This window comes from Sciurus carolinensis, chromosome X (genome assembly GCF_902686445.1).
Source record: "Sciurus carolinensis chromosome X, mSciCar1.2, whole genome shotgun sequence".
Taxonomy (NCBI): domain Eukaryota; kingdom Metazoa; phylum Chordata; class Mammalia; order Rodentia; family Sciuridae; genus Sciurus; species Sciurus carolinensis.
In genome coordinates, this window is record NC_062232.1 from 17,588,699 (window position 1) to 17,660,787 (window position 72,089).

The 72,089-nt window shown below is 39.4% G+C and overlaps 2 protein-coding genes across 3 annotated transcripts; one reads left to right on the top strand and one right to left on the bottom strand.

Moving 5' to 3' along the window:
- Nucleotides 1-1,059: 1,059 nt before the first annotated feature.
- Nucleotides 1,060-55,061, bottom strand: Sms (spermine synthase). 2 transcript variants are annotated; one of them, XM_047536368.1, is made up of 11 exons: nt 54,851-55,061; nt 28,651-28,771; nt 25,821-25,914; nt 25,266-25,330; nt 18,252-18,427; nt 17,282-17,436; nt 16,386-16,475; nt 9,872-9,986; nt 8,907-8,986; nt 3,336-3,451; nt 1,060-1,591 (listed from the first exon to the last, which is right to left on the bottom strand). In XM_047536368.1, exons 1-11 carry the CDS (start codon nt 54,897-54,899, stop codon nt 1,552-1,554), a joined length of 1,101 nt encoding a protein of 366 aa, XP_047392324.1. In that variant the 5' UTR covers nt 54,900-55,061; the 3' UTR covers nt 1,060-1,551. The 2 variants fall into 2 exon arrangements, with proteins under 2 accessions (XP_047392324.1, XP_047392325.1); XM_047536369.1 differs by lacking the exon at nt 54,851-55,061 and adding an exon at nt 27,206-27,711 and having other exon boundaries at nt 28,651-28,666.
- On the top strand, nt 24,023-24,437 carry LOC124972136 (60S ribosomal protein L35a-like). The gene has a single exon (XM_047536371.1). The coding sequence runs from the start codon at nt 24,077-24,079 to the stop codon at nt 24,407-24,409; it is 333 nt and encodes a 110-aa protein (XP_047392327.1). The 5' UTR covers nt 24,023-24,076; the 3' UTR covers nt 24,410-24,437.
- Nucleotides 55,062-72,089: the final 17,028 nt, after the last annotated feature.

A 72,089-nucleotide genomic window follows, 5' to 3' on the forward strand; every position in this document is an offset into this window, starting at 1 on the left:
TTAAGTACAAAGTAATGCCCACACTCTAATCACACCATATACAAACATCAGATACACTCAGTTTGTTTTCTAAAATGCAAAAAACAAAAACCTCAATTCTACTGACCCCAGTGTTCTAACAGTGAGAGCACCATCATTTTAAATCCTACCCAGTATATAGAACTTTTGCAGAGCACTATAGAAGAGTTTAAAGGCACAGGAAGATGTCCATCAGTTCCATTTTCAACCTATATGTGTACAAGAAAAGTATTTGTTCAGCTTATCAAGTTCCAATGTCACTAACTTCTTTTATTCTACCTTATTGTTTATTCTTCCATGCCAATCTAATTTTTTAAAAAGTACATTTGTTACATACTATACCATTCATTCCTACCTTGGGTGGAAGAATGTCCTATGGTGACACTTATTCTATCTCAACATGGACACTGGGATATTTCATTTTTAATGTTTTGCTTCCTGTAAATGAACTGATTCCACTGATTAAGTATAAATCTTTGTAAAACAACAGGATAACCAAGTGACATCTCTCTAACAATCCAAGTCACTATAACCTCCCCTTTGATGTTGGACTGTTACCCAGAATACAAAAGCAAGTTGTTAGTTATGTGCACTTTCTTAGGAGTTTTTATGTCATTCTTTTTTTGCCACAGGCCTCTCCATAAACTCTATCAAGTATCTGTACATCCAAGAATCTTCTTAAATTTCATAGCAGCTATCCTAAATTATCTTATTTCCACACCTAATACACCAGTAAGAGTGGGGATAGAAATAGGCTTTTGACTTTCCACTTTACAGTCAAGCAAAATTCTCTTGCTATCCTCAGTTCAACTTTATAACAAAGGAAGTTGTGAATGTAATGAGCTGTGTATCATTTACCACAGTGGTAAATGAAGTCATCACTACTGTTCAAGAAAGGCCCCAAGGCCATCCTATTATAAAGAGATCAATGATACCAAGTGCTATAACAGAAGTAAAAACAGTCCAGGAGATACCTTTGTTCTATGCCAGAGGCAGGAAGAGGGGACTGAGCTGAAATAAAACAACAAAACACATAAAATGTCTCCTTTGTGATTTTAATTGAAGCATTGCTATTCATTTTTAACTCTCTTATAAGCACCAAATTTTAATATCTAAATCCATTTTTTGGGAAAGAAATCACCATCAAGAACTTCCCTCCAGAACATAACAATGATGTTCATTCCTCCAAACATCCAAATTTAGGTCTACCAAAACCAAAATGGAAAAAAAACAAAAACAAAAAAAACCCACACAGAACTAAAAAGTAACAAAAATCACATTCTAGGGGGTCAGTGCACTTCGCAGTCTTTGCTGTACTATCTAATTGCCCTTCAGCTGACTTTTAAAAAATAACACCCTAGCTCATCAAAATATACATTTTCCATTTGCTTTTTTAAATTAAGAATAATAATTAAAAGAAGAGAAAACTTTAAGGAGTTCACAATCAATTGCCCAACTCATTTTGATGTCATGTACAGCATTCGGAGGTCAGGAAAGCTGTTTGCAGCACACATGATTAGGGGATATTCATCTTCAAGGTTTAGCTTTCTTCCAAACAGTGTAAAATACCCACCTGGACAGACAGTCAAGGAATGAAAGCAGGTAATTCAAGGAGGAACAGGCATCACTTAACATTTGTGTGTTGGTCTACAAACTGGAAGATGGATGAAAAGCTTCGTGGCTTAGAGTGCTATGATAATGAGAATGAAAGCCTTTGAACAAGGCCACTCTGCAGTGTGGGATTTCTGAAGGGGGCACTGAGGAGACAAAAGACTAAAGAAAGACACAGATGCTCTTAGGTATCACTACTCCTTACCAGGTCTCACAAAAGGTTTGGGGAATTAGTATGAGAGAAAAGGAAAGGAAAGGAGGAGGGAGTGAGAGGAAGGGAGAGACAGGGTGAGCAAGAGAAGAGAGAAGGAAAAAAGGGTACAAAGAAGGAAGAAAGGGAACCAGAGGGCAGAATCCTTTTCCCAAATGTTACCAATTGACCTCTCAAACCTTTTAAACATGTGAAAACACAACTGACTTCATAAAAATGCTTCTGTAGCAAATTAGATTTCATACCTTTACAATTATATCAAATGAATCCTAGTGTTATTTAAAACTAAAAAGAACCAATAAAAAATGCTCCTGAAGGGAACCCTGAATCAGGCTGAATGGTAGGAGAGACCGAATCTTTCCACAGGGCATGGAAGGACATGGCTGCCTCACAAACCAGAGAATCCCCCTCCTCTCATGGAGGACCTAGGGAGTTCTTGCCTCTTGCCCAGGCCTCAGTAGACTGCCTGTGCTCTGCCAGGCTCTGTCAGTACCAGCCTAACAACAGGCTGACAGCAACAATTCCTGGAATGAATCTGCCATAATTTCCCTATGTATATATATGAATACACCACAGTGAATCCCACCATCATGTACCTCCACAGAATGGGGTCCTAATTAGAATAAGATATATTCCATGCTTGTATAATTTTATCAAAATGAACTCTACTGTCATGTATAACTAAAAAGAACCAACAAAAAAAGAAAGTGACTCTTTAATCATATAACTCTTTTATCATATAAAAAGAAAAACACTGCTGTCACAGGAACCTAGGTTGAGCCACTGCAGACAAGGAAGTTGTTGACTACAGACTAAAGTCTGCCTACTTTTTAGAAGAAGGAAAGACAGTGCAAGTTTCCAAAAATAATGTTCTCATTTTGGTTCTCCTCCATGTTCTTTCCTTTGTGATTGGGACTAACTTAAGTGGAACTCACGGAGAATGCATTAACTCTGCACTCCCAGCAATTTTTCAGCTCTCAGTTTTTATTGCAAATTAGCATCAAGTGTAGAAACTAACATTAAAGTCTGATGATTTTATATGAGTAAAATGAGTGTCTCCAGGATTTTTATCTGCCACAGAGGGGGCAGCATTTTATATTAGAGCATCTCGAGCATTTCAGGTGCACAGAAGGACTGGTGGAACAGGTCACTGGTCCCAGTTCCAGCACTTCTGACTGAGCAGCTGGTCAGGGTGGGGTATGATAATCTGTATATATAATGAGTTCCCAGGTGATGCAGCAGATCTGGGATCACCTTTGAAAACCACTTCTTTAGCCAAGTGGTACCTGATTATTAAAAGCACCTGGGAAACTGTGGCACATCACACCCAAGAGTCTCTGAGAATATGGCCCAGAAATCAGTTTTTTTAAAGCTCTCAGCTAAGTTTACATACCACAGAGCTATTTATTTATTATTAGAATTTAAAATATTAAACTGGCACAGGATTGACTTGGAGGTTCTGATCTGACAACACAATATCACCGTCAAAGGATACAATTCCAAGTATGAAGGGACACAGACGATCTCCTTTGAGAATTCCACAGGACAATAGAGGTGCCCAAGTTGTTCTTCATAGAGTGACAGGGCTTCCGTCAAATTGACACAGTTCCCCTAAATCAAAGAGAGAAAAGCAAACAATGGGATTCTTGAGTCCTAGTCATTCGAATGTCTCTAATAAAAGAGAACAATTCTAGCTTGAGATAAAAGTTCATCTTTAAAAATGAGATAAGGCCTCTGTGTACTTTCACAAATTGCACCAGATTCTATTTATAGACTTATTAGCTCATTTTCCTTCTACCTCATTTACCAAGATACTTCAAATTATTAGAGTATGAAGTAATAGAAAGCAGTGAGACCAATTTCTCATTAGTGACACAGTTCACTATATCTGCACCATGCAATTTAGCAAAGATTCATACACATAACCCATTCAAAGTAAATTTTATCAATAATGGTCACCATTGTGTTGAAAATGAAGTATTAAAAAGACAATGTTCTTGCTTTCCAAATGGTTTAAACTACAACACTAAGAGTCTAAAATGTTCACAAGGAACTACATTCACAGCTCATGCTTCTTTCCCCAAAACTGTAATTGATTTTAAGGCATAAGACAACAAATGCTTATTCAGGATATATGCTAAGGATATCTGCCCCCTCAATTGCACTCTTTATCAAAAACTTCCCTTATTGTCATAACTTTTCTCCTTTTTTGGTCACCACTTTTTCAGCCTCCCTAGCAGCTAGGAATGGTCAATGAGATATAGTGGAAGTCTGCTAGGAAAACTTTTGATTCTAAACAATCAAGGAGAGAGGGAGTGATATGCTCCTTCAACTCTCTTCCAGTCTTCAACCTGGTTGTGACATTTGGGGCTGCAGCAGTCATCTTATGTCCACGAGGGAAAAAGGGTGAAGAGAATCAGTGATTCTGACCAAGGTAGAGCAGCTAAATCTGCCTAGCTCAAGAGCAGCACTTTGCAATCTTTAATATGCATATAAATCAAAGGGGATTCTGGTAAATGCAGATTTTGATTAGTTCTGGGATATGGTTTATCATCATTATAGCACAATTTTCCCATAGGTGATTTTCACTTTGAATTTAGAAAACAAGATGGATATTTAATATCATCTACTATTTTTTAACCATTGAAGTTCTTAACATTCAGAAGACCGCTGAATCTGTGTATTAACTCTACTTCTTCTTCACAAGAACTTTACTATTAATTTGCCTCAAAATAGCCAAGTACAATGTAAGGTGAAATTATATACAAATAAAGGCAGTTTATGATGTAAGAACTTCTGAGAATGGCATTTCAAAATCAACCAGCCAGCCAGCCAGTCAGCCACGGACAAGAGGTTAGAACTATTCCAAGGGCTGGCCTTGGTGGTTTTAACTTAGCACATTCGCTCAGCATGACGTCGTCATTCAGTGCCAGCCTGTTTAATAACCCATCATCTAGGGTCATGCAGTGGGATTTGGTCAAAATGCCTATTGCCAGCATATAATTTGGTTTCAACATCAAGTTCACTATGAGAGCATATAAACACCACACGTGTAATTTACGACTCATAAATAGAAAATGCTACCGGTTGTTTTTAGAACACATCACCACTGGGGAAGCTATAGAATGGAATGCCACCAAGGTGCACAGCCAAATGGTTTTCTTTGCCATATTAAAACTGACACCACAGTCTCCCTTTAGAGAGGACACATGAGAGGACCTCCTTATAGAAAATGTGGTAAGGAAATGGGAAAGCTTCAATTTATTCTTTCCCAACACTGCCAAGAACAATTTTTAAGAAGAGAAAAAAGAAACTCTCCACAAATAGAGACCTACCCCCCAAAATAACATGATACACACACTTTGCTGTCTACTTAAATAGAACATTTTTTCTTTTATTTTTAAGACACATAGGGCATGCAGAACAGAAATCAAAAATAGCAAAGAATTAATTGTCCCTTAAGGATGAGAGAAAGAGATGGGACAAGAGGTAGGAACACAACTAGGGGTTAAACCTCAATTCAGCAGCTTTGGTTCTAGAAAGTTCTCCTTGTCCCATGTTAGGTTAAGTAGGTGACAATTTGCTGTTTTACTTTATAGATTTCCATATTGTTTGTAACTTCTAAACTTAGTCAGCATATATTATTTCTATAATGTATAAAAAGAAAACCACAGAGCACATCCTTGATATGCCTTTTTAAATCAGGTTCAAAAGCAAGCAAAACTAAGTAATATAGGAAATCACAAGTAAGTCTATAAATAAAATGTAAGAATTTTTAAAATAATAATAAGGATAGATTACTTCCAAAAAGCAGCAGGTATTAGGCAGGAATATATTTATATCAAGAGTACTAGTAATTTCTAGTTTGAATTGGATGGGAGTAATCAGAAGTTTGCTATTATTTCACAGCATAATTTGCATACATGTTATATACATAGTTCTATGCATCAAATAGCCTATCATTTTAAAAAACAGGGTGTTAGAGAGAGAAGGGAGGTGTTCAAGTCCCAGGACCTTCCTCCTAGTCCCATGAGAGCAATTCCTCTCCAATTTAAATTCTGTCAGCTCCACCTGGACCACTTCAATTCCCACAATATATTCCCCAGCTTCATGGTATGCTACTAAGGTGGCCTTCAAGCAGTCAGGTGACACCAGTGACATCATAAGCTTCCAATGTGATACAAGCAGTTCTGGGCAGGAACATTTAGCTTTTGTGAATCACTATAAAACCTATACTTTCATCCCATCCTTAACCTTACATTCCAGTTCTAAGTTGCAAACTTCAGCTAACAGGGTGAGCACAGCAGTAAAGTAAGGGTATACCCAAGCATGTCACTCAGCAGTTTAAAAAAAAAATCAAGGACTGAGGTTAGGCCGAGTGACTTGCCTAACATTCATGAGGCATGAAGCCCTAGGTTCCACTCCAAGCACCACAAAAAAAAAAATAAACAAACAAACAAACAAAAACCACCTCGCTGGTAACTAAATCAATATATCCTCAATCAGACCACCCTGCTTCTTGACTTGCCTTCAGCTTCCTGAAAGGCCTGCACCCTTCATTCCATATGAATCACAGGATTTGGCAGATTACACTACTGAATTACTCCATGTTCCTCAAAATGAATAACACAAAATGGGTATCATAAAACAAGATCACTTTGTATTTCCAGCTGTAATGAACACAGAGACAGAAAATATGTTGTAATATATCTTCTGGAAAATTCTTGAAAAACAGCCCACCCCTGAGCATATAATACCTGTGATTTTTTGATACAAGTCAGTTGGCCAAGACAAATTATCAAAGCCCACCAGACCATTAATACTTATGATTGGACTGTGGTGGTAGTCTAAGTAAGGATTTCTATTAGTATCCCATACTAAGATACCAGTTCTCCATAGGAGTCAGTCTATCAGGCAAATATTTAAGACAAAGAAAACAGTCAAATTTTCTTTCCAACACCACCTGTTATCTACTACAAACTGACAGTCTCACAGGGAATCCATTTTTTTCACTCTCTTTTTTTTTCTTTTTGCCACTTTAAGACAGGTTCTCACTAAGTTGCCTCAAACCTGTGATCCTCCTGCCTCAGCCTCCCAAGTTGCAATGATTGCAGACCTTGAACTTGCAATCCCTCTTGCCTCAGTCTCCACATTAGCTGGGATTACTAATGTGTGCTACCATACCTGGCTTTTATTTGGGGGGGTTGTCTCTTTTTAGTTAAACAACTTTGACTTAAACCTGCATGAGATTTCTATTTCAGAACCATGAAAGAAAAAAAAAATGCTACAAATATGCTCTGCTTAAGAAATACCACTCATAAAAATACCCAACTTGCTGAATCTGGGTTGCTTTTATAATAAGAAGCCTTTGAGCAGCTTTCACTGAAGATATCCTATAAAACAGGGGTCAGCAAATTTCCTCTGTAAAAAGCCAGACAGAAAATATTTTAGGCTGTGCAGATCATAAGGCCATCCCCACAACTACTTCTCACTGCCACTATAGCATGAAAGCAGCCACAGACACTATGTAATGAATGGGCATGGCTGTGTGCCAAGAAAACTACAAAAGCAGCAGAAGGGCAGATTTGGCCCATAGTTTGCAGACCCCTGCTCTAAATAGAACCAAATTTAGAATGTGTTTTAAAAAATCATTTCTAAATATCAGGGGGTAAATTATCCACTTATAGGTCATTATCTGCTTTCCTCAAAGCTTTGCAACTCTTTTACCAAGTGCAAAGTCAGGATGAATCACTACATGCCTGCAGGCGTTACACACAGTGGGAAGAGGGAGAAAAAAAAAATGGTCAGAATCTGAGTCAAGGTGTTTCAGAGTTGTGTTATTCACCTCAGATCCCATAAAAAGTCCAGGGTAGGGTCTGGAGGCAGGAACCTTCTCAGGAGACTAAAGATCTCTACCTGTTACCGATGGTGAAACATTAACTTTTAAAAAAGAAATAGTATTTGATCAATGGGTACAGTTCAACTGGAGCAAGAATTCTGGTGTGCTATTGCAGAGTATGCTGACTATGGATAACAAAAATATACTATACATTTTTAAAAGCTAGAAGAATTCAGAATAAAGAAATGAGAAATGGTTGAGAAGACAAACATACTTACTGATTCAAACATTACATGTGTATATTCATGTATTGAAACATCACATGGTACCTCATTAGTAGATACAATTTTTATAGGTTTATGTCTTTTAAACAACTTAAAAATTTAATTAAAAAGCAGCACATATTACTTAACGAACAAAATACACATTTTTTTTAGTGAAATGAGTTTCTAAGATCCAAATACAATGTATTATTACTTTGTAAAGTTGTTCACATATAGAGAGTCATGTGATTAGGACTGTGGACATATGGTAGAATATGAAATACTGTTTATGATAGTGTCTATGAGTTAAACAATAAACCTCTTATGTCAGTAAAAACCAAAGTCAGGGTAGTGGGGATATTTTCCTATAAATCCAGAAGAAGTCAGACGGGAGTGCAATACTATCTAAGCTTCTGGCTCAAGGAATTTTTGTACTGGATTATCAATTAGTTGCCTTTGCTGTCACTTTCAGAATTTTATTAAGGGTTTAATAGTTTCTGTGTATATAAATAATTTATACAGATAAAGAAATATACCTTCAAACTTTCTTTGAAAATTAAAAATTCACTAGAGAATGAGAAAAACACCACAATTTGCTTCCATCTGGTGGCAGGAGCTCATACTACAGGCAAAGTTATTATTAAATGTATGTTGATCAAGAGTGTCCCAGAGGATAAGGGGAGGAGGGAAAAAAACAATCTGTGTCTCCATCTGGTGGCAGCAGCTCATATTACAGTCAAACACTAGGGTCGACAAATCAGGATAATTCTTGAGTGCTGTTGTGAACTGATTCTCCAGAGATGACAGGTCAGCAATTTAGAAACTTACTGCTTGAAAAAATATCACCCAATGATGTTGTTCTATCATTAAAATACATAAATTTTGAGAATATGCATTCAACTTTCAAAATATAAAATTCTTCCTCAGAATCTCAGGAGGAAAAAAAGAAACTTGAGTAGCCTACCTGTGTAAAATATTTCCCATCCTGTTTCAATACTTTCATTGAGAGGTCAAGAATCAATCTGAGAAACTCCCATGTGGAATCTGAATGTTAAAAAAATAAATTTTATAAGTATGAGTTTGCATGCATCAAAAACATCTATCATCAAATATTCACTCTAGTACTAAACAATACAAAAACAGAACGATCCATGAGCTTGAGACCCAATATTAGAGTTTGTTCATAAACAATAATGCACAGTCATATAGTTAGTGTCCTACATGCCCACACACATAGATGCCGAGGTCAAAATCAAATTTGTATCCACTTAGCATTGTTCTCACACCACCAATAAAGATTTGACATAGGGGGTTGAAGGTATGGATCAGTGGTGGTGTGCTTACCTAGCCCACAAGAGCCCTGGGTTCCACAGCCACACCCTGCACCCAAATAAAAAAATTCCACACAAAGGCAATTGTTGAAATCTAAAACTGTTTCAAGGGGGAATGTGTCAACATTGAGGGAGAAATGCAATGGTCATCAGATTGGGATCCCATTCTGCAAAGTCAGCAGTAAATCAAGTTTACAGAAAAAACATTAACAGAGAACACAAACCAGCAGTGATTGGGGGCATGTGGTTTGAGAAGGAGAACTGTCTCTTGTGCTGCTTAGAAAGATCACCAGTTTGTCCCATTACAGGTAAAAACACATTATTTAAATAAATTATCAAGCAATTTAATGTCTCAGTAATGTGATTATGAACCATTTCACTTAATGTTTGTTTCAAATGACTGAGTTAATTCACTTAATGGCAGAACAGGAATTAAAGCGAAATTCAAATCCAGCCATCTTTCCACCATGGGTCTCAGTTTAACTCTTTGAAAAATAAGAGAACTAGACAATCTCTAACATCCTTTCACCTTCACACAGTGCCAAGAGAAAACATTTCCATGAATAGTTATCTTGGTTAAAAACAAAACACAATCTACCTTCTTCTGGAGATGTAGAGATTGGAACAGCTGTCAAATCATTAATCACATAATCAAACTCTCTCCCTTCTTTGGCGTACCTCTTCAGTACTGGAATACAGTCTTCTATTAAAACCTTCCAGAGATAATAGGATTATACAAGTGAGCCAATACATGTGGATATAATTAAACAAAAGTTATAGCGGAAGGGGGAAAACACAAGCTGGAGCTTAGATCCACAGCACCTGCCACATAAATGAAAAAAACCTTCATTCATGTCTGTAATGGCAAAAATAAGTGTTCAGTATATGCCTCATATGCCTTCTCATTTCATCTAAACAACAATAAGAACTAGAGACAAGAAGCACAACAAGAACTATCTGAAAGCCAAGTTCATACTTTTAATACTGATCCAGATTGTCTCTCCTAACACTATCTGATTTTTCTTCTAGTGTTTTATTTTATACTAAGCACTGAATGACTTCAAGGCTTATTGATTTTTGCATCTTAAACTATTAACCTATGGTTTCTGAAATACTGAGTATTGCTGATAATAAAGTCATGTCATAAACACCAACTTCCACCACAGAGGAGTCATCAAGCATGGTGAATAGCAGTTAAGGGTTGAAATTCTCAGACAGATCCTTTATAGTAAATATAGTAGATACCCCCTTACATGCAGTTTCACTAGCCGTGGTTTTAATTACCCTTGGCCAACCTTAGGCTGAATGTATTAAATGGAAAGTTCCAGAAATAAACTATTTAAGTTTTAAATTGTGTGCTGTTCTGCTAGTACGATGAAATCTTGCATCACCCTGTCTAGGACATAAGTCATGCATTTTTCCAGAGTATTCATACTGCATATATACATATATATTACTACCAGTCATTTAATAGCCACTTAGTAGTCACCTCAGTTATTAGACTATTGTAGTATCACAGAGCTTGTGTTAAAGTTACCCTTATTTTACTTAATACTGACCCCAAAGCACAAAAGTAGTAGTGCTGGAATTTTATTACAGTATGTTATTATTGCTGTTCTGCTTATTAATAATAGCTATTATTAATCTTATTATACATAGCTTATAAATTCAACCTTATCATAAGTATGTATAGACATGGTATATGTAGAGATCGGTACTACCTACAGTTTCAAGCATCTACTAGGGGTCTGGGATCATATTCCTCCAGAATAAGAGAGGACTACTTTATAGGAAATAAGTTTTGAGTTTGCCTCATCTTTGAAACAATGAAGCTATATGCTGAGGTCACATCTGGCTCTAAGCAAAATCCTGAATGAGACAGGAGTTATTCTCCTCATCTGTTATCTTTCCAACTACAAAAAAAAAAATCACATGTAACAAGTCAGAAATCAAAAGTCTGCCACAATTCCCTATGATTACATCCAATAGTTTTTATCAGTCATAATTGTTGTTGTTTTTTTTTTTTTTTTTTTTGGTGCTGGGGATTGAACCCAGGGCCTTGTGCACGCGAGGCAAGCACTCTACCAACTAAGCTATATCCCCAGCCCCAGTCAGAATTTTTAAAAGAATTTTACTGTCCTATTGTTTTATAACTTGCTTCACTTAATGCATCAGACTAGTACAAGTAGGCAAAGATAAAGTACTAACACCTCATCTGCCTATAATCTACATATTAATCTCATTTGATTTGTTCATAATTTTCCCACATACTCATATAGATTCTTATAAATACACACACCTAAACTCACAAATGTGTCCTCTTTTGTAAACCTTGGATCACATACATCATTCTCAACTTGGACATTTTTTCTCTAACATTGTTTTTATATTATAATTATAAATTATATTTCTATATAATGATTATATTTTTAAGATTATGCTGTTTCACTAAAAATGTTCTACTCTTGTGATCACCAAGCCTTGGCCTCTATGAACACGATAAACTTCCTTCTCCTAATGCCTTTCTCTGTGAACTGGGCACTCAAATGCTGGGTCAATAAGGTGATCAGTCATGTGTGTTTTAAATTTTTAGTTTTGGAAACAATTCATGTTCCAACCAATAACGCCTGAAAGCCACAATTTCCTTGTACTTGCATCCTCCCTAGCATGGAATACTGTCCTAAATTTTGCCAAGCCCCTTGCTAATATTTTCAAATGAACTTCCCAGATTGTCAACAGGGATGAGTGTCATGCAGTATTTTTTAAGGTTAATTTGACTTTCCTCTTCTGAAAAGTATTATTTCATATCCTTTATACTTTTTAAATTTAGCTAACTTCATTTTTAAATTTTAAGTGGTACAGACTCTTTTTGTTAGTCATGGGATCAACACCCTAACATATTTGTTACCAGTACTTTTCTAGTCTTTTAGGTTGGTAATGCCAACAAAACAGCAACAGTTTCTGCATGTCTTCTCTTTCTTAAAATGTTTCAAATTCTAAATTTTCAGAAAGGCATTGATTTTTATATCTATAGTTAACCTACTAAAATTCCTCTTTCCATGGTTTCTAGGGTTACTTCACTTTGTTCTCATGCAGATGGATGGCTTATTAAATCAACTAAACCTCCTTTTCCCAAGTGAACTGAAACAAATCTTGGGTCATGTACTATAGTTCACATACTAGCACTATGTGTAGGAATACACACCCAGACATGCAAGTTCCTGTGACATTCCTCTCAACTATATGTCTAATTCTATATCATATTTCCTATTTGAATACCATCCTTACAGTAAATTAACAATATAGGACAAGTCTACCTTCACTATGATTATTTTCCAAAGTCTTCTTGGCTATTCTGAGATATTTATCTTCAAAAATGAACTTTGAAATCAGTAGGTCTAACTCTAAATCTCTTCCTTGGAATAACTTACAATTACAAAAAACAAAAACAAAAAAACAGGCATTTTCAGTCATTTCCATGCAGGAAATATAGTATGCCTCTCCTCCCCACATTCAGACCTTATGTGATATCTTTCAATAAGATCTCAACATAATTCAGATCAGTCTCAGAACACCATTCTTGTCTAGTTTTTTCCTAGATATTTAACAGGTGATTATTACTTTGAATAGGATTTCCTGCCCACTCACCCCTCCCTCTTCTTTTCAAACTATTCAGCATTTTAGCAGGGAAAAAATTTTTAGTCTGCCCCTATCTATCACTTTACCAAATTCTCATGAATCCAACTGATTTTCTATGTTTCCCAGATTTTTTTCAACATTCTTATCACCTGCAATTTTTTTATAGTTTTCATCTCCCTACCTAACTATATTAACTGCCTCAAAAACAACATTGAACACAAATAATAAGCATCCTCATTTTGTTCCTAGTTTTCAGGGGAAATGGCTTTTGTCACTTACTATATTTTATATTTTGTCATTTACTATAATTTTACTGTTAAGTTTCTGATAATTAGTTTCTATTATGCTTTTATGGTTCCCTCTAGTGCAATTTCATTTTACCTAAAGAATTTTTATGAAGAATGACTGCTAGTTGGGCATGGTGGTACATGCCTATAATTCCAGCAGCTCGGCTCAGGATGATGAGGCAGGAAGATCATGAGTTCAAAGCCAGCCTCAGCAAAAGTGAGGCATTAAGCAGATTAGTGAGATGCTGTCTCTAAATAAAACACAAAATAGAGCTGGCGATGTGGCTCAGTAGTTGTGTGCCCCTGAGTTCAATCCCCAGTACTACCACCCCACCACCAAAAAAAAAAAAAGAAAAATGACTGCTAGGCTAGGTTTGTAGTTCAGTGGTAGAGCACTTGCCTAGCATGTGTGAGGCACTGGGTTTGATCCCCAGCACTACATAAAAATAAATAAATAAATAGATAGATAAATAAATCAAGGTATTGTGTCCATCTACAACTAAAAAAATGTTTTAAGTGACAGCTAAATATTCTCAAATTCTTGTTCTTTCTTATTATTCAGTTCTTTGTTCATATAATGAATTATGTTAACAGTATTTCTTAAAATTCACATCTTTACATTTACAAAATCCTATTTAGGTAAACATAGTATTCTTAAATAAGTTGGTAGATTTTACTATTTTACTTGGAAAACTTGTTTGTGTGTGTGTGTGTATAAATATATAATCAGTCTTTAGTTTTCCTGGTGTACTACCTGTATTTTGGTATTAAGGTTATTCTATAGTTATAAATCCAGGAGGGCTTTGGAATGTTTGCTATTTTCTAAACGAATGTTAAATAGCTGCAAAGACCTAGTTTATTTTCAGTGGTAGTATTTTAATGACAAGGGACTTGCATGCCCTTGAAGGAAGGTGGTCAGGTAGGTCTTTCTTCCCCCACAATAAAGGCCATCCACTCAGTCCCCCAAGCCCATTCCTTTAGAGTTTCAGGAGAACTCAGCCACAGAAGAATTTTCCAGGCTCCCCCTGGTGGTGCTGTTCCAGAAGAGAGGAGGATAAGGATGCACTCCAGCATCAACTCCCTCCAATGATGCTTTAATGGAATGAGACAAACATCATTACCCTATGTACATGTATGATTACATAGTGTGACTCTACTTCGTGTACAACCAGAGAAAAAGTTGTACCCCATTTGTGTAAATGAATCAAAAAATAATATTTAAAAAAGTTAAAAAAATAAAAATAAAAGCAAACTGTGATTTGATACTGAATTCCTTTAACTGGTGACTTCGACAATATTCATTCACTTATTCTTTCATAATTTGTTTTTATTAGTGCATTATAGTTTCACATAATTGTGGTGTTCATTTTGACATATTCACAAATGTATAACATATTTTGCTCCATTTCAATCCTCATTAAGACACCCTTCCCTTCCCACCTCCCTCCCTGGATCCACTTCTATACTCTATTGATCTTCCTTATACTTATTTATTTGTTAATTGGCACATTATAGTTATACATAAAAGTGGAATTCATTGTGATATATTCACATATTCTTATATTATAATTTGGTCAATACATATTTATTGAACACCAAAAAACAAACAAAAACCCAGTCAACAACTCAACAGCTTGGGTTTGTGCTTATGGTCTTAATCCATGTAAGAAAGCCATATAAGAAGGTAGGGAGAAATGCAGAGACGCATACCTGTAATCCCAGCAGCTTGGGAGGCTGAAGCAGGAGGATCATTAGTTCAAAGCCAGCCTCAGCAACTTACTGAGGTCCTAAGCAACTCAGTGAGACCCTGTCTCTAAATAAAATACAAAAAAGGGCTGGGGATGTGGTTCAGTGGTTGAGTGTCCCTGGGTTCCATCCCTGGTGCCAAAAAAAAAAGGTAGGGAGATAGGAGTCTGTGCCACACTCCTCTAAAATTACCCTATAACCCTGAAGCAATTCCCTTTAAATTCTCTAAGTTTCACTTTCATTTCATGTAATTGAAATAGTACCCACCAGTGTGAGAGTTAAATACCATGGGCAGAGGGTCTGGTTCATTGTTTGAAAATAGTGGTAACTTTAAACTCATGAAACAATTTGGTCAACACACTCTCAATAACCTAATATATCCTCCCACAACAGAGGGGACTGAACCCAGTACTGCATGCGTGTTAGGCAAGTACACCGCAAGTGTTCTACAGCTGAGCTAAATCCCACTGCTTTTTTAAAATTTTATTTTGAGACAGGGTCTTGCTTGGTTGTCCAGGCTAGCCTTGAACTTGCAATCCTCCTGCCTCAGCCTCAGAAGTAGCTGGGATTACCACCACACCTGCCCTCCCCCACCGTTAAGCTTTTATATAGTAAAGTTAAATTTATGTCTTTCTCCCCTACTGCCCACAAAACTATCACAACTGTATTTTAAGGTGCACAGAATTCCTCTCTCAACTTAAAAGATTAACATACATATACCATGAAATCAAATTTAGATGCACATACATTAGGGAAGGAGGTGTTAAGATAATTTACATATTAAAACATCAAAATTTCTGAAGAAACACATTAAAGATTCTGTTAAAATATGTATTTGCTTGGATGCCTTGCCCTAACAAGCCTGTAGGCATTGGTACAAAACATATGCATCTCCAAAATACAACACAAAACATATACTACACATCACAATGATGGGTCAACTTTCAAGCACAGTAGAATTCAGGACAGAAATGAATTACTTATTAACAAGAAGAAACTGTTCCTATCTCGTGCATTTTAATCATCTATATCAACCAACTAAATATACCTGAATTCCTACTGAAAGACCAAAACTCAAGGAAATGATTCAGGATAAAACAAAAAGTGATGGTTGCCAAGACAAGGTTCATGACATCTTTTCTACAAGAACTAATGTAGGTTGGGGGCATTGCTCAGTGATAGAGTGTGTGCCTGAATGTGATCCCCAGCACTGAAAAAAAAAAGTTATGTGATTCAATTCAAAATGATTCAAACCTGGAGTTGGAGGTTTCTTTCTCATTATCTGTACATATCTACCCTAAATATAACTGTACATTGAACTCACATAAAGAATCAATCTATCTTCCTAACCAATTATACTAAAAGCTGTTTTAAGACACAATTCCAATCAACAACTCATATCAGTTGTCCTAAAATATATTACCAGGAAAACATAATTACCTGATAGCAGTCTCCTTTAAGATTGTCTAAGACGTCACCACATGTTTTTCGCATATATTTCTTACATCCATCAATCACCATTTGGTCAATGTCCGAAACAGGTTAAGGAGAATTTGAATGTATCAAAGAATTCTGAAATAGTAACACTATTTTTAAAGAAGGTCAAGACAAACATGATGGGGTTTTTGTTGTTGTTGTTGTTGTTTTATTTTGTCTTGTTTGGTACTGGGGATTGAACCCAGGGGTGCTTTACCACTGAGCCACAACCCCAGCCCTTAGCTAGCTAAGTTGCTTAGGGACTCACTAAGTTGCTGAGGTTGGCCTTGAACTTGAAATCCTTCTGACTCAGCCTCCTGAGTCACTGGGATTATAGGCATGTGTCACTGATCCCAAAAAACAAAGGTTTTATAGTACTAATTTGAGTATCATGAGCTAAAGAAGTTGATGACATAATGATTTTATTTTCACACTAAGAATACTAAAAAGGAAATGAATTTTCTCTTTTATCTTTTCTAAAATTTTTGTTAGTAATACTGGAGAATTGAACCAAGGGCCTCATGTATACCAGGCAAGCACTCTACCACTGAGTCACATCCCCAGCCCCCTGAATTTTCTTTTCTTCTCATGAAATGGCTTAAAGAAGCCATTTTGGTAACTCTAAGCAGCAGACAGGATACCAAAGCCATTTGCTCTTTAATCCTCAACTATGTTATCTCCGCTTCTTTGTTGGTAGCCACATAAAAGGCTAGTAGTACTAAATTGAAACATTTGTTCAAGGCAGTCTGTGTAACATATCTGCCTTTAGTCTGTGGTAATACTGAGTCTTAAAACACAAAAAGAAGGACAGAAAAAAAAAGAAGCCCAGGGAACTTGTTCTTTTATACAACAAAGGATATCTCTACCATAGTGACCATCTTTGGTTTCAGTTTGACTATTTCACATAATATACCCCCATCTCCACCTCCCAGAATCAGCACATCTTTGCCAGTGTAATCTTCTTTGCCACTGCCCATGATAGCCCGGGTATACGCCAGATCACTCTCCGCCAAATCTAGGGAGGAGAAACAAAAAGCCAAATGGAGACTACACAAATGCACAACCTCCTCATTGCATCATCCTAGAAAGTGCTGAATCTATCCTATAATGTACATTTTTCAATCTTTGAAAACTGTCAGTAGCATATAGTTTTGTTTTTTTAGATTGAGGACTTTTCATCAATCGTTTGTCTCACACTGCTGTCTTTTAAGATGTCCATTTACAACATATTAACCTGCAGATTGCCTGGATTTTTGTGTAAACTTTGTCTTGACATTGCTTTTTTCTTGCGATGAGTGGTTGGATTATATTTCAAAAGAAAGTGTGATTGGTTATTTAAAAATACTTTTTAGGGAAAAATCCAAACCTTAAGTAGTATTTCATCTGACACCTAACATAAATGGACAGTAGTCAGTGGAAAGAAAATCCAGTCTTAGGAATGTGCTTATATGCTGAATAATTAAAGCAATGACATCTTTAGAGATGAAATGATATGATGTCTGGAAGCTGTTTCAAAATAATATAACATGGATGAGGTGCATGCACTGGGACTTAGGTGAAACAAGACTGGCCAAGAGTTGATAATTACTGATGTTTGATGATGAGTACATGCAGGTTTATAATACTACTTAAAGTAAAATAATGTCGAGACAAAGTTTACATGAAAATTCAGGCAATCTACAGGTTAATAGGTTGTAAATGTGTGTCTTAAAAGATAGCAGTGTCAGAGACAAACTTGGACAAATCCATAACTGTGGTATTTGTCAGGAAACACTATCATCCAACCTTTCATGACCTTATAATTCATCAAGGCAGGGGTAGAATACTTACTAACATCCCCACTAAGGATAAGAATATTTCCAAACTGCTTTGAGTGTAGAATTTTAATATTCTGATAAGGAGAGTCTTCATCATACACCACTTCATCTATGTCGTACTCAACCAGGCGTCCATCAGCAGTAGGCCAATATCTGTCAATGGCCCCTCCTCGAACTATGGGTGGTAATCTGGAAAAAAGGGAAACAAATGAGTTTTTCTAGAATGCTGCCTTACAAGGGGATGTGGGATGAAGAGTGCACAAAAGAAAGCCATGTGCCACAGGTAGATTCCTTAAAAGAATAAAAACAAATTCAAAGGTTGGGCATCTATCTTTATACATTCACAACCACATATCAACATCTATTACACTTAAGTTTACTTTTTCACAAACCTTTCTGACATGCTTTACATTTTTCCTAATAAACAGCTGACAGAGAAAATGGTCACTGGTAGGGGGGTGGGGGGAGGCAAGAATGGAGGAAGGATGGATTGCATAGAGGAAAAAGAGGGGTGGGGAAGTGGTGGGGAGGAAGGAAAAATAACAGAATGAGACAAACATCATTACCCTATGTACATGTATGATTACACAAGTGGTATGACTCTACTTCATATACAACCAGAGAAACAACAGTTGTACCCCATTTGTGTATAATGAATCAAAATAAAATAACAGGTATTATACATCATCCCCATATACTTTTGCTTAAGACCTTCTACACAGCCACACGGTCATTATCATTGTCACGTGGATGCAATATCATTATCTAGTACAGAATTCATCTTCAAGATTCCCTAAATGTTCCAATTATGTCCTTTATAGTGGTTCTGCTTTTGAAAGAAGGTTTACAACTGCATTTTTCTTTTTTTTTCTTTTTTTAACCCTTATTTTACTTAGAGTATTCTTTTTTTATTCTGGTATGTTTCATGACCTCTCTGCAAAGTCCAGATCAGGTGTTCTGCAGAAAAATCCATTCTGTGGATTTGCCTGGTCTTTTCATGATCAGTCAGGTTGACATATTACACAGGCATCTCATCAGAAGCACAAGAGGTGTTCCTGTCCTACTACTGGCAATGCAAAGTGGGTAGATATTTGTTACAGTGATACTTGCTAGATCTCTCATTTGCAAAGGTCCCTTTTCATCCATAGAAGTTACTAAACAGACTGTAGTGAGGCCTCTGAAGCTGGATGACTGTCCTGACATGCCAGTAAACCTTTACCAGTGGCTGTGGTATCTACAAGATTCTTACATGAACCAATTATCATTGGAATGGCTACAAAATAATGAGTTTCTTGGTCCATGGTTTTATAAATACTCAGTGGTTTTGTTAGAGTGAATATACTACAAAATACCAGTAGAGGGCACTAAATGCCAGGAGAAAAGAGACCTGGTAAGGGGGCTTGACAAATCTAACCCAAACACAAAATGATAACACATTGCACATACAACACAAGAGCACACAAGTTGTGTTCTCAAACATAGTAGTGTTCAAAAGTAAAATGACATGAAGTATAGTCATAGATGCCCACAACCCTGGAACATACTACCTCTGCCTTACTGCTGTGACTCTTCCCACTCCCCAATCACCTGCTTCTAAGAGTACAGTTTGAGCCTGTTACAAGTTAACAAGGTTTTCTCTGAAAAAAATACTAACATCATAAAGAGCACAAAGACTGACAAAGCAAATTTCCATAAGCTCTCATTTAATCCTAACAACTCCAGATTTAACCACTTCATCTTTCCAGTGAACCAAATTCAGCTTTCAAAATGTTAGGCAGACCAGAGAGGTTTTTCATGTAAAAAGTGAAGCCCCAATCAGGACAGGCCCCTGAGAACAGGCAAAGAGGAGTCAGCGGAAGCTTCTTCCACCCAACAGATGATGGGGTATACTGTGAGGTGGCACTGAATGAAGATGGAAAAGTCACAGCTTTCAGGGAAGAATCCTACCCACTGGTTGACAGCCAGCCAGCTATAGGCAATACTGAACTAGGCACAAACCCACTGAAAATAAACAGTGCCGATTCTCAATTATGTCAATAGTGCCTTGGGTTAAGTTGAACAGCTCTCTTCTCCATTGTAACACAATGGTTTTTAAAGTCAAGCAAAAAAGCAACAAGGATCTCTAACTAGATGTGGAAGTCATTACCTGAAAGTACTCAACCCAGCATAAAGTGCATCGTCCTGTAATAGGCTACCAGAAGATGCCATTGTAGAAAACTCATTTCAACCTTCTCTGCTGAAAATTAAAAATGAACTGTAGAAAGTCAAATAGAATACATCCTGGGTCTCAAGTGTGCTGTGTAAATTGCAAGCATTTTTTTAAAAAATGAAATGGCTGGGGATGAAGCTCAGTTACAGAGGATTTGCTCAGCATATGCAAAGCCCTGGTTCAATCCCAAGCACTGGGGGGAAATAAATAACATGTGAGTTTGTTTTCTTGCTCCTTTTCATTTGAAAACAGAATACAGAAATAAATGTTCAAATAAATCCTATGTTGCTCCTTAGTCAAAAATTCATATTTAATTCATCAGCCAAAGGGGAACAGTAACTTAATTTCAGATAATGTCACAGAGATATCTGTTCATGATTTCATCACTAACAATGTCATACCCCAGACAAAAAAGTAAAACAATCCTTGTCCTTTTGGGGTCAATAACAAAGGGCCTACAAAAAGGTATTCCCAAGTTATTGCTCTTTTGTCCCTTATTTTATAAAAAGAAGATATAAAAACTGTGATAAGCAAAAATACGGTTTGCATTTTGAAACAAAGATCTAAAGCTTGGTTCCAGTCCCACTTAGAAAATTCCTATACCTAAAAAACAATAGAAACAGATTTCTCATGAATGCTGAAGCACAGAAATGCATTCCATTTACTCACTCCTAGAAGTAACCCTGATAAAGATCAGAGTGTATTCTGATGTGGGCCAACTCATTTTTCCACACAATGAGAACCTGTTCAATTCAATGGATGCAGATAAGCAAAACTGTTCCAGAAGGAAAAGATGACATGTCCAGAAAGTGGTGAGGTGTAGACATGTTTTTAAGAATGAAGAAGGGGCTGCCTTTTGGCTGCTCTTGGGATTCCAGTGTTCTTGTCCCCATCCAAATCATACCCACTGCTCTCATCTTCCCTGGCTCTTTTGGCAAAGGCTGTGCCCATGAGCTCTACTCAGATGTGTACAGTGTCCCCATGCCCTCCCCTAGCATAACTCCCACACCTTCAAGTACTGAGGCCCAGATAGAGAAGAATCTGAATAGTTCACTGCAGGTGAGGACCCTGTGTCTAGAAGAGAGGTGTTGGGGGAGGGCAGGAATCCCCATTTCAGCCATTGTGATGAGGTATATAAAAGAGTTCCTATCCAGAACCAACATGTGCAAAGGTCTGTAGGTACTACTAAGTTGGCAGCATTGGGGAAACCCAGGATTGCCTGTGTCTGCAGGGAACACAAATGAGGTGAAGGCTCTGCTGGAATGGCAATCTGTGTAGCTAAAAGTCATTGAAGATGGTGCCGTGAGGGAGGATTAGTTATAGGATCAGTCTGCCCAGTGTTAAAGTAAAGAGAACAGGGAATGAAAACAGGGAGACCAATGAGGAAGCCATTGGTTCAATTCTTGTGGAAAAAGGCCTATAATGATGCAAACTTTATATGAAAAAAAGATTAAAATTATGACAACCTCCCTTTATTCACAGAAATGAACGCCTGGTAGAAGGAAAAAAAAAAAAGGATGAGGAAGGCCATCTGCAGAAGACCCCAAACAGCACTGATGATAACAAGGACCCTTAATGAGGAAGGGATCAAGCTGGTCCTGGGTTTCTCCAGTCTGAGGGATGATCCAGTGGACATTCTGGCGTAGGGCTCATGCACCCAGAGGCCTGTGATCCCACCAGGTGTGAATTACTGTCCCTCCTCTGTCTTCTATGAGGTATTCCTGGACATGGCAATGAGAAGGCCCCTAGTGGCAAAGGCAGGTATTATATAATGTGAACATTCCATGGCTGAACCTGCTTGGGACACATCATTGGACCACCACTGAGCCACGGGCTATAGTCAGGCTTTCCTGAATGAAAGGAAAAGAAGTAAAAGTAACTTTGACTTACTGTGAATCTCAGGTGAGAACCTGGCCTCATCCTGGATGACAAATAGCCAGAATCAGAAACGGGGGAGTTGATTTTCTGAAACCTATAGAGTAATTATTACATTCAGAAGTAAACTGCCTTCAGATTATTTATTCTTGACCCTAGGTGAACTATAAGTGGAAAGTGGACCATAGGGGTGGCAGCAGAAAGGATATGTGATTAGATATCGGACAAATCTGAAAAATAGAGCTGATAGGATTTCCTGCTGCATCAGCTAGAACTGTAAAGAAAAGTAGGCAGTGAATGTTCATCCTACGGTTTTTGCCTGAAAGTCTGAAAGAATGGTGCTGGGGAAGTCAGCACAAGGAACAGGTCTCAAAAAGAAGATCATGGGCTAGATTTTGGATATGCCAATTCAAAGATTTCACAAGATAGAGACATTACATGGGTTGGTAGACCCAAGTTCCAGAGGTTAAATAAGGAAGGTGGCTAGTATGGAGCTTTCATAGTGTTAGAAGATATGGATAAGACCAGGACTTGGTCTATGGATCAGACTGAAGAGGAAGGATCTTAATTTATTGTTTCAGAAGGGCTCTGTGCTAAGGAAGACAAGTCTGAGACTTGGAGGGCACACTATGGGGAACTAGGAGGACATCATTACTACTCCCTCCAGATAGGTGCAGATCTACAGTAACAAGAATTTTTGGTCTGTGTATGTAGAAAGAGGTCTGAGTGGAGGAGTAAGGAGATGGCCTGGAATGGAAGTGTAAGGCATTAGACACTCTACCCTGCAGGTTCAGTAGACCCCCAGGGTCACTCTGTGGAAGATGGGAAAGTTCAGCTGGGTTAGTGGAATATTTGGTCCAGACCTAGGCATGGCTTTCTCACATCCTCTATCCCTCAGAATATTATGTAACAGGCAGGCCTGGTTGCTGAAAAGACCAGTAAATGACCTGTCCACTCAGCATCTTCCTATAACTCATTAACTTATGAATGTATAAAACACTTATTAATTTAAACACTAACTAACCTGGACTGGGGATGTAGCTCAGTGGGACAGCACTTGCCTAGCAGGCATGAGGCCCTGGGTTACATCCCCAGCACCATCACAAAAAGAAAAAGAATGGAGAAGGGGATGCAACATAATCAAGGGCCCCTAAATTGAACTTGGGTGGGGTTAAAAAGAAAGTCTGAGTACTCACATAAGTTTCAAAAAGTGGTCAAGTTTCACACCCAGTCTGTTCTTTTCACTTAGGTTCCTGTTTCCCTTTCTACCTACTGGAGGTTAAATAATTACCTAGTTATCTTCCATCTGCCCTGGAGCTTTCCTATGGGCTGATCAAACTGAAAAGGGTGAGTCATTATGTACTCAAAACATCCTAGCCCTTGCCAATAAGGATTCCCTCTTCTGGAAAATGCTATGAACTGGTAAAACCAGTATTCTGATTGTTCCCATCAATGATGGAGTGACCTTGATAAAGTCCCTCCTTGTATGTCTCCACATCTATGAAATTGACTTTATGAGTAAGGCAGAGGCCTTCCATGACTTGTGGCCTGAGGAGGAACCACCAAGGTAAGGCAAGAACAACTTGCTGAGAATCAGATGCTGAGTATTCAAAGCACTAATTCCCACCACCTACCAGACCCTATCCCTTCCAACAAATATCAAAATTGCTATGTCTATCAAAAAGTTCCTTGCTTTTTCCGCCATCTTGGAGCCTGTGGAGGCCTGCTGAGAACAGGACTTCTAGAAGGCAAATATGTCTGGAAGGCTGTGGTGCAAAGCCATTTTTGCTGGCTATAAGCGGGGTCTCCGGAACCAAAGGGAGCACACAGCTCTTCTAAAAATTGAAGGTGTTTATGCCAGAGATGAAACTGAATTCTACTTGGGCAAGAGATGTGCTTATGTGTATAAAGCAAAAAATAACACAGTGACTCCTGGTGGCAAACCAAACAAAACCAGAGTAATCTGGGGAAAGGTAACCCGAGCCCATGGAAACAGTGGCATGGTTCGGGCCAAATTCCGAAGCAACCTTCCTGCTAAGGCCATTGGAAACAGAATCCGTGTGATGCTGTACCCCTCAAGAATTTAAACTAATAGAAAATAAAAATGGATTTGTGCTCTTGTAAAAAAAAAAAAAAAAAAAAAAAGTTCCTTAAAATCAGGCACCAATAGCAGACACTTCAGAGCTGATCAACAAAACTTTCTTTAAAGAGGAAAATGTTCTGTATCTGTGTTGTCCAATGTGGTAACCACATGCTACTTGTATGATGATAATGCAACTGAGGAACTGAATTGTTTATTTAACTTTAAATCACCACATGTAGGGTTGGGAGCATAGTTCAATGGTAGAACACCTGCTGGCAAGTCAGAGATCCTGAGTTTGATCCCCAGCATGGAAAAAAAGTTTGGTTAGCTACCTGTCTAGACAGGGAAAGCTTCAATTTTTTTCATCACTATTTGACAACAGTATACCTGAGGTAGCTGTGGTGGATGGCCTCTCAATTCTTAATACCTTGGAAAGTTTCCTAACTTGAAAGCTTCCAAGTAAATTTTTCATCACTCCATCCTATCAGAAGCGTCTTAAACTTCTTAATTCTACTCTGGACTCCAGAACCCTGAGCAGAGACATGTCCTTTTCTCTTTGGGGGGTTCTAGCTCCCCTTTCACTAAGGTGACAGCCCTACCTGAGTTTCTGCTTTATACAGTTCCTAGCTTTTAGTTTTACTGTATGCACCAAAACCACCCAACATCACTTTGTTTATTTTCATACATGTTGTCCTATTTCAGTGTGAGGGGCCCAGGAGCTCAATTCATAGTGCTGCCAGAAGTCAGCACTGACCTTGATCTCTTCCACATTTTAAGCAGACACTGCTGTGGGCAACAATGCCATTCTGATTAGTTTATCAATTAAGCAAATATTAAAGAACCTTGAAGAGTGGACTTACCGCTTCACTCGCCCAGTACTGTCCTGACTCAATTCTTTCATTCTTTCTTCTACTTTGTTCAAAAGCTACAATTAAAAGGAAAGAAATCAGTGGATATACAGAATAAGCCACAGAGAACAGCTAGATTACAGAGAAAAGGACTGAGGCTAGGTTGACAGAAGTGTGTCACATTGGCACATATACCAGCCCCCTCCAGCCCTCCAGATCTGGTCCAATACCACACTTCCACTCCAACTAACTCATGGCATTGACCTTAACTTAATTAACAACAAAATAACTTAGGAAGGAGAACACTAAAGGATGCTATAAGTTATGAAATCCTGGTTAAAAGTTCTGTATTTTCTCCATTAGAAAGTAAAATCATCACTCATACTCAGGAAGTGAAACCAACTAAAGTTGGCTATTTTCTCTTCCAAAACCACTTATCTGGGGGGATAAATTAAGTCAACAATTAAAAGAAAATGATTTTCACATTAAGCTAAGTAGATTTTATGATCCTTAAATAAAGTAAAATTCAGAAAAAAATTTTATATAAATAAAAGTAAAAAAACCAACACCGTCAATTTCTTCTTTGCCCTGTGCATCACTGTCGTAACTTTGAAGGTCCAGCAACACCAATCCATGTGGATAAATTCTCAAATTGGCAAAGCTACGAAAGAAAGTGTAATTTTAAAGTTAGGAATTATATCATGTCACACCAAAGGAAAAAAGAGACCACCCCAACTAGAGAAAAGACCACTGCTCTTTTTTTCTCCCTGAATTATACAATTAACTCTGTGACTTTCTTTTCAGAGCCTCTCCTCGAAGAACAAGCTACCAATCACTTACGGAAGATTTAGAGGGAGTCACCAACTGCTAAGGTTTTCAAAACTGGTTCTTAGGCAATTTTAGTTCCCAGGTAATTCCATCAGGTTTAGTAATCTCAGTCATAACAGGAAGGAAGGAAAGGGAAGGGCAAAAGGGATTCCCAGTAAACCCTTAGAGTTCCTTGTCCTGACTACAAGCTTAGAATGATTTATATTTTTAAAGAGTTGCTTAAGCCAGGTGTGGTGTCACACACCTATAATTGCCTGACTTGGGAGGCTGAGGAAGAAGATTCCAAGTTCAAGGGCAGACTTAGCAACTATGTGAAGCCCGCTCTCAAAACAAAATGTAAAAAAGGCTGGGAATGCAGCTCACTGGTGAGTATTCCTGGGTTCAATCCCCAGTACAAAAAAAAAAAAAAGAGTTGCTTAAAAAAGAATATTTGAGATATCTGAGAGCAACCTTATGTAGCTCAGGGGTAAGAAAGTTCTCTTACCCTTGATTTAGTGGATCTAATCAGCCCTTTATTAATGAAATGAATTTATTTGAGTATAACATATGCAATGTTTCTGGTGAAACTTTTGATTTTATGCATATATTTGTATGACATATACATAGATGAGTATAAGCTGTGGTTAAAGAAATATTTGAAAAATGCTAAATTAAAAGAAATTTTGTTCAGAGAATATAGGCATTGTGCTTGGATTAAAAAATAAATAAAACTAATTCATTTTCACCTTCAGCCCTTAAATGGCCTCAAAATCAACTTCAGGCCCAGACACCACAATCTCATCTATACCCAAATGAGTTGATCATTTTTCCTCTCCAGCAGTTGCAGCAGCACAAAAGCGCAGAGGAGTGGGGGTGAAGCAAGGATACAGAAATATGCCTCTTAATACATAGGTGGTTCCAGCATGAATACAGAGAATGCTGGAAGGTAGGGTACAGTACCAAAGATGGGGGATGGGTACTCCTAGGAATAAAAATAACTCTTGTCACTTAAAAATTCCCTTCTGGGAAGGACTATAAGTCCTCTGTACAACTGAAATTGGTGGCTATAGTAGAAACTTTTAAAAACCATGGCAGGAGGGCTTGGCTACAAGGTCTTTAGGAGATGGTAAGAGAGAAGTTTTCACCTGGGAGTGGGGGAAGTGCCCATCAAAGTGACGGAGTTCTGACTTGCTGTGATCCCCAAAGGATGAACACAGTAAAAACTGTGTGAGGTGGCAACAATAGAGAAGGGCTGAGTCCAAGTCTGCAGGAGCTAGAGGAATGTTGCAAAGCCCCTCTACTTCTGGGAGCTGCTCCATTAATTGATCAAAGCATGAAGGATAAGGATGAGGGGCAGAGAAAGGCTTGGTGGTGGTGTTGACTTTGGACCACACTTAAGGAAGAAATAATCATTTTAGATACATTTGAGGCATCTGCTAAACACACATAGGGAGGCTGGCCACACAGTTAAAATCCAAATCTAGGTTTTGCATGCTGATCTTTGAGAGGCATCAAGATAAAGAACACCAGTTAATGTCCTAGGGGTGGACCAGGGAGACAGAAAATAATGGAAGAGCAAGAGAACTCAAAAAGTAGTTTTCCTTCATCTCACAGCTTTTTTTCTTCTGGACCTCTGAGGGTGGTTATTTTCCTTTAATAGAAAAACAAAGAAGGGAGAGAAAGTGGAACATTAAGGAAATCATGTGGAATTTTAGTACTTTGTACTGTTGGGAAAATAGGTTATTACTAAGAATCTTAATAGTTCTGCATACCAACCAGCCTAGATAAAATAGAAACCTAGATTTAAGAAAACAAGAAAAGCTCAACACATGGTATCTTCAGTTATTGGTCATATTCTAACTTAGGTTTTCCTTCCTGCTCTCCAAAATGCATTTGTTTTCAACTATGTGTTCACTACAGAAAAATCAATGTGGTCTCGGGATGGGAATGTGGCTCAAGGGTACTTAACCACTGAGAAGAGCACTTGCCTAGAATACCTGAGGCCCTGGGTTCAGATTCCCAGCACCACAAAAACATAAATAAATAAAGTCTATAGAATTTAAAATCTATACCACCATGAAAGACATGAACTCTTGGATCATCTCAGCTTCCTGTTAAGCAACTTATAAACAATACCATCCTGCATTTTACTCTGGTCTGTATTAATGGACATAATTAACAGTAGTCTGTAGCATCAGCATCACCTAGGAGCTTGATGGAAATGAAATTACAGCACAAAATTTTGGAGAGGGGGCCTGAGAATATGTTTTAACCAACTCCAGATCACTGCCTGACATTTCACTATTTATCTGCTGGGGGTTCTTGGTCCGAGACACACAGTAGAATCACTGGGGATTGAGGCCCAGTGGCCTCAATCTCTGCAGGAAATGCTTGGGCAGGGGTATTTTGTGAAAACTCTCCCAGGAGATTCTGATGTGCAGGTAGGGTTGAGAAGCACTGAATTCTAGCCCCTCTTTAGTGGTAAGGGAGAAAAAAATTTCCTGGATACCACCCCAAGCCCCTACTTTGTTCCCATCTTTGCTGTTCCTTAAAAGTTCAAATCTGAAGAAGAGCCCTTAAGGCTGCTCACCTGCCGTTTTTGTTTGTGTAGGTTGCTAAATAGCCATGATCCTGCCAGGTGTGCACTGATTCTGCCATCCCCTGCTCCTGGAAAATGGACTGCAGGCCTTTTAGAATGGTCTCACCATCAGCTGTAAGACAGGAAAGAAGATGGTCAGGAAGAAACATTCAGAAGAAAAGCTAAAGATACATGATTTGATGCATGAACTTGACAAGAAATCTGAACAGTCAATCATGGTAGCACACACCTCTAATCCCAGCTACTCAGGAGGCAAGGCAGAAGGATCGCAAATTTGAGGCTAGTTAGCCTCAGCAACTTAGGCCTTATCTCAAAAAATAAAAAGGTCTCAGCAACTTAGTGAGGCCCTAAGTAACTTGGCAAGATCCTGTCTCAAAAGGAAAAAATAAAAATGGGCTGAGGATGTAGCTTAGTGGTTAAGTATCCCTGGGTTCCATTCCTAGTACCAAAAACCAAAATAAAATAATAAAAAGGGTTGGGGATATAGTTCATTGTACAAGGCCCTAGGTTCAATCCCTAGTACCACAAAAAAAAGAGGAGAGAGAAAAGAAAGAAAAGAGAGCTGTCAGCATCACTTAGCCCCTGTGTTATGAGCTAGAAATGTTTTCCACCCTGTGAGGAAAGGCTTCCCAGAATACCTGGCTATCCCAGAACAGAAAAAGTGATCACCAAGAGCTGTGTCAAGGATACAGAGAGGTATTCAACCTAACTAGAGATAGCATAATAAAATATTCAGCATAACCAGAAATCAAAGAAATCAAATATAGGAACTGGGGTCGTGGCTCAGTGGTGGAGTGCTTGCCTAGCATGTGTGAGGCACTGGGTTCAATTCTCTGCACCACATATAAATAAATGAATAAAAATAAAGGTCTATCAACATCTAAAAATGTTTTTTTTTTAAATCAAATATAGAGGAGATTCCACTTCAGGTTAAATGAATTAATAAGGAAACACAGACCCAGAAAGGGGATGCCTATCTACTGTCGATGGGTATTATAAATGACTTGAAATTATTCAGTTTTATTTCCCAGGTGTTGGTTATATAATTGGAAAACAAATGAAAACAGTGATGCTTAGTAACATAGTTCTAAATGGTAAATACTAAACAACAATTCCATATGGGATAGACTGCTGGGTTGTAGGTATTCCCTCCTCCCTACCCTGCCCCCCAAAGTAGAGCTCTATGCTTAAAAGAGTCAGAAGAAGAAAAGATACAGGGGAAATGGAGGGCAGGTGATATGAAGAGAAAGCAGAGATTGCAGTGATAAAGGCCACAGTCTAGGAAAGCCAGGAGCCATCAGAAGCTGAAAGATGCAAAAAAGGATCCCCCCTATAAGAGCCTTCAAAAGAAGAATGGCCCTGCCCCATACCTTGATCTCCAATTTCTGGCCTCCAGAACTGAGAGCAAAAAAATTCTGTTGCTTTAAATCATCTAATTTATAGTACTTCGTTACAGCAGCTCTAAGCAAATTCATATATGTACCAAAAATTCTTTGTCTTTTTCTTTAAGACAGGGCCTCGCAATATATTGCCTGGGCTGGCCTCAAACTCACTTTCCTCCCATCTCAGCCTCCCAAGTAGTTGGGTTTACAGGAGTGCACCACCGCACCCAGCTCAAAAATCTGTATTTTCAACTTTGGTCAACAAACAGTAGACAAAAACTATAGTAAAACCCTAATTATTTAATCTTATGAATTGCCGAAGATAGCAATTAGGATAGCAAAATGAAAATTCACAAACATTTAAAACAAAACTAGATGATAGAGTGTGTCTCCCAAACTCCCCAAAACAGGAGTGATCTAAGTAGAAATAACTGGCCCACAGTCCTGAGACCTGTGCAGCAACAGCAGTTATGTGACAGGAAGGAGAGAGAATACAGAGGAACTTTAGACACCCTGAGATCTAGAAGGAGTTTCCTCCTCTCAGAATGCAGTACCAAAGACAGAGCCCAACTGAAACCATAGAGGGGAGGGGCAAACCTGGGGTAGGGTCAGAGAGTGTCAGGATAGTATGTGTCAAGTGTCCTTATGAGAAACAGAAAAGGAGAAAACACAGGAAGAAAGAGGGGCAAGTGGTATAATGGCCAAAATGAAAAAACTGAGGCCACTTCCAGGAAAAAGGCCCATATCAGGGATGGACTACCAGCACAGAATTCACATCCCCAACCCATCACAACATAAGCTATACATGAGTAGTGGGCCAATGAATCATTGAATTCTCATTCACTCCTAGCAAAACTGTGCCTTTGGGAAACTCATTTGGCAGGAAATAATCTAGCTTGCTTAGCTCTTCTGAAATTGATTTCAGGAAATTAAAAAGGAAGGTCTGAATTATATCTCCAGAATGCAGCATTTAAAACTGAATTCCACCTTCCTCAAAAGAGAAAAAAATCTATTTCAAACTTGATAAAATGAAATAAATGTTATCATTTTGGTTTATGTTGTCACTGAAGCCTGGTGAGTCAGCCCATCATGCAGGTGACTGATCTGAGTACAGGGCAGCAAGAGAAAGTACACACAGGGCAGCAAAATTTAGCCTAAATATGAGAGCCCCTGTGTAATTATGTGATCCCTCCCTGGCTAGACCAGATGTTTTCTGTTTTGGAAGTGTATAAAACAAACCATCACTCCTGGTAAATGGCCTCAAGACTAGGTTGTATTGCCACATTATGAAACAGAACACAAATCCCCCTGCTGGTGAAGGGAAAAATCCAGGCAAGGCCACTCTGCATGGGGTTGACCAGGCTATAAAGTAGACAAGGAGCCTGTCCTGGGGGTAGACTTGTGGGGAGGATTCCATCCCTTAGGCCAGAGAAAGAGAAGGTCTTTGATCCATGCAAAGGACTTGAATGCTGGCCAAGCCCAGAATGGCAGCCATCCCCTTTTTCTCATTGGCACAATTAGTATAAAGGGACCATGTGTGCTAAAGAAAGTCCTTCAGTCAGGTTTCAAACTGAAGAAAAAGTGGTACAAAAGAAAGCTAATTAACTTAAAGAGTTACTTATTTCTACACTTATTACCCCCATCCCCAGTTCAGTAAAAACTGGCCAAATCTGAATGTATTTCTGGAAGCAAGTTCTTCATTTACCCACATACCCACAGCATTTTTGTGGCTGCCTGGTCCCTGTTAGTATCTTAGTATTCCATCCTCCAGGAAGGTGACTGCAGGGAACCATGGGGAACTTGCCATTTTGTTCTCTGTTCACCTCATTTCAGATTCAACATCCTCCTGATTTGGGTCATGCCCTGTCACCCTGATGTTCCCAGACTTTGGGGAAGACTCCAGAAAGAGGTGTTGTGGCTAAACCAACTCCCCAGCATCTCTTTTCTAGAATCAGGGCTTTGAAGTGAAAACTGAAAATCAAAAAATTTATTGTTGAACAAACAAATCAAGACCCACAACAGTTAAAGTGGGTCTTGCTTAATCATTTTAGTCTTAGGCACTCAATGTTTTGTGCATAAATGAAAACTTATTTCATTTGGCTGAATTCATCATCCATATCACTCTATCTTTGCAGAGTTTCTAGAATATCTAGATTAGTAGTTTTCAATCCTAGCTGTGTATTATATTCACCTGCAGGGTTAAAATTCCAATGTCACATACTAGACCAATTGAATAAAATCTGGAAGTGGGACTCAGTCACACAAGTATTTTTAAAATCTCCCTGGGAAATCCCAGTATGTAACCATGACTAAGCATAGCTAACCTAAACCATCCTATACAAAACAGAAAAAAAAAAAAAGCTAGTGGTGTAGCTCCATAGTAGAGTGCATGGTTAGCAAGTACAGGTCCTGGGTTCAATTCCCAACAGGGAAAAATAAAAAAGAAAGAAAGAAAAAAGAAAAAAAGAAACTCCCTACCATCTCCATACTATATACACTCAAGTCACCAAAAAGTTATAGAAAATGTTCAACAAAAGGTCTGAACTTTTTACTAATCAAAGTCAAAGGTAACCCATGAAATGCCCAGAAAATGCTTTGCAATTATTGAAAATTTCAACTTTTGTGCATGTTTGGTATGGAACATGTAACATGATCAAACCAATCAGATTTGTTCTGTCAGTGTTCCTCAATACTGGCAATGAAACTGACAGTGTGATATGAAGGACTGTCTTGTCTCTTACAAGACTTGGGCAACCCCAGCCATACCCACTAGATGTCAGTGATGTCTCTCTTGTCAATGGGAACAAAAAAAAAAAAAAAATAGTCCAGTTGGCCTAAGTACAGAAGGGGGAGCAATACAATCCCTTGAGAACTACTAGGTGCTCTACACGTGATTAAAATGAGCCTGGGATCAGAGCATACCCAAATTTGGGAACACAGGATAGCAAAGTCATAAATGTCTACAAATCCAAAGAAAATGTGAAAACAGATCCAAATGTTAAAAGAGATAAATATACCACTTTCGAGTAGACATGGTAATCTGAACTAGGCTAGTAAAATGTTTGGCAGAAGTTCTTAGAAATCTTGCTTCTATGGCCAGGCAAGAATGATGTATTATAACTAGTGCATCACTCAGAGATTTCCAAAGTGCTCTGAAACACACTGACCTCTTCCAGGGCAAAATGTATCCTTTGTCCACTGAACAAAGCAATGTCCCCATTTCCAGACCACTGCCTGCATTGTTTGTTCAACAATAACTTAGAATGAATCAACTGGTCCAAATTAAATACACCCCTAACAAAAGATGGGAAGAGATGACAGGAAGAGGGAGAGAGAAAAAAAAGTGTAAAGGCCTATGTTTCATCTCCCTGCCTCATTTTCTCCTGGGGATCTATTTACAGTTCCCTCTTGGAGCACCACATTCCTCTGACTCAAGTATCAGCTCCAGATGGCTCAAGCCCAAATCTGTATATTACACAGTTGCCTCCTGTGTGACTGCTCAAGGCTCTGTTCCAATCACAATCAGGCTCATGACTTCTCTACTCCCTTCAATGATTACAGAATGAGTTTTCATAGCCCCAAAATCCAAAATTGAAAATGCTTTAAAAATCTGAAATTTTCTGAGCACTAACAAAATGATACCATAAGCTGAAAATTCCACACCTGACCAACCCCAAGAGATGGGTCAGTCAAAATGTAAGTGCACCAAAAATTTTATATAGAATTACCTTCAGGCTATGTGAGTAAGGTGTATAGGAAACATAAATGAATTTCATGTTGAAATGTGGGTCCCATCCCCAAATCAGTATCTGTATATATATTTTCATATATATATAAAATATATATATACACATACATATACATAATAGAAAATAGAACAAAATCTGAATCATTTCTGTTCTCAAGCATATCAGATAGGGAATACTCCACCTGTACCACCAGCCACTTAAGATCCTCAAAAAGGGCCAGGTGCAATGGTACACACCTGTAATTCCAGCAGCTCATGAGGCTGAGACAGGAGGATCTTGAGTTCAAAGACCAGCCTCAGCAATTTAGCCAGGCACGAAGCAACTCAGTGAAACCCTGTCTCTAAATAAAATTTTAAAGGGCTAGGGATGTGGCTCAGCGGTTAAGTGCCCCTGAGTTCAATCCCCGGACCCAAATAAAAAAAAAATCCCCAAAAAGATCCTCCACCAAGCTTTTCCTACATATCTCCCACCAAAACCTCTCTGCTCCCTGGAACTCACAGACCTAACTTCCTCAACCATAAGATGAACACAACTCTTGGCAGGATTCCTGTACCATTATTTCTGGTACCAGAACCCAGAACCATCCACTCCTAGTCTTGTACTGCTATTTAACTGTTGATCCATATGGTCAGCAGTCCTGCATGCATAAATAGATTAGCTATAGGAACCCAACTTTACTAGACCAGAAAGTCCAAAGAGGCATGCTGACTAGAAATCCAAGAGGCCACACACCACCCTTGATAAAAAGCAGAAAAATAAGTTTCAGTTATAGTCCTGGTCTGCTTTACCTATTAGAGGCTGCACTAAGGAAATAAGCAATGCTCACACATCCACAAAAAACTTGATTCTCCACTTGTATCCTTGGAGTGTAGCTTTAAGCTTTTTCAACCTCAAAAACTTCAAGTAGGGTCAGGTATAGGGGCGCACACCTGTAATTCCAGCATCTCAGGAGGCTGAGGCAGGAGGAGCATGAGTTCAAAGCCAGCCTCAGCAAAAGTGAGGTGCTAAGCAACTCAGTGAGACCCTATCTCTAAATAAAATACAAAATAGGGTTGGGGATGAGGCTCAGTGGCCAAGTGCCCCTGAGTTTAATCCCCAGGACCCAAAAAAAAATTTCAGGTAGGAAAATTCTAGTCATGGGCATGCTGGGTAGCATGTGGCTATCCAATCTTCAATTCTCATGTACAGAGCTCTCAGACTCCATGGACATTTCAGCCTGCCCTGCCATCAGCTAGAACCTTCCTGAACAATCTCCTCTGCAGTTGTCTCACATTCAAGGTAATGAATTTCTATTCTGGCTGATCATATTTTTTTTAAATGATGAAAGCTGGAAATTTCACACCTCACCATCACCCTCCCCCGCAATTGCTTTGCTTCCTAGGTCTCTCCCCGACAAGGAGCCCAAGCTATGTAAGCTCCATGGGGTGATTCATCATTCTATCACCATGTCATGTTAGAAGTGATAAGGTCCATGGTAGAAGCTCTGTTTCCAGTTCACCTCCTTAAGTAACTACAGAAACTGGCCACTCCTCAGACCTGGGCATATCACAGACCCACGGTGGTATGTTCAAAGCTCTATATGCATTCTGCAGCTTCCTGCAAGAGGAAGCATAAACACAGACATCCTTTCCCCCAAACCCCAGATTCAGAGAACCCAAGAGCCAGGCTTGGATTGTAGTTTCCTTTCACACATAAACCAGCTTTCTGGTTTTTCTTGATAGAGACCTTCCAGTCTGAAGTCATTAAGATAGCTGTTTGAAAAATTCATTTGGAGCCAGGTGCAGTGGCACACACCTGTAATCCCACCTATTCAGGAGGCTGAGGCAAAAGGATCACAAGTTCAAGGCCAGCCTGGGCAACTCAGCAAGACTCTATCTCAAAAAAAAAAAAGAGGGGGCGGGGGGCTGGGGACATAGCTCAGTAGCGGAGTACCCCTGGGATCAATCCCCAGTACTACCAAAATAATCCATTTGGATCTTCTAATCTTGATGGTATAGTAGTCACATGACTATAGGCATCATTCAAAACTCAGAACTGCACACCAAAATTTATTCTATGTAAATAATACCTCCAGTTAAAAAAAGAAATATTTATGCAAAAGTTACCAACATCACAGGTATAATCCCCCTGAAAAGGACAAAAGACCATAGCATCCCTCATATGCACCTTCTTACCCAACCTGGTAGCTCAGTACAGACAGGATTTCCAAATATATTTCATCTTTTTTTTTTTTTGAGATCATGTCTTGCTATGTTGTGCAGGCTGGTCCAGAACTCCTGGGTTCCTGCAATCCTCCTGCCTCAACCTCCTGAGTGGCTGGAGTGGTTGGGACTATAGGGTGCACCACCCTGATAAGTTTAAGAAAATTCTAAGTGTCATAAGAAACACAAAGACTGACTGATTTTCTGTTTTTCCTTTAAAAAGGGTCTGACCATAAGGAGACTTCTTAGACATTCAGAAGCCTGATGAATTTCCAGGGCTTAAAGAGAAGGTCAAGCAGGTGGTTTCTGGGTGTGCCTTACTTCAACAGCTTAGTTTCATATTCCCAAATTCAATCCTTTTTACAACAGCTGCATGATGATTAATCTCACTGCACAGAACCCAAGCCAACATGAGTGTTCAGAACAGCATGACTCATAATTGCCAAAAAGCAGAAACAACCCAAATGTCCATCGAGTTATAAATGGATAAGCAAAATGTGGTATATCCTTACCATGGCTGTTATTCAGTCATAAAAGTTACAAAATACTGCATATATGCTGCATTCAACATGGATATACATTGAAAACATGATGCTAAGAGAAAGAAGCCAGGCACAAAGGACCACAGAGTGTATGATATCATTTCTATGAAATGGCCAGAAAAGGCAAATCTAAGAGACAGTAGATTGGTAGTTGCAAGAAGCTAGAAGGAATGAATGGATGAGGGGAGCCAAGAGGAATGGGGGTGATGGCTAGGAGCTTATTTTTGAGGCAATAAAAATGTTCTAAAATTGACAGTCATGCAACATAGTGAATATACTGAAAACCACCAAATTGTATGCATGAAATAATGAAATTATATGGCAAGTGAATCATAACTCACTAAAGCGCCTCCCCCCAAAAAAGTCAAACGAAATCTGAGCCTTCAGATTTCTCCTCACTTAGAGGTAACAAAGGCAAGACAAAGAAAGCCCCAGAAAATCTGGTTGCTCCCCTCCCTCCACCAGAAGCCCTTGCCAGACACAGACTCAGATGCAATGCGTACCAAGTAAAGGGACTGCAAGGGGTAGTTGTCTTTACCAACCCCATCTAACACTGAATAGCAAGTGCCCAAATAGCTGCTGTGCAAAGGCTTTGTCCCAGGCACTAGAAATACACAGCAAGGAAGCCAGGGCCAAGTTCCTTCACAGCCTTCCTGACACTAAAGCACCTGCAACCAATGTCTTGGGCTTCTCTGTTCATTCACAGCAGAGAGGTATGGCTGCAAGATGCAGAGCAGGACACCAAAGTAAACAATTTGAAGAATCTTTTTTTTTTCCTTTAAGAGCATGGTTTCCGATGTTTATAAAGAAGAGTAACCAAAACAGGAAAAATTAGCGGAAGAAGAAAAAAAAGAGACCTACTGAAGTTGGAGTTAACAGTCATGCAACATCAACAAAGGAATCACACCCAAGCTCTTTTCATGTAAACATGCATTAAGGAATGCCAGATGGGAATGTTTATAGAATACCAGCCACAATGACTATTTCTTAAAACTCGCACTACACTAAGTTACAGCATAATGGGAATGTGTTGCTAATTATTCCACTGCCCTGCCTTCTGGTTCCCACCACAAGGGAAAGCAGTTACAGGGGTATTTCCCATGGACACGTGGGGCCAGCTCCTGTTACCCTCCCCTACCATCTACTGGAAAGTGGGCAGAACCTCTCCTTTTCTACTTTAAAATAACAACCAATTTAGGTCCTCTGTGAGCCAATCTCCTTACAAAATTAAAGTAGGGCTTATAAAAATATAATTTATGGCACACCATCCTAAACCCCCTTTGATTTAGAAACAGAATACTAATTAAGCCCATTTCCCTGAGAAGACTAAGGAGTCTTAAAAGCAGAGAAACAAGCCCCATGCCGTGATTCACCTTAACTACTTCACCAAGCACCAAGGAGGGTAGCTAGATGATTGACTTGTCAAGTGACCCAAAGTCTCCTGTTAACCTTTTGATTTAACCCATGTGAGAATCTATCTAAGAGTTAACAAAATAAGGCATAGAAACACAAGATTATGCTAAAGTCTGCCTTTCATTTAGTGGCAAGGTAAAGAAAATATACTGAAAGACTAGGCCACTTGACATCTCCCAAAAGGAATCATTTGAGCAACACAAGGCAACAAGGGATGCAATGTGGGGGTCACCGGCTTAAGGAACAGGTTTTCAGAGAAGAGGAAGGAATAAGTTCCAAGGCAGAGGACAAGCAAAGGGATCAGGCTCCACAAAGAAATCAGGAGGAAGGGCAGGTGGGGCAGGAGAGTCAAAGTACAACCAGGAAGGGGAAGTTAAAGAAGTAAGAGAGGAGCAGAGTATGGTGGCACACGCCTGTCCTGTAATCCCAGTTACTCAGGAGGCTGAAGCAGGAAGATCACAAGTTCAAGACAAGCCTCAGCAACTGAGTAACACCCTGACTCAAAATAAAATTTTTAAAAAGGGCCAGGGGTGTAGCTCACAGTCAGAAAGTTCCTGGGTTCAGTTCCCAGTACTGCAAAAAGAAAAAGGTGAGCAAGGCTTGGCACAACAGCACCATAAAGACCAGGAAGAATTTGGGGGAACGGAGGACTTGTAGTGCTTGAGGTCAGAGGGCCAGAGACTTAAGAAGGCATTCAGACAAGTCAAATGGCCAGTCCTTCTCTTCAGTTCAACATTGGCATCCACAGTCTCCTGTGAGGTGTGGAAAGGGTTCCCAGTCGCCACCTTCCCTCCCGCATTCATTGCAGAGCAACAGGCCCTGTTCCAAGCCAGCCCACAAACAGATGGTAACAGTTTCTTTCAGCTCTGTCCAGAAGGGGAGCAGAATTTCATTCCCAAAGTAGAAAGTGTGGTATTGCTGCTTTTATTACCCAGGAAGATAAAATCTGCTTTCTGAGCACTTCGCCAACATCATGAATATCCAGCTTTCTTCCCACTAACTTTAAATGGGCAGGTCTATCTACTACCATTTGTGTTTCTATGAACAATTCAAGGGTTTTTGCCTGAATGTATGTGCCAGACTATGAATCAACAATGAAATAGAATTTGCAAATATTACATAGTTTGAACTTTATGAATTTTGTGATGGCAAAAATCTCATTTCTATCAGAGTTGTCCCTGAGGAGGTACCTTCACCTTCCCTTTGTCTGGTTTTGCTATAGCAATACCAGCAAAGTGCACATTCAGGTAGGCCTTTTCAAAATGGACCTCCAAGGAGATTCCTAAGAACCTAGGAGGCACAAGAAAAATATATGCCACAGGAGAAGAGTACAAAGAAAGGCAAAGGACACATGTCAAACCTACCCAAACCTGGAAAGGGTCATGTGCTATGATGGATTCCAGATGAGAAACAAGGCCATGTGGGGGACTGGGGAATCTGTACTTTGGAACTGTTCCAGATGGCTCCAAAACCGGAAATCAACATCACCAAGTCTTCATGACCTAAAGGTGGGTGGGCAACTTTCCATAAAGAGCCACATAAGAAAATGTTCAGGCTGTGCTGGCCAAGCAGGTCTCTACCACAGGTTCTTTTCTGTGTGTCTGTGCCTGTGTTTTATAACCCTTTAAAAATGCTTAGCTGGAAGGTCAGACAAGAACAAGCCAGTTGAACAGGATTTGACCCAAGGGCTTCAGTTTTCTGACCCCTGGGTCTACCGTCTTTTTCAGTTCTAAATTCCTAACCAACAAGGCCATTAAGGTCAAACTTTACAATCTAAATTTCCATAAGCGACTTCTTAGAACTTGAAACTAGAATAATCTGATAAATATTTCCTGCATTTAAGTTAGCAACTTATTAAATATTGGAAAAAACAAGAGCTGATAACCCATATGACCGGGACTCCTGCTTTTGAAAGTATACCTGTAAGTAACATTCACAATTAATGGAAACAACTCCACACTAGAGAATGAGAATATTTAAGAGTGTCAGTCTCCAATTTAATCTCAAATGGCTAATGTATGCTTCCATTTCAAGAAACCAGAAAAAGAGAAAACTAAACCCAAAGCAAAAGGAATGAAGGAACTAATAACAGAAATCAATGGTATTAAAAATAGGAAAGCAAAAAAAAAACAAAACAATGAAGCAAAAGGCTGTTACTTTCAAAAGATCAATAAAATGACAAAGTAGCAAGACTGACAAAAAAGAGAAGACACAGATTGGCAATATCAAGAAAAATGGGCTATCATTACAGACCCATAGGCACCAACAGGCACAAACAACTCTACACACTCAAATTTGACAATTTATGAATGAAAAGGGCCAATTCCAATCAACAACACAAACTATCACAACTTACTTAATAAGAAATAGGCAATATGAACAGTCCTATAACTATTAGGGAAACTAAATTTATAATTTAAAAGAAAGAAATCCTGAGGCTCAGAGGGTTTTCCTGGACAATTCTACCAAACATTTTAAGAATTAACAGCAATTCTTCGGTTTCTTCCAGAGAAAATAGCAAAGGAGGGAAAGCCTCCCAATTTTATGAAGTCAGAATTATCCCAATATGAAAACCAGACAAAGATAGTGCCAAAAAAGAAACCTGTAGCAGGGCACTGTAGCATATACCTGTAATCCCAGCAGCTCAGGATGCTAAGGCAAGAGGATCACAAGTTCAAGGACAGCCTAGGTGATCTATCGAGACTCTGTCTCAAAATTTAAAAAAAAAAGGGGGGGGGGGAGCTGGGGATGTAGCTCAGTGGTAAGAGGGCCCCTAGTTTCAATCCCCAGGATTGGGGGGGGTGGAATCTAAAGGAAAAAAAAATCACATGCATCACATTAATTGAAGCAGAAAACATTTGCCAAAATCCAACACCCATTCAACAAAAAATTTTAAAAAATTTTTAAAAAATAAAACAGGAGAACTTCCTCAACTTGATAAAGATCATCTACAAAAATCCTATAGCTAGCATAATACTCAATGGTAAGACTGAATGATTTCCCCCTAACATGGTTAACAAGGCAAGTATATCTGCTATTCAACACAGTAAACAAAGTGTAACCAGCTCAGTAAGGAAGGGCACAGAGAAGTTAACAACTTGCTTGAAGTCACAGCTGGTAAGTGATCAAGACAGGATTCAAACCCAAGCAGCTGGGCTCCAAGTCCCAATACTTCTAATCATAGGAACTCCACTAACAACTTATCATTCACAAGGTGCTTTTTTATAAAAGCCCTATAATGTTCGTGCACCTCATACCAAAGGGAGTTAAGGTGATGGTATGCTTTCCTCTCTCCAACATCAAGACCTGCCCTAGACTAGAAAAACCCCACTTAGGAATACCAAATATATGTATAGAAAGACCTGTGACCCTCTTTCTTAAAATTTCAGAATTGAGCCACTTAGCTTCAGCATTATACTGTTCAAAGATCCAATGTTAAACCCCATTTATAAAACCTATGTCACCTGTTTCCCAAAGAATGATCCACGGCATGAGTCCCAAAAATACTTCAAGAAAAAGGGTTCTTCATTGAACCAAGTTTCAGAAACATTCTATATTCATCTCTATCAAAGGTCAGGAGGGAAATCTGGAATGCCCATTCCAGTCTTATTTGGCCATTAGGATCTGAAGTCTTACTGAAAGACACAATTCAACATTAAACATAACAATGTCCTAAAAATTGCTGGGGATTGTTACTGGAGAGATTTCTATTCTAAAGGTAGTCAAGTAACACAAACACCTAAGTGATACCTTAAAAAATAAAATATCCTTTAAAAATTCTGCTTTAATTACTTAGCCCTTTAACAAAGTAGACAAGCCTTCAAATCACAGGCCAACTATTATTTTCTACCTCTTCTCTTGCCAGCAGAACTTTCCAAATCTTTCACTAAGTTACATTCGCACCTCTTTATAATTGAGCATCTTTATCCACTGGCACAATTTCAAAGTACTAGGCCCTAAGTATTGCAATTAGTGTTAAGTATTTTATGTATTATTTGACAGTCTTCCAAACATTTTATTGGCCATCCCACCCAACAAATGCAGTGTGTGGGATTTTGGTATCATTAGCACCTTCATGGAGAGGGAGGAATTAAGATGCACATTAAACTACCCAGAGACAGAGTCAGAGTCAAGTCAGCTCAGAAAATCTAGAACATGCTACTGGCTCTTACCAACTCCTTCTGAGTTTGGCTTAAAACATAAATGCATTTGATCACCAGTATTGAAACTGACTGAATTTGCCACCGCCCCCACCCTGCCGACCCCACTTCCTAATAGGAAGCTAAAGGGGCCACAATCCTTGACCCTGACTGGCACTCAAGAAGATGGGAGCAGAGATGAAGATTGCCCACTCAGGTCTATCTAGGTGCAGACTAAACTAAATCTACATTATCTACATCTTCCTGCCCATATGTCACTTTCCTGCCTCTTCTCCTTTAAAAAGTTCTGCTATTTTTCAGGAATTTCAGAGATGGAAGATTTGTTTTGTTCCATTTTGGTACCAGGGATTGAACCCAAAGGTGCTTAACCATTGAGCTACATCCTTAGCCCAGAGATGGAAGTTTTTTTTTTTTCTTTTCTTTTTTCTTTTTTTTTTTTTTTTTTTTTTTTTTTTTTTTTTTTTGCGGTGCTGGGGATCGAAACCAGGGCCTTACGCTTGCAAGGCAAGCACTCTACCAACTGAGTTATATCCCCAGTCCGAGATGGAAGTTTTGAAACAAGTACATTTCTTCCACTTTCCTTCAGCGCTGGCCTTGAATAAAATCTCTTTTCCCACCAATCTGACTCCAAATATTTCTGGAGCAGCAAGTGTCAGGGCCTAGCTTCTTTCTTCCCCTGGCAGGATCTTGTGCTATCCAGTAACAGTTTTGGCAAGCCAGATAGGAGTAAAATCCTGCCTTGAGCAAAAGAACTCAGGCCAGCAGCAATCTCTCAGGAGGAAGAAAGGACTTTGGGCTGAAACACTCTTGCAACTAGCCTAATTCACAGTTGGAATGATTGGGAAGGGTCCCACAGCTGCCTGGAGATATTAAATCCTGAGGGGATTTGTCTTTTTCCTTCCTGATGCAACTTTGGCTGCTTAAAAATTGCTTAATTAGGGCTGAGGTTATGGTTCAATGGTAGAGCACTTGCCTTGCATGTGTGGAGCACTGGGTTCAATCCTCAGCACCATATAAATAAATTAAAAAAAAGAAGTATCCATCTACAACTAAAAATTTTCTTTTAAATATTGCTTAATTGGTGAGGAAAATGAGATTATTCGAAAAAATGAATGGGTCAATGTTGGTAGACCCACTAGGGTGCACGGCGTGGATTTTTATCACCACCAGTTGAGGTTTTTGGACCTTGAGTGGGGATCATTTTGCAGTACCAGCAATAAACAACCTGGGTTATTTAGGCATTTGGAATTTAAGATGCTTGGAGCTTGAGTAACTGTTCTAAGCCATTTGCTTTTTGGGTCCTGGTCAATAAGATGAAATTCAGAGGACAAAAATTTTCCAACAATTACACTGGTTTGATGAGTGTTCCTTTGTTCGTTTGTTCAATTTTGTTTGGAAAAAAGATTACATCATGGCCTATATATCTAAAAGTGCATGCTAATTTAGTACAACTGTTTCATATTGTTTGTTAACTTGACAAGTGGCTTTGACAGGCTATATTCTGATGGCTGTAGCAACAGATTTATCTACTGGCATGGGAAACTGCATTTCAGAAGAACATGCCCCGTTACTGGGTTGGAAGAAACTGTGAGAAGTTCATCCTGAAGGCACAAAATAAGGGTTTGGTGAACCCACACCTAACCCCCTTCACCCCTCAGTGTGTGGGTTTTTTTCCATGACATGTAAGATGGATTTCTCCAGCCCACCAGTGAAACAGTGGAAGAAATTCTAAAAGTGACACATTTTACTGACCCAAAACACTTCCAGGGTATAGTCTTTGCTTCAGTTATCAGAGGGGCCTCTATCAAAACAAAAAATGGACAAAATTTATCTGCAGTCTCTTTGGGCTCATGATATTCTTTTCTTTTTGGTGAATTCACCTTTCATTCTGTGCCCTTAAATTATATATGCTTTTGTTTGTCTAATTGAGGCTTTTCATTTTCTCTGAGGTATTTTCCATCTCTGAAATGGAAACTCGTTCTACAAGTTTTGCTGCCCTTGGTCTTTAAGATGTAAATTTTCTACCTGGTCTCAAAGGTGGAAATGCAAATTGGACTTAACAGATTGCTTTCGATATCAGGTCAAAAGTCTGACTTTTTAATTTTTTGTTGTTGTTGTTGTTGTAGATGGACACGTACCTTTATTTATTTATTTATATGTGGTGCTAAGGATCAAACCCAGTGCCCCACACATGCTAGGCAAGTGCTCCACCACTGAGCCATAATCTCAGCCCCAAAAAAGTCTGACTTTAAAAACTAGCAAATTTTAAATCTAAGTTTTAAAATTTTATTGTACATACCTATATTTTGTATGCACATGTTTTCTATTTGCATGGAACCAAACTGACTTAGAAAATTTTCCCAAATGTCTCTTGATTCATATGACTTTAGCAAATCTGTAATAAGCAATTTAAACATAAGAATGTCTTTAAAATCTAGCAGCTAATTTTTCTGGTCTACTAAGCAATTAGAATATCTGTCTCCAGATATTTAAGATATAGTGTTAGCCAGGTGTGGTGGCACACACCTGTAATCCCAGCGGCTCAGTAGGCTGAGACAGGAGGATGGGGAGCCAGCATCTGCAACTTAGTGAAACCATGTCTCTAAATAAAATATAAAAAGAGCTGGGGAAGTGTTTGGATGATTAAGTGCCTCTGAGTTCAATCACCAGTACAAAAAAAAAAAAAAAAAGATATAGTGTTTAGTGTTTTCTATAGCAATCTCTTAAGACCTTTTTGACACACACAAAAAAAATACTTAAAATGATAACTATGCTTGATTTCCATGCAACTTAATGATAGTTATTGAAATTAGTAAATTAAATATATAGGGGAGGCATTTTTGATTCTTAAAAATGTAGTTTTTTAAATTATTTTATTTTTACAAGGAAACCTTAATCCAGAGCTAGAATGTTCTGTTTTCTTTTAGTAAGCGTGTAGTGCTTATACCTACATATGCCACTCATGGTTTGTCTAAAATATTAATTGTTCAACAGATTTGGAAATTCATAGGTGAGCCTATTTCCTTGTTCCAGTTCTGAAATAAGCCAAAGAAAATACATGATTTAAAATGCTAATGACCTATGTACAGTTCATGTTTCTGATTTCTGGAATGACTTCATTTTAAAATGAGTTAAAAATTGAAGTTTGTTAATTGACCATAAATCCTAACAGTTCTTTCAATTTATTTTAATTTTTGGTATTTGGGACTGAGCGCAGAAGCACTTTCCAACTAAGCTTTACCCCCGTGTCCTTTTTATTTATTTTTTTTATTTTGAGACAGAGTCTCCCCAAGTTGCTGAGTCTGGCTTGGAACTTGTAATCCTCCTGCCTCAGCCTCCAAAGTCACTGGGTTTACAGGTGTGCACCACACCTGGCCTAACAGTACTTTCAAAAATTAACTATCAGGGATGGGTTTGTGGCTCAGTGGTAGAGCACATTTCTAGCATGTGTGAGGCACTGGGTTCAATTCTCAGCATCACATATAAATAAATGAATAAAATAAAGGTCCATCAACAACAAAAAATATAAATATAATTTTTTAATTAACTATCAGTCAACAATGTGCTCCACTCCATTTTTAAAATGTTAAAAGGATTTTGTGCTTGTCGGTGTCAAAAGTCTAGTAATGCTTAAATTCTAGAGAAACTTAAAATAATTTTTTTATATTTTTAGTTGTAGCTGGACACAATACCTTGATTTTATTTATTTATTTTTATGTGGTGCTGCGAATTGAACCCAGCACCTCACACATGCTAGTCAAGTGCTCTACCACTGAGCTACAAACCCTTAAAACAATTTTTAAAATGCATTTTTCCCACATTTTTTACTGGTGCATTATATTGTACATACTGATGGGATTAAAATGCATTCATAAGTAGGATCCAAAAGTTTGGCAATTACTAAACCACTCTTAGTAAAGTTTACAATAAAACTTTAAAAATCTGAGGCTGAATTTAATGTTGTTGTAATTGTTGTAGGCGTAACTAAATTGTCCAAGTTATAAATTCTCAAAGTGATGATAATGCCTTCTTTTTTTTTTTGCAGTGCTGGGGATTGAACCCAGGGCCTTGTGCTTGCAAGGCAAGCACTCTACAGACTGAGCTATCTCCCCAGCCTGATAATGCCTTCTATATTGTTTGTAGTCATTTTTATATGTGAGTTATGTCTCTGTAGTTAATAAGAGGCATTTCTGCTTTGTTCATCCTCCATCTCAAGACAAAGATTTTAATATGTGTAAGACTGGCTATTTTTAAAAAAGTTCTTCTCAAACTATTTACATTGTGTTGTGACTTAGTTTACAAAGTACATTTCAGCACATATGTATGTTCCTAATTGACAAATGATATTAATTACTGTAACTTATGTTCAAAGTTTTTATAGTTCTATAAAATGTACCTAAATTTTAAAGATGCTTTCTACTCAATGGTAATTAACCTTAATTAACATAAGAAGGACTCTAGGTGACAGACACTTTCCACTCTAACACAGATAAGACAGGATTGCTTTGTACAGAAGAGTTGCTTTTGGGGGAGGGATGGGGGTTAAGATAACAAAACTAAAGAGGTTGTGTTTATTCAAACCTATTATACAGACTGGATTGCCTTGCATTTTTCTGGTCTAAGAGTTAACCTTTCAAAAAAAATTTCTATTGCTTAAAATTGGCTAAAAGGTGGGCTCTTCTGATGCTGACTCAAACTGTCTTGTCACTTCCCCTCCAATGTGGAAACACTCAGATAAAAGAAGCAGGGTATGTGATGGTGAACGCCTATAATCCAAGCTACTTGGGAGGCTGAGGCAGGAGGAATACAAGCTCAAGGCCAGACTGGGCAATAAAGTGAGACCCTGTCTCAAAATTAAAAATGAAAAGTGCTATGGATGTGTCGCAGTGGTAGAGCACCCCTTGGTTCAATCCCCAGTACTACAAAAAGAAAGAGAGAAAAAAAGGAAGCGGAGAGGAGGGAGGAAAGCTCCTGCAACATGGAAGCCAAGATGCCTGGCTTCAGAGAAAATCATTCAGAAACAAAATGGGAAATTCATGCAGCATCACTTGTCAAACCCCACCAAAAAATAAACAGCTGAAAGGTCCTAAAAAGCAAGTTCTGGCAAACTAATGTTAAAGTCCTTCCCTTCCGCAGAGCTATTAAACATTTCAAAATTTGCCTCCTTCAGGAATAAGCATCTGACCTCTTATGTTCAAGTTCTACACACTGATCCAACAATGAACTATCAGGCAGGTGACCTAGAAGCTGCAATTCCCTCGAGTTCAAGTTCGAAGGTATGAAATAAGCAGGGGCATGTGAAACAGATTGAATTTGCCACCCCCATCCCCAAAGAGGAACTTCTGTTGAAAGAAGGAAGCTAAAGGAGCTGCAACCCCTGACCCTAACAGGTACTAAAGAAAATGGGAGCAGAGAGGGAGATTGCCCACTCAGTCTTATCTAGCAGCATGCTAACTAAATCTACATATCTACATGTCCTATCTTTTTGTCACTTCCTTGCCTCTTCTCCTTTAAAAGCTCTGCCAATTTTCAGGGATTTCAGAGATGGAATTTTTGAAACAATTAAGTTTCTTCCATCTTCCTTCAAAGATGGCTTTGAATAAAGTCTCTTTTCCTACCAATTTGACTGTGAATTCATTTTCTGGAGCAGCAAGCATTATGGTCTAGCCTCTTTCCTCTCCAGATGAGATCTTGCGCTGCCTGGTCACAGTACTGTCACTACCTCAGTGACTTCTACCTGAACACAGGTAACATTATCAATTTAATAAAATCCAGGCCCACCACACCTTAGGGCTGCAGAGTTGTTTTTCCTGGTATCTGGAAAAGTGCCTAGCAGTAAGGATTTAAAAGAGCATTTGTGCTGGTTTACATACTTGGTTTGCAGACTCAATTGAGGAGGTTTCCTGCCTTTTCAAAAGAACCGAGCCTATAATTAAACTACTGTGAAATGGTGGTTGGAGCCACAGTACACACCAGCAAGCTTGGGTTACAATTGCAGTGAAATAGTAGATTTAAACGCCTAGAATACACATTGACTTCCAAAAACTAAACTCAATAATAGCGTTATTGAACACTTTTTAAACAGACACCCAACCACAATCCAGTAGTTTTTTTTGTTTGTTTGTTTTTTGTTTTCCTTACCAAGGCTGGTCTCAAACTTGTGATCCTCCTGCTCCAGCCTCCTGAGTGGCTGGGATAACAGTGTGCACCACTGTGTCAACTCAACTGTCCAGTAATTTTTTAACTAATCCTTACCTGAAAAGGGTTAGTATAACCATGGTTGCAATTTAAATTCTAAAGTCCATTAATTCCAAATCTTCCAGATAACAAATCCGAAACCAAAAGCTCTAACTTTTCAAAGTTATTAAATAGGGCTGGGAATGTGACTCAGTAGTGGTAGAGCACTTGCCTAACATGCACAAGGCCCTGGGTTCCATCCCCAGCAATGGAAAACAAACAAAAAAAGCTATAAAATAAAGGCCACAGCACTTCAGTCTTCATCTTATAAGGGTGGCTTGGACCTGTGACTGCCAATTCAAGTACAGTCAATTTAATTATATACTGAGGGGATGAAAAGATTCCAAATTGGTAACTCCTCCACTGTAAAAAAAAGCACAAGACAAACTGTCTACCAGTTATTTAATTGGAAAATGGTCTCCATAATGGCTCAGGCAGAGCCTCAGATTACTTGAAAAAGCATCTCTGCCCTAATAGCAAGGGGGTGGATGGGCACTGTCAGGGCCTTGCTAATGGAGTCACTTTTGTTAACTGTCAATATTTCTCCCAAAGCACTTAGAACAAGAGAAAACTACCCAATGAGCCCTAGAAGAGGCTACCTGATAAACTAAAAACTAATTTTACCATATGCTATTTATATTGGTTTAAAGAAATGGGTATAACATAGGAACTATGCTATAAATTGAATCATTATGGTTTATGTAACTTTTTAATGGCAAGTCCACAAAATGAATTCCCAGCACCAGATTATTCAGGTTGGAGTCATCTGGAGCATGATCGGTGCAATTAAGAATCTTTTGTAGAGTTGGGGGAAAGTAGAGCTTAATAAAAAAAAAAAAATCACAGTAACACAAAAGCACACATCAAGGAAGACAGACTCCAACCAGGACCTCACCCAAGCAGTACATAAAACATTTTCAAATATAATTACTGAGAAAAGATTCATGCAAGGCACCAAAAGAAATTTCTTGCCCCAAAGTTATTCAATTCTGAGTTCAGGAGCCACCTGGCCACTTGAAAGTATAGTGAGAGACTCAGAGCAAGAGATTTAGGTGTGTTGAGAGAAGAGAAAGAACCAGGTAGAAATGGATATTCTGTGTTCATGTGGAGTTTAGCCTTTATCCAGCGGTAATGGGGACCCAAAGGAGGGTTTTAAAATGAGAAAAGGGACAGGTCCTATTGAGTCCCTAATGACTAATCCCTTCCCAAAACACAGAGACAAATGGGAGGCTGTGGCCAAGAAACTGACATCAGGAATCAGATGAGCAATGAATTTGAGAGCATTCAGCAGGTAGAATCAACAGGACTTAAGGAAAGAACTAAATGGTAGCTGGAGTGAGGTGGGTGTGTCAAAGGTTTCTGGCATAAATTTTTGTGTTTTTAAGGAGGAACCACCTACAGTGGTCCTTATACTTTCATCAACATCAGAATTACTGGAAGATGATTAAAAATGCAAATTGCAGGAACTAATCCCCCCACAAACACAGAAGACTGTGATTAGACTCAATCTACAGTATGGCCCAAGCTTACATTTCCCACTCCCAAGGCTCCATTGTTAAAGCTACAGCACAGGTGCACGTTATTTATGACAATGGGGATAAAGTGTAATGGAATAGGGGATAAGTAGAAGGCTGAAGGAGTTGGGGGTGGGAGAGATGCTCTTTTTACTTTTGAACAAGAAAAAAAACTAAATGCAATTAAAATGGATTGTTCGGGTTTTATACTTAAGACAGTTATAGCTACTTAAAACATACAAAGTCTGCTTCCACCAAAAAGAAGCTCACCAAATACACAGGAGAAGGGAAGCTTGTTGGATGAGCATAATGGTTCGGGAAATCAGGGAAGGGTCACCTCAAGCCACAGGCTGAGCTGGGTAGGAAGTGCTGGCCAAGCCATGGGTTCCTAATACCTTTAGAGGAAGGTAAGACCCATCCTCCCTCTCTAACAATTTATGCGTATACTGGAGACTTCCAAGAAGGAGCAGGTTAATTTTGACGATTTGTCAACCAGATTACTGAAATGCTTAATCAAAACATAAACCAGGATTTTACCTTTGGGGCAGTATTGACATTTTGGGCTCTCAATGCTGTGGGGGGACATACTGGGCATTTTTAAGATGTTGACCAGGATCCCTGACTTTTATCTACTAGAGCAGAATAGCACCCCCCTCAGTTTGGCCAACCAAAAATGTCTCCTCAAACAGTCAAATGTCCCCACACAGGGTAGCAGTTGATGGAACACCCCCATTGAGGGTCAATGTCTTTAAACTAATAATAGACTTCTCAGTTACAAAAGCAGCAAAGACTTTGTAGTCAAACAGTCATGGCCCTGAATTCCAGTTATATCACTTAAAAGTTTAAAAATTTAAATGGGACTATTTATTTATATTTAAAATGGAGACAACCCCTACCATAGGGTTGTGATGATTATCTAAAATCATGTGTAATGCAATTAGGGCAATGCCTAGTCCCAGAGGCAATTAATATATTTTCCCCACAAACACATGCTTTGAAGAAAAAACAGATATTTGTCTTCAGCTAGCCTGGGTAAGAAAACCTACTCCACATAAGAAGAAAATTACAATATGATCATAGGCTATGAAAAGGCAGTCCCAGTTCTCTCCTTTGAGCCTGGACGCTAACCTGGGAGTTCAAGGATTCCCAATAGACCAGGAGACCCAATTCAGGGGGGGTCTGTGAACTTGGGTGGGAAAAAATACACATTCTTATTTGCACTAGCCAAAATTCAACCTTTTTTCCATTTATACTTGTAGGCCAAAAACTATACATTATCAACTACTCCTGGTCATTATTACCAATTAAAAAACAGACTTCTGTGTCACATATACATTATAGCTGAAAATGCTGATTTTTCTCAGTTCTATTTCAAAATTATGTAAGTTATTAGCCCTGCTGATACCATATTGCTATTTTGTGTGTTAATACAGCAGCATATTTATCACATTTGGGGATTTTGTATTTTGAAAATTATATTTTAAATAATTGGGTTATTTTATGCATTTAAAATGCTTATTCTGAGAAGTGGTCTATAGGTTTCCCTGATGAGGGTCAATGGCAGAAGAGTCCCTACACCAAACCTTTTCTGCCAAGTCCATATGTCCGAAGTAGCTTTCTATCCTTTCACATTTCCAAACTCAGGACCTGCCCTCAAAATTCTAAAAGGGAAATATGTGCTGGCTGTCCCCTGATGGATGTGAATCAGCATTCCACCTTTATTGTAAAATAAATTTGGTCCATTTAATTAGTATTTACCAACCATCTATCATGTTCTAGAGCTGTCTCCAGGATACAAACTCCAGACATCCGTCTTTGAAGATATGCCCAATCCAAGGAACAAAATGGACATAAAAAGCAAGATTGGAGACCTTTCCAGAGTTGACCAACCCCCTAGAGACTTCTCCAAAGGGCACCTCACTCACTTCTACATATCTAGCACCCTATGGGCATAAGGGACCAGGAACGAAGCATGTGTCCTCCACTAACTCAGAGATGCCTAAACTATAGAGACATGGAATGAATTTATTCTTGTTAACCTCAGGCTGAAAAAAATCTCAAAATGTTTTCTGGGCTGAAGAGTCCTCAGAGTCCAATACTTCACTTATAAAATGACCAAATATGAGGTTTTCTTTCTTTTTAATTTTTTTTATTTTGTTCTTTTTTAGTAAAAATAATTGTCTGGGTTACCTCATTAGCCAGAACACTAAACAGCACTACCAGGCCCAACCTACTATTGATCTTGGTGGTCTAGTAGCTGGGTACTAGCTGGCTTGCATCCTTAACTAAGCTATATGAAATCGCAACATAATAACATACCTAAGTGGTTCAAGTTTAATTCCACTAAAATCACATCATGGAACTACAGCATTACAAGGATTACTGACAAATGGGAAAAAAAGAACATGAATCCAGGCTCCACAGGCATTTGACTCACCCTTGAGTCACATCCAATATTCACATGCCAAGAGTAATGCCTTTTGACTCATTATCATCAATTAAAATAAACGTTTATGGAGACCTCACACGTGGATTTCTCACCAAGTATCCCTCTTTGAAAGAGAACAGAATTTAGAAGATTCTGGTCTAGCCAGATCCCCTTATTTTCCAAATGTAGATATGGTCAGAAAGGCTGAAATGCTTCGCACCAAATGTAGTGACTGGGGCAGAAATACAGTTAAGAATCAGCTTTCCTTTTGTGTAAGGATTCAAGATCTGACATAGATGCATATACACATATTCCCCCACAAAGTTATTTGTTCTAGAATGTTCTTCACTTTGTCATCAAAGCTTTCTTATCTCTGATTAACAACAGACTGGGGAATTAAAATATTAATAGCTAATGTTTGATCTTTCCCTCTTAAGAGCCTTGTATCCTGCTTTACATGTGTACCTACACACCTTTTTATCACCCATCATTTTACTTGACTTTCTTCACACAACTATATTTACATGTCACATTCACAACTGGACAACTTTGAACCTGCCAGTTTCTCCTCCTCTCCTCCAAACTGTGCACCCATGGTTCTTTCTCCCTCTCTGACCAGTGTCAGCTCAAAGCATTGAAATTTTTCTCCCTTTTGCTTCCTATAGTCATGTGAAGGTTTTTTCCCCACTTGGAGGACACAGACAGGAAAGAAGTAGCCTGTTGTGAGCCAGCATTTCAGGAGGCAATACCTGAAATAAGCTGAAGGAGGTTTAAGACTCTAGAAAGGATTGAGGAAGTGTAGAATCCACAGGCCATACTGAGATCACTCTCCCTACAGCCTAGGGGAGAAAAAAACAAGCTGCACAAATATAAGTCAGCGTTCCCAAGGTGTTTACATCAGGAACACTTCCCAGACTCAGCCCTTATGGGTGAGAGACCATGATCCATTCAACCACAATTTCTCCATAAAGCCTCTTCCTCCTCACCACTCAATTGCATATACTAGAACCTCCACTAACGACGTAACCCAAGAGCTGTCAGGGTAATTCTCAGCAAAAACTTAGTGATCTCAATCCCCTCCATCTCTACCACCTAAGTACCATTTCATCTCCAGATTCTCCCCAGCAGTCTCCCTTCCCTCCTCACCTAAGAAATGTGGGGATTAAAAGATGCATTGTTTTCTTCAAGTCACTTCTGATCACCCAAATACACTGGTGTTGCCTAACAACTCTAGTTTACGGCTAGATCCTTAACAGTAAAAGCCCCAGGAGAATCCTAAGAGGTGTGCACTGTTCCTTCTTTATCCCCCACCCCCCTCCCACACACAGGGAAGACGAGGCTTAGAAAGGTTGAGAAATTAACCCAAGTTCACATGGTGAGCCAATCAGGAAAAGCAGGACTCAAACCTAGATGTTGCTCTGAATCCTGTTTTATTAAATCTTGTGTCATCTGAGATCCTTTAGATTTGAAGAAAATGCAAAGTGGGTCCCCAGAAGTTCAAAAAGTAAGTGTGTTAAAAAAATATTAACAGAAAAAGGCTACTCCATCTAATTAGTGAAAACGCTAGGTATGAAGATACGCTCCAAGGAGCACGTACGGAAAGTGCAGATGCAAGTCCGCACAGTCACAGGCTTAAAGGCCACCAGAAAAAGTACAGGCAGTCCCATCCCTCCTACCCCCACTCCCATGTTGGAGGCTCTCAAAGAAAAGAAGCCAGCAAAGCACCCCTCCCCTTCAAAATTCCTGCACACATTTCAGACTTTCCCAGCCCTCTCTGGTGTTGCGGGCTCTGCCTTCTGAGCCCTCTCTGATTAAGGGAGTTATAATTCCCGCGCCCAGACCTCATCCCTCCCCACCCCCAATAATAATAATCGCTTCCTTTTCCCATCCCCCCTATCCCTTTCCGGGGGATCTGTCTTCTACGCAGTCGGCTAAGAATCCTGCAAGCACTGCGTGGCTGTGGTCCTTCTCCAGCCTGAGCACCCCAAGAGGGGAAACCCCCGCCCCCAAGAGGGAAATTTACCGGCCTGCAAGCACAGGAAAAGGTGGCGCGGGCAACCTCGCGCGGCGCACGCCCCCAGCCCGGGCCTGCGGTGCAGGTCACGCCTCGCTAGCTCCAACGCGCTCCTGCACCCCCGCCCTATGGGGGGATCCGACAGCGCCCTGTAGTCTGAAAGGGATCCCCTGGTAAAGAGCAGGAGTAGCGAGCCCTCTTAGGGTGTGGGTGAACCGTCAGGGCCCGGAAGGACAGTGAAGCGGGCGGACACCCGACGCGGCCCCTTCAGGCCCCGCACTGCGGCCGGGACACAGCACCGGGCGAACAGCAGCGCGGCGCTAGCAAGAGTGCGGCCTCCGCCCGACCGCCAGTGCACGAGGCCCCGCAGCGCGCCCGGCGCGGCAGCCTGGGAGACGCCGGCGCCTCGCGGGCCGCCCGCATTGTTCAGCCCGCCGCGCGCGCCCGCCTGGCCCTGGCCCCGGCCCCAGCCCCAGCCCCAGCCCAAAGGGTGGCGGGGGCAGCGGGGGCAGCAGCGCCAGGGCCGGGCAGGTGGCGGCCGGCGCCCTCACCTTTGGCGCCGAGCATGAAGTCCAGCGTGCTGTGCCTTGCTGCTGCCATAGTGAGGGGAGGCCCTGTGCCATGCCTGGGGGAGGCGGCCGCGGAAGACTGGGGGGCCGCGCAGCGTGTCAGGCTGCGGGCGGCGGGGAGTGAGCTGCGCCGGGGGAGGCCAGGAGTAGGAGGTGGGCGGGGCCGCTGGGAGCGACCCTGGGCGCGGGGGCGGGGCCGGGCCCGCCTCCGGGAGGGAGGGAGCCGGGACGCCTCCAGACCCGAACTTGCAGCGCGGGGTGTGAGGCCTTACTAATGGTGGAAACGTGGGCGCTGTGCTCCCCGGCGTGCGTCACCAATGGCCGCGCCCTGAGCCCAGGCTCAGGCCGGCGCTCCCGCCATCCGTTAGGTCACCTTAGGTTTAAACAGCGCAGCGCGACTTCCGGGGGGGGCCCACCCCATGCACTTCCCCATATACCTCCCTTCAAGCTAAGGCCCCTTTTATTTCTCTGCCAAATCAAGAAAATAAAATGCTAGGATCCACCCCTGTATTCTTAAGTACAGCTTGCCTTTTCAGTTAAACTCATTAGGATTAGTCTTATCATTATTATTAACCAAGGTCTGCTTTACATTTGAGGTCAGAATGAGAAGCTCAGAGAAGAAAGAGGATAACATTGTTGCTAATGTTGTGGTGGGAAATTGCAGATTTGGGAAGCTCCTTCTCCAGCAAGACTCTTCCATTGCTGGTGCCTCTATTCATGGCAATAGGCCTTCCTTGGTGGACTAATTTTTTTTACATTGAGGTTATAGCTAGTATTAAACAAACTGAGATCAGAAAGAGCAGAAGTGCTTGTGGATGAAAACTCTCCTTTATTGTGCTGACAAATATCCCTGGGCAAATGCCTCTACTATCCTGCAGGCTCAGGTGCCTCTCTGGACCACAGGAATTGCTCTAACAGCTAGATGAAATTTAGATCAGTGAACTCATATGCCTCCACAAAAGCAGCAAGAACCTGGATTTGAAACTCCTCTGTCCTCCACGCAGTTCCTAATGACTGTTTTGCTGAGTCCTTCACGGTCCTACAACAACCAGGCAATGTCTTCAGGAGTATTCTTCAACAGCTCTTTCTCTGATAAGAACTGAATCCTGTTTCAACACCCATGTTAATTTTTTTCCCTACCCATGGCCACCTGCATGTTACTCTGCTCTACTTCTGTGAAGCCCTAAGCCTCAGTTTTGTTAGCTATTTGACTTTCCCCCCCTTCAGTACCTCTAAGTGAGCCTGCAACTCCTCTTTCTTTCTGGGATGTTCTCCGGTTCTTGCCATTCCTCTGGAGTCAGGTCATAGGAAGGTAGAGGTCCTCCTTCTGTATGTTGCAGGGGCATGAAACCCCAGAAGCCTCAGATGTGCCTCTCCCCACACAGCATCAGGGTGGGCCAAGTATGTAGAAGGGGCCTGCCCTTGGTTTAATTATCTGCTATAGCCATCTTGAAATTCTCAAGAATTTATGAACATGGGACACAGTATTTTCATTTTACAATGCCCCTGAAAATGATGTAGCTGGTCCAGCTCAACAGCTCATGTTGGGGTAGTGCAGGCAGCCCTCACACTGGGACTGCTGTCTCAGGCTTAAAAGCCTTTAACTGGGTTAGGAGTACCTATTTGAATTTTAGAACACATTCTCATTGCCTGAGTTTTATAATCTAGGTCCCCAGACTCCAAGACCTATTTCAAGACTAATAATCATTTTGTTTGTGGTAATTAAGTTACAGTCAATCAATTAAATGTTATCAAACAGCCGTTTTCACTTTGTTGCAGCAACACATCCTACAACAAAAGATGAAAGAGAGAGTTACCTAATCAAACCATCACCTGCATCCTTGAAACAATCTCCTGATCAACAAAATTTTTCATCAACAATGAAAATGTGGGTATCATGGATTTATGTGCTTGTGCCTACCTTCATCTACTCTTGACCAAAAGGAAGGAATGAAAAAGTACACGTAGCCCTGCCTTCTAGGAACTATCCAGGTACTCCCAGCTGGACCTGGGAGTGCTAGTGAACAGAAACAATTCCCCAGAGCATAGCATCAGGCAAGCTTATTCTGTGACCAGGATGGGGGAAAGACACAAACACAGCCACTTTATAATCATGTCTAAATACAAACAAAACATGAGCCTTAGGGCTGTGCTTGGAAGCATGCACTTGTAATCCTAGCTACTCAGGAAGCTGAAGCAGGAGAATCTCTAGTTTGAGGTCATCCCAGTCAATGCAGTGAAACCTCATCTCAAAAAAAAAAACAAACAAAAAACAACAAAAAAAAACCATGAACCTTCTCCAAACCACAAATGTGTCCAGCCATCCCCCAATCCTGGCTAATACAAATGCCTTCTGCTTCTTTATTAACCATAGCATTAGCTTGGCTCCAATATTCCCCACTTCTTGAGAACATTTGTTAAGGCACTTGATCATAGAAAGACCCTTGGCAGCATCCAATCCAGAGCAACACTTTATTCCCTTAACCATGCCCAAAACCACCTGACAGGTACAAGTCTTCTAAGTCATCCTTTCTAGCACACTCTTGCTGAGATTCACACCAGCCCCATCATGTGCATTCTCCTTGAGGGGAAGTGTATTGAACTCCAGGTGTATTCCTGGAGTGTGTGACTGGAGGGCAGTGACAATCCAGACCATAAGATGATGTCAAAGCTTACATTGAAAAACCATAAGTGACTTGCTTAGCAAAATACTACATAGTGTTAGGTAGTACTCCTATCCTAAAACTTGCTTTCAAATGTGTCCTGTTACTTATTAGCCTTCAGGCCAAGTGGGCATCAACAACAAAGTTTTTTATAAACTCAGAGGAAGACCCATACTGCTCTGAGCTGTTAGAAACCATGACTACCAACAGAGAAGAAGTCAAAAAACAGAAAACCTTTTTACTCTTTGTTAAAAAGGAGGTGATGGTGATGGTAGTGGTAGTAAAGGGGAGGCTTTACTTACTGGAAACATCCATGGACTAAGAACCACTAGGAGGCTGCCCATTATGCTTCTGTTCCAAAACTTCCTTGTGAAGGAGATGGGAATGGGGGTGGGTTAGCAGCTGCCCTGGCCATCAAAGCTAGTAGCCTTTTGTTTTACTGTTTTCTTTTTTGCTTTTTCACCATTTCACTTGGGACCCTAGGAGACATTCCACCTCCCTGCCTCCTGTGTGCAGCTGTGATGAAATCACTTCCCCTCTTAAAAGTTTGGCATTAGCTATCAGGGTTAGAATGGCTGACAAAAGTCTGGATCACACCCCTACCATTTTTCCAGATGAATGTGAGACTTGCCCAGCTTTTTAAACACTACAGTATTTAATTTTTTGATTAAAAAGAGTGTGTAACTGAAAGGGGGCTTGGATTTTTGACACAATGATTCACAATTTCAGCTGCACACTAGAACTGCTGGAGGACTTTAAAACATATTGCTGTTGCCTGGGCCCCAGTCCTAGCATCTCATGGAATTGGCCCCAGGTACAGTCTGGGCACTGGGATTGTTAGAAAAGTAAATAAATAAAAACTCAGGAGATCCCCATGTAAATCCAAGTGCCACTGCCAAGTCAGAAAGCAGTTTGTACCATAATAGATATCACTCCATTTCACATTGACTAGAAAATAAGGAGTGTGACAATGTACAGAAATTAAAATCCTTGTATACTGCTCCTGGAAATACAAAATGGTGCCCAAGCTGTGGAAAACAGTTTGGTCATTCTCCAAAGGTAAAATATAATTACCATTATGATTGGACTAGGAATGTAGCTCAAGGGTAGAAGGCTTCCCCAGCATGCCTGAAGCCTCAGGTTCAATCTCCAGTACTGTGGTAGAAAAAAAGAGAGAAGGGGGAAAAGGAATGACAATATTATCATGTGATCCAATAATTCCACTCTTAAGTATGTTGACACAAAATAATTGAAAATAGATGTTTGAGTGAGGTATAGTGGCACATGCCCATAATCCCAGCGCTCAGGAGGCTGAGGCAGGAGGATAACAAGTTCAAAGTCAGCCTCAGCAACTTAGAGTCCCTGAGTAACTTAGCCAGACCCTGTCTCAAAATAAAACAGAAAAAAAAGGCAGCTGGGAATGTAGCTCAGTGGTTTAAGCATCGCTGGGTTCAATTCGCAGTACCAAAAATAAGGAAAAGAGATATTCAAAAAATATGAATGTTTATAGTAGTAACATTGTTCACAGTAGCCAAAAGGAGTAAACAACCCCAAATGTGCATCAGCAGATATCAGTAGATGAATAACAAAATGGCATAAGTCATACCACAGAATATTGCTCAGCCATAAAAACATATGAAGTCCTGATATATGCCACAATGTGAATGAACCTCTAAAACATTACATTAAGTAAAAGAAGCCAGACACAAAATACCACCATTACATGTTTCCATTTATATGAAATGTCCAGAATAGGTAAGGCCATAGAGACAGAAAGAAGTGGGGAGCATGGACAGGTGACTGCATTATGAATATCACTTTCCTTTTGAGATATCATGAAACTAAATAGAGTTGATGGTTGTACAACATTCTAAATATACTAAATGCCTCTGAATTGTTTCCTTTAAAATGTCTAATTCTATGTTTTGTGAACTTTAACTCAATTAAAAAAATACGTGTAGCCAATCTTGCTCCATTCTGTGTTATTTTAACTAAATACCTAAAGCTAGATAATTTTCAAAGCAAAGAGGTTTATTTTGGCTCATGGTTCTGTTATTGAACCAAGGCCTCTCTTGCCCTCCTCACAGTATGCCAATCACTGAAACAAGTTTTGTAAAAGAGAAAGAGTTTATTCATAAGGCAGCTAAGCATGGAGATGGGAGATCTAAGTCCCAAACACTCCTCCTTGACAGTAGGGATTAGGGGTATATAACTATTTGTATTTGAAATGTCCTCCAGAAAGTTCATGTTTTAAATGCATGGGCCCCAATACATCAAGGTCCAGAGATGAGGCTTTTAGGAAAATATTGAATGATGAGGGCAGTAACCTCATCCATGGAATAATCCATTTGATAGATAAAAACTTTCAGTGGACTACTGGCTAATAACTGTAGGCAGGTACAGCATAGTTGAAGGAAGTAGGTCACTGGGAGTTTACTTTGAAGACTATACCTTGTCCCTGGCTCCTTGCATGCTCTCACCCCCGCCCCTCCTTCCCGGCTGCCACAAGCTGAGCAGCTTTCCTCTGATATACCCTTCCATCATGATGTTCTGCCTCATCTCAGGCCAGGAGCAACGGAGTCAGTTGACCATGGACTGAACCTCTGAAACCATGAGCCCAAAATACTTTTCTATTTCTAAGTAGTTCTTGTCAGACATTTTAGTCACAGCAATGAAAAGTTAACACAGGGTATTTATGAGATAAAGAATTAGGATGAAAGGTGATTGAAAGTGAAATAATCAGTGGTCTTCACATGCACAATCAATCGTCATGGTACTTCATGGAACACATGTTCAGAAAATGGTGGGGGTATTTTAATATGAGGGTACAGTTTTCAGCCCTCCTCTGATATTGAAAGGTCACCCATTTGGACATTTGTGCAGGCCCAAGTGAAGAGTCAGTCATTTCAACAAAAGTAGCATTCAAGTTCCTCAAAAGTGACCTAGGCAACTGTAATCATCATGACCTACATGTCAGAGGTATTATCTATAGCAAAGCTAGTGGGAGACTAATATATTGCTCAGTTGCTTCAATATATGACCTAAAATTAGTGATTTTTAAAGTCAACTAAAAGCAACTGAAGTTAGAGGGGTTTTTTTTTTTCCAGTTTTTCCTTTGGTTTTAGTTCTCTTTGAGGTCACATGACCATATCTGGCTGGCTTCTGGTTAGGGCCATATACTGTTCCATGCATGATTGAAAATCAGAAGAGCAAGCAGGCACAAGAGCACAGATCACAGAGCAAGAGAGGAAGCAAGAGAGCAAACGGAGGAAGCAGAACTTGCTTTGTAACTGCTCACTCTCACAGGAACTGCATTAATCCCTTCAGGAGGGGTGGGACCCATAGTCAAACTACCTCTTAAAAGCCTCACCACCCCTTAACACTGTTACCTTGTAGACCAAGACTCCACATGAGGTTTATCAGGGACAAACCACATTCAAACTGCAGCATAGTTACACCACATTTGTAAGGTAAAACTGTACAGAAATTTTCAGTAAATGGGCCTCATTACCTGAAGCAAATTCCAAACAGTAAATGCATGACAGGATGAAGTTGAAATGAGGGGTTGGCAAAAAGAAAAAGTGCATACTGCTGAGAAGCTAGCCTTGTGGTTGTGATTTTCTCAGAGATAAGAAGACAGGGGACACTGTAGTCATTTAGGGGGAACAGCCCTAATACCCCAGAGGCAGTGCTACCAGTTGCTTTACAAGTGCCTACACAGGCTAGAAAAAAGGTTTTTCTCTGCCTTGGCTCCAAAACCACCCCTAACTTCAAGTCTTCCTTCATATTAGCTACAAAGTATCTTAAGTCAAAAAATTCTAAATACTTTAGGACCCAAGGAGCACAACCTGTAGAATGTCCTGGGGTAAACATTTTTCTTGGGCCACTGGGACTGTGGGGGTGAGCACCCTCTAACACTTTTTGCTTTGATAGCTTCTTCAGCTTCAAATGCTAAACTATAGGGGCTGGGCATATAGCAGAGCGGTACAGCACATACTTAGCATGTGTGAGGCCTTTGGGTTCAATCCATAGCACCAAAAAATGTTAAATTACTTAATCCTTACAATAGCCCTGAGAGGTAGGTGATCTTATTTCTATTTAACAAATGGGTTAACTGAGGCACAAAGAGATTGGGTAGGTAGAAAGTGGTAGAGCCAGTACACAAACCCAGGCAGGTGACTCCAGGGTAGGGCTCTTCACCCCCTTCATGGTACTACCTCTGACTGCTCAGCCTCAGTGGTCCCAAAGTCTCCCATCTTATGATACCTGACCCCCCAGGTGTGTGAGTCTGTTTCCCTCCCACCAGAGGGCATCCCCATAAGTGTGCATATGCTTGGAGGAAGTGCCATGCCTCCTTTCTCTCTGCAGCTATTGCCTAAATCTTCTAAACAAGGTCTTAGGTAAAGTTCCTACTGCACATCTAATTAGCCATGTGAGAGTGAACAGGTTCACCAACCTCTCTGTACCTCCTCTCTCACTTTCTAAAATGGAGCTAATAAAAGTATATACCTCATAGAGTTGAGGTGAGGTTTAAATGACTAAATACATGACAAGTACTGAGGGCAGCATCTGACATGTAACAAGTATTCAATAAATGGTAGACAACTACAATGAAGGGAGGGAAATGGGGGATATTATATGCACATATCAATATACCTCAATGAAACCCATTATTCTGCATAATTAAAATATGCTAATAAATAAATAAATATTGGTATTATTAAGGTGCCAAACACCTTCAGGACTGACTTTTCACCCTTGTGTTCTCAGTGTTTAGCACAGTGCCTCCCACACAGTTGACCCTCAATATCTCTGTCATTTTTTTTTTCTTAGTTTTTTTGCGGTACTGGAGGTCGAACTCAGGGCCTTGTGCTTGTGAGGCAAGCACTCTACCAGCTGAGCTATCTCCCCAGCCCTGTCATTTCAAATTAACTGAGGAATAGAATGGCATGCTTAACATCCCAAAGGACCCCAAGCAAAGACCAAGTTCTCTGGAACCTGGGAATTTGGAGAGATAAGAACAATAACCAACCCATGTTCCCCAACAGAAGCAGGCTCATATTTATATTTGACTCATATTCCTGGCCCCCAAGGCTTCTGGGCAACTCACAGCCCACTTAGAAGCCCCTAGGAATCCATTGGTAGAATTCTCTGCATAATTATTTAAGAAAAGTAAATGACAAAGTTGATTTTCCTTGAGACATTTTAGGCCAGCACCCTGAATGCCAGTTGTAATCTTCATTTTTATCTCCAATATCAAATACAGAACACAAAAGGATGACGAGTCAGTTTCTACTATTAATCCATGGTTGCAGCTCAGTCCTTCAGACTCAGGTTCCCCAGTTATGTATGTACACCCCCAGAGGGTTCCTCGAGCATGAGAAAACCTGGCTTAGGGTGAAGACCGGAGGCTGAAACTCATTTGGGGCCTGTACATTACTCAGCACTGAGGAGAGGACATAACTTGGGGAGAAAAACAAAGTCAGCCTTTCTTAAAATAGCCTCCACTTGAGATTCTACTAAGTCCTCGTGATGTCCAACCCACCCTACTTCCTCCTTTCCTTTCACTTCAAGCAAAGAATGGCACACCAGGGGGAGGGGAGGCTTAATCTTTGCAGTGTGTCACCTAAACACTTATGCCCAAGTAATGATGTAATCAAAATTGTTACCAAAGCAAATAGATCATGTTGTGGTCCAAGAAGTAATGCCATGTTTTTTCCTCTGAATGAAGCCTTCACTACAGCTGTACTTGAAGATGTGACTAAATTCTTAGTTGTTAATGCTAGTTAAATATATTTTTTTTCTTACTTCCTCAGTCTCCATAGAGATGGTATGGCAGTGTGGTTAGGATCAGGGCCATTTTGCCATACAGTCTATCATCTAATCCTGATTCTTCCATGTGCTTCCTGGTGACCTTCAGCAAGTGATCTCATCTTTCTGAACCAACATTTCTTTATCTGAAGATTAAATAAATTAATAGAAGTATGGCATTTAGAAGAGTGTCTGACACATACAAATCCCCATGGAAAGATTAGCTAATATTACTCGTGACCTAAGACTGTTGTTAAACTTTTAGTTTCCTTTGCCTAAGTCTAAATAGTGAGCACATGGGGGTTTATAGGTTAACTCCGATATCAGTTATCTTTTCCCTATGGCAGAGCTAAAACGTTTCTAAAGCATGCTGCCTTTTCACCTTGACTGTAATATCACAGGAGAAGCAGCATCTCCGAAGAAGGGTCTGAGGAGTTCCCAGAGAAAAGGAAGAACTCAACTCAGGACCGGTGGGGTTCTTGCATATGTGTCAAAAAAGAATTTCACCACTTGCCAATCAGAGACACAGACAGAGGTTTATTTAGGAAGCAGATAAACAGTGAAGGAAGAATGTGGGTTATCTCAAGAGTGAGAGGCCCCTTCTTGGTTTGGGGACTCCAATATTTATAGAGGGGTAGTAGTTAGGAGCTGGACTGAAGGTGGAGCCAGGGTGAAGTAAAGCAATTTTGTGCCAGTTTTTTCTGCACTTGTGCATTACCCTCATGTTACTTTTTGTAAGCAAGGGCATGGGTCAAAAGTGCAGGCCCAGGGGCAGGCTGGGTTGCTCAGGAGTTGCAAAGGTTCCTGGGAGCTTTCTGTAGTTTGATGGTTCATGGACTTTTTTTTTTTTTTTTTTGCATTTCAGAGGCTCATGGGTATTTCCTTTGAGGCTCAGTATATCTTTCCCTTCATCCTCAAAACCCTATCTCAACCCTGTTTTATCCATTGGCAAAACTCCATCCAAACATTCAAGGTACAACTCAAATGCCAACTGCTGACACAGGCAGAGCTGCCTGTTTACTCCCTTGCTTACCTCTGGGTTCCCACAGAGGTAACTTGTTTCTTGCCAACACTCCTTCTATAATGGAACTACAGTCCACAAAGTTTGAGGGACAAGCCCATTTAAGGAGGTTGTTAGTTAAATAAATGATCAAGGACCAGAACCTGTTTTTGTACCAGGGATTAAGCCCAGGGATGTTTAACCACTGAACCACATTCCCCAGCTCTTTTTTGTATATTTTATTTAGAGACAGGGTCTCACTGAGTTGCCTAGGGCCTCTCTAAGTTGCTGAGGTCTGGCTTTGAACTTGTGATTCTCCTGCCTCAGCCTCCCGAGCGACTGGGCTTATAGGCATGCACCACCATGCCCAGCTGGGTCACAGAATTTTTAAAGTACTATGTCATATATATGTGTGTATATAGGTGTGTGTGTACATATATATATATATATATACACATAAATACATACATGTACATATATATATACACACATACATACACACACATAAACATACATATACATACATTTATATATAAATAAAATTTTATATATATGTAATTTATATATGTGTGTGTGTGTATGTGTGTGTGTATATATATATATATATAAAATTTATAATTCTCCCAAGTCAGCAAGGTTTATTCCCCTCACTTAAATGTATAGATGATGAAACTAAGTGACTTGCTCAAGGTCACATGCCATTCTGCAGCAGAGTGAGGTATGTGGGTCTGTCGTGACTCAAAGTCAGCAAGTAGAATTTCTAGTCTGTCATGTTGCTATTCAGAACTGGAAACAAGTGCAAAAAAAAAAAAGCACTGAATGGCTTATTTTAAACATACTCATTTTACATGCAGACAATTGTTATTCTAAGGAAGGGGTAGAAGGAAAAGAGAGATTATATTTTGGTATACAAAGGCAAAAGGATAAATATTCCTTTTTCCTGTTCCTGGATCCCATTGCAGCTTCTTCAAAGGAAGGGAATTTATGAGTGTTGACACAACTCTTATTTAAAAACCTTCCTTGGCTCCCTTTTCAACTTCTTCCTCTTGGCACAAACAGGCCCAAGACTCCCCTCTGTCAGGTTCTGAGGCTGTGTCCCAAACCCTTATGCAGCAGTTACTGCTAGAATTCATACCACAAAGGATAATTCATTCTTCTCTACTAGGCCATGTGTCTCTTTTAGTTATATTGTATATTGCCAGGCATATTACAATGTTAATCAAAAACTCTTGCACTTTAAGGTATATTGATATCAATATTTTAAAACTATACTCATTGTTTCCAGAACTTTGTCCATTAATAATCTAAATTCACATTTTCAAACTTATTTACAAATGTGTAGTTGTCTCATTTTTGTCTGAAAACAGATTTTCTTGGGTCGAGGGTTGTGGTTCAGTGTAGAACACTTGCCTAGCATGTGTGAGGCACTGGGTTCCATCCTCAGCACCACATAAATAAATAAAGTAAATCTATCATGTCCATCTACAACTAAAATTTTTCTTTTTCTGGTACTGGGGATTGAACTCAGGGGTACTCAACCACTGAGTCACATCCCCAGCCCTATTTTGTATTTTATTTAGAGACAGGTTCTCACTGAGTTGCTTAGTGCCTTGCTGTTGCTAAGGCTGGCTTTGAACTCACAATCCTCCTACCTCAGCCTCCTGAGCTGCTGGGATTACAGGCATGTGCCAACATGCCTGGCTACAACTAAAAATATTAAAAAGAAAAAAAAAAGAAAACATATTTTCTTAGTTGAAATGTATTTGTTGACATTAAAATGCCATGAGGAAAAATGAATGTATATATTATTTTAAACTTGCTTTCCTAAAAAGAAACTAGGTAATGCTCATTGATATTTTGCAACTAGTCAAAAATAATTTCAAGCCAGACACAGTGGCAGGTACCTATATTTACAATGACTTGGAGGGTAAGAGGATTGGTCAAGTCCAGGAGTTCAAGGTCACCCTGGGCAATAAAGTGAGACCCACCTCAGAAATAAGTTACAAAGTTCAGATTATCATGCTCCTGCATAAAAGGAAATTTTACTGCAATGCAAGATGCCTGCCAAATGGAAAAATAAAGTCAAAAGAACTTTCCTTTGCTATGATAAAGTAATAGTATGATCATCAGTGGGACCAAATCAACATCATGTGCTTCCTACTATGATTTACTGAGAAGGACCCAATTCCCTTTCTGTGTTCTTCTTGCCAAAAACATACAACTTGGATTTTATCATGATGAAACATCAGATAAATGTAAACAAGGTGAACTTCCAAAAAACAATGGTCTTCAAAATATATCAAGATCAAGAAAGACTAAGGAACTGTTTCAGATGAAGAAATTAGAGAGAGATGACAACTAAACTACAATGTATGATTCTGAATTGGATTCTACCTTAGACCGGAAAGAAAAAAAGCCATATAAGACATTATTGGTACAACTGACCAAAGTGAAACAAAGACTGTGGATTAGACAATAGGATTGTGTCAATGTCAAATTTCCTGACTCTGATCATTATACTGTGGTTACATAAGAAAATGTCCTTGTTCTTAGGAATGACATACTGAAGCATTTTGGGTAAAGGGACACAATGTCTCCAATTTACTCTTGCATGGTGGTATGAGGGAAAATAATGTGCATGTGCAAATAAAAATCTAGAGAGGGCTGGGGAGATAGCTCAGTTGGTAGAGTGCTTGCCTCATAAGCACAAGGCCCTGGGTTTGATCCCCAGCACCAAAAAAAAAAAAAAAAAAATCTAGAGAGACTGACAAAGCAAATGGAGTGAAATGTCAAAAATTGTTGAACCTGGGTAAAGAATATACAAGAACTCCTACTACTATTTTTGCAACTCTTCTGGGCATGCATTTAAACTATGTGAATTAAAATGGAAGGTTATTGAAAATAATGAATGTATAGAAAACATAAGAATATTGCAAAAGCAAAAAAGGAATCCTCTAAAATGCATATGACACAGGAGAGCCAAAGACATTGAAATCAGAAAAACTGACTTTTAAAGAGCAGAATCGTGGGAAACAAAAAAAGTAACTTTTGATACTTTCAGCTCATTGTTTACACACTTAATTAAAAAAACTTGACACACTTCTCTCCTGGGTGTTTCATGTCTCATTCAGCCCCATCAGTCTGTACCATGGCTCCACGTCACTTACTTTGACTGATAACTGTGACACAACCCTGACCTCAATGCCTACCTCCACCCTGGGTGGAGTTAAGCTTTTCTGTGGATGATGCCCCTCTCAGTTTCTTGACCTCCTCAGCTCCAGGCATTCTGGATACATATGTGGAGCAGAGAGAGTGGAAGGAGGTAGTGGCAAAAGTAGTAATGTCCTGGAGCCATTCAGAATATGTGTGCCATGCCCATTCTTTGACCAGGATAAGGGGGAAAAACCTTGCACTGGTGCTGATTGGAGCACACACACACACACAAACACACACACACACACACACACACACGCACACACGAGCACATATGCATGTGTTCGTGTGTGTGTGCTTTCCTTAATAAAACTGGGCTTTCACTCTATTCAGTAATCCTTATTTACCTTTTCTAGGTTTTTATTTGTTTGTTTTTGCCATACACAGGGCACCATACATGCTAGGCAAGTGTTCTACCATTGAGCTACATCCCCAGCCTCAACTTTCTTGTGTGATCTCAAATTTGGGACATTTACATGCTTACAAATAATGAATAAAAATAGACTGCCCACATCAAATGCTTTGATTTCATTCTTTATCCTTCTCTTTTCTTCCCACAACCTACCAATCACCAAATCTTTCTTAAGTCCATCTCATCATTTTCCTCATCCCCTCTTTCCAAATATTCAGACCCTTATCTTTTCTATCTTTTTTTTTTTTTTTGCAGTGCTGGGAATTGAACTCAGGGCCTTGTGCTTGCAAGGCAAGCACTCTGCCAACTGAGCTATATCCCCAGCCCTTTTTCTATCCTTTACAGGAATAACTGCCTCCCTGGAATTCATGGCCCACCTACTACTTCAATAGTTACCTTTCCAGAACACAAATCTAATTATGCATCGACCCCCTTCCTAGAACTCTCTATTGGCTGTTAATCACCTACAAAAGAAGACCAAATGCTATGTATGACTTAAAGACTTTTCATGATCTGACTTTAGTCTGCTATTTCTCACTCACTCCTATTATTCTTTCAAAGATAAGAGCTTTAGTTACTGCAAGTCTCGGATACCGCATGATTCTTTCATAAGCTAATAATGTCAACAAAAATAATCCAAAATTTAAAAATAAGATTATTTATTAAGTCATAAAAAGATAACTCCCTGTTCTTTCAATGTTGTACTAAAGTACTATCAAATAAGTACATCTTCATTGATTGATCCAGACTAGTGGTGTCTAAATAGAAACACACACACTTTAAAATTTTCTAGAAGGTACTTTTTTTTTTTTTTGGTGCAGTGGATTGAACCCAGGGGTGCTTAACTGCTGGACCACAGCCTCATCCCTTTTTAATTTTTTCTTTTGAGACAAGGTCTCACTAAGTTACTTAGGACTTTACTAAGGCTATCCTTGAACTCGTGATCCTCTTGTTTCACTGGGATTACAGGCATGTGCTACCACGTCAGGGTAGTAGCCAGGTTTACAAAGAAGTAAAATTGCTTCTTGACCATTTGGCTAAGATCAAGTGTACAAAAAGAAGTAAAAGACACTGAAGAGATTGATGTTAATAATGCATGATATTTTACCTATTACATCCAAAGTATTATCTTTTCGATACTAAAAAATATAGAGATATTTTAGTTTTTCCATTTAACCTATGCCTTTGAAATACAGTATTTATTATTCCCTGAGCACATATTTGGATGCTACATCTTCATGGGTAACACTTTGTATATATATTTATTTTTCATAAAATTTACAGTGATAGCTGGGCGCGGTGGTGCATGCCTGCAATCCCAGCAGCTTGGGAGACTGAGGCAGGAGGATTGTGAGTTCAAAGTCAGTCTCAGCAATTTAGTGAGGCCCCTAAGCAACTCAACAAGACCCTGATTCTAAATTAAAAAAAAAAAAAAACAGGCTGGTGATATGGCTGAGTGCTTGTGTGCCCATGATTTCAATTTGTGGTACCAAAAAAAAAAATTTACAGGGAGAATAGACAGATTTGAATACTCAAGTTACTTTATCATATCTAAAAGTTTTCCAATAACTGAATTCAGTAGCAAAAATCAGTTTCCTTCAACATCCTTATTGACAAAACTAAGTATTTTTTTGTGGAAGAATTGATTTGTCTTTAAAGCAAAAAAGCGCCACTTCTGTGTGTTAGAAAAGGGAGTGACCTCTTTCCTCTTTCCTATGGTTGATATTTCTATAACAAAAGACAGGTTAACAAGAGAAAAACATCAATTTATTTTATAATAAATTACAGGACATGGGAGCTATCAGATTGAAGAACCAAGGGCCCAGGGTGAACTATCCATTCTTATGCTTAGGTTCCATGAAGCATGGACAGTCATGTAGAACTGTGACTGGACAAAAACAGTATGAACAAATGATAATAGACTATGGGGGGTATAAAATCTAGCAAGTCCTATTTGTTCAGATTCTTCTAGGCCCCTCACTTGTAGCATTCCTTCCTTTTGGGTATGAAGCAGGACTCTTCTGGAATGGAGGGTCATATGACCTACAAATCAAACAAGGTAGGTCAGAGAATTTCTTTATGGCCACCTCTTACATAGAAAAACAGAGAAGGGCTGGGGTTGTGGCTCAGTGGTAGAGTGCTTGCCTAGCACGTGTGACACACTGGGTTCAATCCTCAGTACCACATAAAAATAAATGAATAAAATCAAGGTACTGAATCCATCTACAACTAAAAATATTTTTTTATAAAAAGAAAAGCAGGGAAAAGTTAGAGTAATATTTTTAGGTTTTATGACTGGAATGGGGAAAAGGCGGTCTGCTTTCTGTGACCCAATATGGGTAAGAAAATTTCTATGGCTTGCTTCTGGGGAGAATAAGGGGTGAGAAAAGAAAAGGAAGAGGGCAGAGATTTTGCTTCTAATATTACTTCTGAGACCTTCACTGTGGAGTATGGTTTTCTGAGACCCAATAATTTCAAAATTATGTCTGTCCAAGTTAAGTAAATTGTTCACATTATATTCAAAGAGTTATTACCTGATTAGAGAAGCAATTCTAAATTTATCTATATAAGTTGAGGCATTCTTCAACTTTTCCTTTTGTTTTTGTTGCCAATTTACACAAAGCTATATATTAATTTAAAACTTTTATATCGTCAACCCGTTAGAAAAATATATAAAATCATTAGTATTGATTTTTATCACAAAAGTTCAGTTTCTACATAAATCCTTTTATCTATCTAAGTCATCATAAGCTTTTCCTTTCCTTAGAGTTTCAAATGTATCTTGTTTTTATGCAATGAGACATCCTTGAGAAAACACATAAATCACATTGCCATTTTTTACTTTTGATTTCTGGTATTTGGCAAACATTTGTTGTGCTTCAAGAAAATCTTAATTTAAGTTAACAGCACAGTAAAACTTTGTAAAACTCTGTGGTTCAACCAACAAGCATTGGCAATGAATACAAGATTAAATTCATTGTCTTCTTTGAACAATTCCATACACTGGTGATGAGTCACAGCATTTGAAATATATGCCAAATAATTTTAACAATAATATCCATGAGACTGTCCATAGAGTCTGTTTCAGAGAAATGAGTTCAATTATTTTTGGTATATATCATGCAATGATATGAAGTCACTGGAAAAACATCACTATCTTGTTTTAAAATTCCATGAAAACTTGAATTTTGACTTAATACAAGTGAATTACCATTCATTGTAATATTTTCTATCAAATCTAACTGAAGTTCTTCTTTGAAGAATGTAAAAGATTAAAAATACCTATGCTACACATTTTTTAAGGCTATGAGCTGACATTTCTTTGTAATACGGGAAACATACTCAAAGTATTAGTTAGACAGTCATATATCACATGAATCATCCAAAGCTAAAAAGAAAAAAGTATTTGTAAGTTTTCAAATTTTGAATCAGTTGATCTTGGATACTGGTCTTATGTTTACAGGCAATTATTCTGTGGTTAAATTGAAGATCTTTTATTTTTAATAAAATGACTGTTTCAGTATTTCCTGAAATTTTCCCACAATTTCCAATAACTCAAATTATTTATTTTATTCTTTCCATCTAAAACTGGTTTTCTTTTTTTGTGCAAGAAATTTAACTTGGGGGACTGGGGTTGTGGCTCAGAGGTAGAGTGCTTGCCTAGTATGTGTGAGACACTGGGTTCAATTCTCAGCACCACATATAAATAAATGAATAAAATAAAGATCTATCAACATCTAAAAAAATTTTAAAAAAAGAAGTTTAGCTTTTATAATTGGGCATGGTGGCACACACCTGCAATCCCAGCTACTTGGGAGGCTATGATAGAAGGATCACAAGTTTGAGGATAGCCTGGGCAACTTAGTGAGATCCTGTCTCAAAATAAAGCATAAAAAGAGTTGGGGGGGGGCTGGGGATATAGCACCGTGGGTAGAGTGCTTGCCTTGCAAGCATAAGGCCCTGTGTTCAATCCCCAGCACCGCAAAAAAAAAAAAAAAAAAAAAAAAAAAAAGAGTTTGGAATGTAGCTCTGATCACCAGTACCATAAATAAATGAATATATATAAATATATATATATATATATATATATGAGAGAGAGAGAGCCATTATGAAGAAAGAAAG

Excerpts from the sequence above, each read along its gene's own strand:
- LOC124972136 (XM_047536371.1), top strand. The coding sequence starts at position 24,077 with ATGTCTGGAAGGCTGTGGTGCAAAGCCATTTTTGCTGGCTATAAGCGG.
- Sms (XM_047536368.1), bottom strand. The coding sequence starts at position 54,899 with ATGGCAGCAGCAAGGCACAGCACGCTGGACTTCATGCTCGGCGCCAAA. Across the intron at positions 25,915-28,650 it reads TACACAAACAAAAACGGCAG|CTTTGCCAATTTGAGAATTT; the intron begins GTGAGCAGCCTT and ends TTTCTTTCGTAG. Across the intron at positions 9,987-16,385 it reads TTAAAGGAGACTGCTATCAG|GTTTTAATAGAAGACTGTAT; the intron begins GTAATTATGTTT and ends TATCTCTGGAAG.